This window comes from Helianthus annuus, chromosome 11, assembly GCF_002127325.2.
Source record: "Helianthus annuus cultivar XRQ/B chromosome 11, HanXRQr2.0-SUNRISE, whole genome shotgun sequence".
In the NCBI taxonomy this organism is placed as follows: domain Eukaryota; kingdom Viridiplantae; phylum Streptophyta; class Magnoliopsida; order Asterales; family Asteraceae; genus Helianthus; species Helianthus annuus.
In genome coordinates this window covers 39,998,104-40,062,216 of record NC_035443.2, presented here as the reverse complement: position 1 = coordinate 40,062,216, position 64,113 = coordinate 39,998,104, and the positions used below count along the sequence as shown (strand labels likewise).

The 64,113-nt window shown below is 40.7% G+C and overlaps 2 protein-coding genes across 2 annotated transcripts; one reads left to right on the top strand and one right to left on the bottom strand.

Annotated features, from left to right (window-relative positions):
• Positions 1–13,974: 13,974 nt before the first annotated feature.
• LOC110912313 (fructose-bisphosphate aldolase, cytoplasmic isozyme 1) lies at positions 13,975–16,511 on the bottom strand. The gene is made up of 3 exons (XM_022157003.2): positions 16,351–16,511; positions 15,317–15,999; positions 13,975–14,481 (listed from the first exon to the last, which is right to left on the bottom strand). Exons 1-3 carry the CDS (start codon positions 16,376–16,378, stop codon positions 14,119–14,121), a joined length of 1,074 nt encoding a protein of 357 aa, XP_022012695.1. The 5' UTR covers positions 16,379–16,511; the 3' UTR covers positions 13,975–14,118.
• Positions 16,512–53,607: 37,096 nt separating this feature from the next.
• LOC110912314 lies at positions 53,608–56,079 on the top strand. Its single transcript, XM_022157004.2, has 6 exons — positions 53,608–53,772; positions 53,869–54,098; positions 54,541–54,841; positions 55,093–55,185; positions 55,401–55,488; positions 55,565–56,079. Exons 1-6 carry the CDS (start codon positions 53,699–53,701, stop codon positions 55,847–55,849), a joined length of 1,071 nt encoding a protein of 356 aa, XP_022012696.1. The 5' UTR covers positions 53,608–53,698; the 3' UTR covers positions 55,850–56,079.
• Positions 56,080–64,113: the final 8,034 nt, after the last annotated feature.

The following is a 64,113-nucleotide window of genomic DNA, read 5'->3' as shown; positions in this document are numbered from 1 at the left end:
AGGTACAGGTAAATAAATAGCTAACGTCCACATCCACAATTCCCGGTCAAACTTGACTATCTCACATTAATGTGCAGCTAATAAAGAATGTGACTAATCCCTTTATTCCAGCTCCCACGTTCTTGATTGTTAGCTTGACCCGACCCGTAAACGAACCCGATAACGCACCGACCTATAACCCGTATACAAACCCGAATAATCCAACAATGACGAAGTCCGAGTGGGGGATGTTCGCTTCTTACATGTTCCCGTCGTTTACCAATACACAGGTATGTTCACCAAAGAACTGTCTAAGTAACTGTTCACACGATTCCGATCCAGTATGTGCCTTCGTCCGGCTATGTACGACTCAAACTAAGAGGGCCTGTTACGTTAGCAATATATTTGTTGTACATCTATTAATGTATTTTGTACAATTCTAGAATTAGAATGGATATCTCTTAGTTAATAGCCTAGTTTGTTTCCATACTGATGTAGACCCTTTTTAGGCTGGAGGGTGTGGTATAAAGCTCTTAAGAGCTTTATCACGCCACATCAGATCCACCTAGGCGCCACGTCATATGGGGGGCTTTAAAGCGCCTCCTTTTAACTTGCATGCAATGGTTTAAAGCCTCTATCATCATTACCTAATTATTTTTTTATTTAAATTTAAACATTATTTGATTTTGATTAACTTAATTTAAAACTCATAATTTAAGTAAAAAAATTCAGTGCCATAATTTAAATAAAAAACTACAATGTTATAATTTAAATAAACAAATACAATGTCACTAAAAAATCACTCATCGCCTCCTCCTTGTTCATGATAAAACCATAGGTGCTGGGTCAGATCAGCTCGAAGGTGTGTGTTTGAGTTTGTGATTGGTGTGTGTTTGAGTTTGAGTTTGTACATGTATTAGATTTTAAAAACTTTTTTTTTATAATATGACCGTTCAAATTTGACCACCACATCTTTCCACGCATTAAAATGGTCGTTAGTACGCTGACGAGGCAACCATAGCTCCCCTGTCATGGCGGGCTCAGGGTGGGGTGGGGCGTCATAGGGCGCTAAAATGTCCTATGTGGACTTACTATTGCTAGCTTGACAATAGAATTATTCACCTTTGATACATTTTCAATATCAACAAGGATCAAGAGCTATTTCCAAAATTTAATATGCATATGGAGAAAAATGCCCGGATAGTCCCTGTGGTTTCGCCTTTTTTCACCTATAGTCCTCAACTTTCTAAAACTACCTGAATAGTCCCCAAGTTTTCAATTTTTGTTCCCGGATAGTCCCTGGGCCAAACTTCAGTTTGTTTTTCCTGTTAAGTGGGTGTAAAATGACAAAACTACCATTCATTAAAAAATTAAAGCATTAATAGGTCATTTATAATATAAGTAGGTCCCACCACTATATTTTTGTAAATATACATTACACAGAGATCAATAATATGAGATTATCCTTTTCTCTCTCGTTCTCCCTCTGGTACCACCACCACCACCACCATCACCTCCACCTTCACTGCCGCCATCACCACTGACCACCACCACCATCGTCACAGCCACCACTTCCGCCACAACCACTACCGCCGCCATCATCACCACCCCGCCACAACCACCACCGCCATCATCACCACCCCCCGCCACAACCACCATCGTTTCGATCTATTGATGTTGTTTTCATCAGTGATGATGATGATGGACAGAAGGAACATGGTTCTAGCTTCAAGGTACTTCCTTGTTTGATTAACTGGAAAACCCAATTTGATTTTGGTTTTAACTCACTCCGCCGCCATCATATCAACATCAGTAAGATATGGCTGCCTCCACCCTTCTCAAGAGAAGCACCACTGCAGCATCAAATCTCTTCAACAAGCTTCTTCTTCCTATTCGCTCCGTTTCTGCTACACCTTCCGTTCATCGGAGCTTCAATACGAACGCATCCCAGGTCTCTGCTTATGAAGATTTCAATCGCAGCGAATATGATTTCTCATTCACCTGTTCGTACATTTCATCGTGATATTGTTTCGATTTTGTTATGAACCGATGTTACATTGTGTGATTGATACTTGTGATGTAGTTATTTATTCAATTTCTGAAAGTTATTTTGATGTTTGTTGCGAATTGATGTTAATTACGGATCTATGGTTTTTGATGAATACTAGTTTTATATGTTTTTTGGTTTCAGTTTGTGATGATTAATTGATTTACACAGACATTTAATTTTGTGATTTAAGTTCAAATTTGATTGTTGTTTTGTGCTAAATTTGGTGTCTGTGAAGGTGATTTTGTTTAGGTTAGGTTTGCAAAGTGTTTTGAACGTTGATTTAATTGGGGATGGTTGTGGCACTAATGGTTACGGGGAAGTGGAGGGGGTAGATGGTGGTGGTGATTGAAGGTTCTCTAGGTAGGGTAGTGGTGGGTGGTGGTGGGTATCGTGAACGAGAGAGAGAGAAGGGATATGTTTATAATAAACCATGTGGGCCCCACCTGAATTAACATATTAATTGTTTTGTTTTTACATTAAGGGTAAATTGGTCATTTCACACCCACTTAACAGGGAAAACAAACTGAAGTTAGACATAGGGACTATCCGGGAACAAAAATTGAAAACTTGGGGACTATTCAGGTAGTTTTAGAAAGTTGGGGACTATAGGTGAAAAAAGGCGAAACCACAGGGAGTATCCGGGCATTTTTCTCATGCATATGATACATACAAGACTCTACAAAGGTGTAGTCGTTACATTTTCCGAGCATCCTATACATAAGGCTATGGGATATGGGGCTTGGGTTGGGGGAAAATGCCCAAACTACCATCCCGGGTGGGCTTGGGTTGGGGCGTGGCCCTTGGGGCTTGGGTTTCAAGCCGGGCGTGGGGCGAGGGAAGCGAGCTGACATGGCGGGCTGTGTATGGCCAAAACAAAATAGCCGTTGGGCTAGCCGTTGGCCAACGACTATGTTAAAAAAGAAAATTTAATTTTTCACTATAAAACTCACATTTTTCTTCCATTTTTTACCACATTCAACCACATCTTCTATACATCTTCAATTCTCCTTCTACAAAACGAAAAAATTGATCCTTACAACCGTCCTTTTGACCCGAACAACCCGTATGCATTCCAAGAAAATAATCCTAGCCCACCACCCACTCGTCCAATGGCTCGTCCATTTTTATACACTCTTCTATGCCCGTTGAAGCGAGTTATGCATCGTATATCGGGAATCGTGTGTTTACTAACTTCCCACACACCGACGATTCGATACCTACCCCGTTTACACAATCGCCCATCGACCTTTCACCAACCTCCATCGACCTTTCACAAACCGAAACCGTCCCCGAAACTCAACCACCCAACGATGCTCCTTCCGCATCGATACCCATCAAAAAGAGAAGTCATAAGAAAAAAACCTAGGCGGATAAAGCAGTTGAAACCGTCAAACGAAAACAACAAAAATGGGTCGTTGCTGAAGAAGTTGTGTGACAACTCGAGTGTTTGACTTTCACTTTCGCATTTATTGCGCGTTGACTTTGACTTTGACTGTTTAGTTGTTGGATTGTGGACTTGAATTATACGAGTTGTGTGTTAATGAAAATATATATATATACGTTTTGATTGTTTGATCGTGCATAGTTGTTTGTTACATTGTGAAACTTGTAAACTAGTTAGCATGAAACACATTACATTACACAAACAACCTTCGAAGGATGTCCACGAAACATGGTGCATGAATCGAAGGATGACGAAACACATCCTTCGATCCGGAAGATCATCCTTCGGATTGATAAGTCTCGAAACATATCATTCGGGCCATGAAGGAATCCTTCGACATCCTTCGGCCCAGTCATTCAGATGGGCTTGGCCCATTTCTGTAATACGTATATATACGTATAAGCACATAACCGGCTGTCATTTCTGTCATTTTTCAACCCTAAGAGCCATTTCACTGTGACGGCAGACTAGAAACCACCGGAACCCTTTTTGCGTGACCAAACCCTCATCTCGGTTAGTAAATCTATTTGATTTGATTTGATCGTTCGCTCCTCTGCGTATGTGCTCATGTGTCGTGTGTTTTGGTTGTTGAAGTAATCTGAAATTGATGCATGATTAAATATTAGGATTCTTGTTACGATATTGATGATATAGTTTTCATATAGGATTGTTGTTGACGGATATGTATATGATTCTATGTGAAACTCGTTACGATTGAATACTGATTTCTGGGTGGCGTTAATCTGGATTTAGTCATTATTTCTGATAGGGTTTGATAATGTATTACTGTGTGTTAACCGGTTTCGGGATACGCATAAACTAGGGATCACGATGGGTATTAGAATTATGATGATTGCATGATGATTAGATGATGATCCTATGATTACTGCATGATTGTTGTTTGATCGATAATGTTGATTGACGGCTGTTAGCATGCTTAGGGTTTCTGAAATTGTAACTGTTGTTAACGTAACTGATTGTATCGAACGATACTTGTCTACTCGAAACATAGTTATTGTCGAAAGATAATGTATATGCCGAAAGATAATAGTAGTGACCGAAAGATAGTTTGACCGAACCATAATTTGACCGAAGGATAGATTTGATCGAAGGATAGCATGCTTCGAAACATGACAAAACTGTTGGTCGAAAGATGAATTATGAATCGAAAGATATTAGGGTTTTGATAATGCTTTGAACAGTAGAACATATGTTGAATTAATTGTTATGCCATGCTTGGTGATGAACATATTCGTGTAATACTACGTGTTGTGCCGATATGCAAACTGACTGTTATGTGAACATTAAATTGCATGCGTATCGTTGTGAACATGAACTGATTTGTTATACGTGCATACGATAGGACGTGAATGAATTACTTGTGAGTGCATAACCTAGCATACCGAGCAAACCAAGGTGAGTTCACACAGCCAAGGCATGGGTTCCCAGGGTGGGAATGGGTTGGATGATTACTTGTGCATACTTTGATACTGTAACGAACGATTAAACTGTTGATGCTTACGAACTACTCAACTGCCTTCGCACCCACCCTGGTCGGTAAAGACTATGGTCGCGAACGAACTGATCAATTGCCTTCGCACACACCCTGGTCGGTAAAGACTACGGTCGCGAACTAACGAACATAATCTTCGCACACATGCCTGTGAGGCCGCGATGGAACTGATACGATACGAAACTTAATTGAACAAACGCACTATTACCCAAACTAAACTATAAACTGTGAACTCGCTCAACTAGTTTGTTGATTATCTGCTGCATGCCTTGCAGGACCTTAGGTACATATTGGAGCTTGCACAAGGAAGGAGCAGGTCGTTGTGGGAATTGGATAGCGAACGTTAATTGAACTCATAACTACATTTGAGAATTTTATTACTATGCTTCCGCTATTTAAACAATGTTTGGTTTCGAAACATCAGTCATATCTTTATGAATTGTATTAACTACTTTTGATTATTAAATACTATGTTTGATATGATTGATGGCTTGATCCTGGTCATGTCACGCCTCCAAGCGGTGGTACTCCGCGTGTGGGATTTTGGGGGTGTGACAGATTGGTATCAGAGCCATTGGTTATAGAGAACTTGGTTTTAATGTGGGAAAACGTTTTATTAAAACCAGACTATAACCAGAACAGTGCTCTCAACGATCCACAACGACGCTTCGCTCGACGTGCAAGACTCAACTTCCTAGGTAATAAGGTTTATGTTTATTGCCTACATGCTAGAATTTGCATAGAACTTTGCTCGTAGTATGCTTACATTACCTTGCTCACAACTTGACATTGCATGAGAATACTTATGTGCTTACACTCTTCTGTCATCGCACTACTCGCGAACCTTTCTCACTTATGTTGCCTTTGATGTGAAGATCAATGGCCGCACGAATTACCATGACTCAAGCCCAGCTAGAGGCTCTCGTTGCTGCGGCAGTTGCAGCCGCCCAAGCAGGTAGTATACCCTGCAGTATAGACACTAGGATCTTTAGATCCTACATTAATTCTCGTACTTAACTTTGCCCTATTCGTACACAATAGGTCAACCCGCTCAGCAACAACCTGGGTGCACCTTCAAGAATTTCATGGATTGTCGTCCTAGTTCGTTCAGTGGCACGGAGGGAGCAGTTGGACTCCTCCACTGGTTTGAAAAGCTCGAGTCGGTTTTCGAAATGTGTGAATGCCCTGAGGCTCGCAGGGTGAAGTTCGCCACTGGCACACTTGAAGGGATTGCGCTCACTTGGTGGAACGCACAAGTGCAGATCTTAGGGTTGGCAGCTGCTAACGCCACCCCATGGAACGACTTTAAGGAACTCATCAAGCGTGAGTACTGCACGCGTGAAGATATTCATAAGTTGGAGGATGAGCTCTATAATCTGAAAATGGTTGGTTCGGAGATCGAAGCTTACACCAAGAGATCGAATGAGTTGGCTGTGTTATGTCCAACTATGGTGGACCCTCCTTACAAGCGTATCGAGTTGTATCTCAAAGGTTTGGTGCCAGAAATACAGAGCCACGTTACCTCGGCTAACCTCAACAATATCCAGGAAATACAGCGTCTCGCTCACCGCATCACCGATCAGGCAGTGGATCAGAATAAACTGCCGAAGCGTGTCGGCGCTACTGCTACAGCTGTTACTACAGTCACTCCCACTGCTGCTACTTCTGCCACACCCAGCGAGAATAAAAGAAAGTGGGACGGGGATTCCAGCAGGGGATCAGCGTCTGTTCAGTCCCAAACTCAGCAACGTCGCACCAACGATTACCAGAGTCCGAGTCAGCAGTCATCGGGCAGTCAGGGACATAGTGGTTATAAGGGAAATCACCCGTGGTGTAACAGGTGCAACAAACACCACAGTGGAAGATGTCGCAGGAGTCAATGTCAAAGATGCCACAAGATGGGCCATGAGGCCAAAGATTGTAGAAGCGCGCGACCAGTGAATCAGAACCAGCAACTTCCACCGCCAGCTCCACAGAATCAGCAGCAGCAGCCACAGCGTGGAAACCGGGGGTGTTTCCAGTGTGGGGCTGAAGGTCACTACAAACGCGATTGTCCCCAGTTGAACCAGAATCGCAATAACAACAACAACCAGGGCAACGGGAATAACAACAATCAGGGTAATGGTAACAACAACAACGGGGGAAACAACAACAACAACGGCAATGAAGCTCGTGGTCGTGCTTTTGTGTTGGGTCGAGGAGATGCAGTGAATGATCCCAATGTGGTTATGGGTAAGTTTCTTCTCGACGATATTTATGTTACTGTCTTATTTGATTCGGGTGCTGATACAAGTTATATGTCACTGAAAATGGGTAAATTATTAAAACGTACACCAACACCCCTAGACACCAAACACGTCGTAGAACTAGCCAATGGTAAAAGTGTAGAAGCCACACAGGTAGTCAAGGGTTGTAGTATTGTTCTAGCGGGTCAGACTTTCTCGATTGATCTCATACCCATAGTTTTGGGTAGTTTCGACGTCGTCATCGGAATGGATTGGTTATCCCAACATCACGCGGAGATCTTATGCAAAGAAAAAGTTATACGTATTCCTCGCTCCAGTCAAGAACCTCTCGAAGTACAAGGTGACAAGAGTGGTGCAGTGGTTGGCATCATCTCATTCCTAAAGGCGCAGAAATGTTTACGAAAGGGACATACTGCCATTCTGGCACTTGTCACTGACGCATCAACAAAGGAAAAGAAGCTGGAGGATATACCAGTTGTGCGTGATTTTCCTCAAGTGTTTCCTGAAGATTTACCTGGTTTACCTCCTCATCGTCAAGTCGAGTTTCAGATTGAGTTAGCTCCTGGAGCAGCACCAATAGCCCGCGCACCGTATCGTTTAGCTCCAACTGAACTGGAAGAACTGTCGAAACAGCTGCAAGAGCTCTTGGAAAAGGGCTTTATTCGTCCAAGCTCTTCGCCTTGGGGAGCTCCAGTGTTATTTGTGAAGAAGAAAGACGGTACGTTCAGAATGTGTATAGACTACCGTGAACTCAACAAGGTGACGGTGAAGAACCGTTATCCTCTTCCGCGCATCGACGACTTATTCGACCAGTTGCAAGGGTCGTGTTACTATTCCAAGATTGATTTGAGGTCAGGGTATCATCAGCTGAGAGTCCGGGATGAGGACGTCTCCAAAACTGCTTTCAGAACTCGTTATGGTCACTACGAGTTTCTTGTCATGCCATTCGGGCTTACGAACGCGCCAGCAGTCTTCATGGATCTGATGAACAGGGTGTGCAAACCTTATCTTGACAAGTTCGTCATTGTTTTCATCGACGACATTTTGATCTACTCCAAGAGTCAGGAGGAGCACGAGCAGCACTTACGCCTTATCTTGGAACTTCTTCGAAAGGAGCAACTGTACGCAAAGTTTTCAAAATGCGACTTCTGGCTTCGTGAAGTCCACTTCTTAGGCCATGTGGTAAACAGGGATGGGATTCATGTTGATCCATCCAAGGTTGATTCGATCAGAAACTGGCCAGCACCACGTACACCAACAGAAATACGCCAATTTCTGGGTTTGGCGGGGTACTACAGGCGATTTATTAAAGACTTCTCAAAGATCGCGCAACCACTTACTATGCTAACACAGAAAGGTGTCGTTTACAGATGGGGTAATACGCAAGAGACCGCTTTTCAGTACTTAAAGGATAGGCTTTGCAGTGCACCTATTCTTTCATTGCCAGAGGGCACAGATGACTTCGTGGTATACTGTGACGCATCTATACAGGGTCTTGGTTGTGTATTGATGCAGCGGGATAAAGTTATCGCATACGCCTCTCGGCAACTCAAGGTTCATGAACGGAACTACACGACGCACGATTTAGAGCTGGGAGCTGTTGTTTTCGCGCTTAAGATATGGCGACACTACCTGTACGGTACCCGGTGCACGATTTACACCGATCACAGGAGTCTCGAGCATATTCTTAAGCAAAAGGATTTGAATATGCGTCAACGAAGATGGGTTGAACTTCTGAACGACTATGAATGCGCCATCAAGTATCATCCAGGCAAGGCCAATGTTGTGGCTGATGCCCTCAGTCGGAAAGACACTCTACCTAAGCGCGTGCGAGCGCTACAGCTTACTATTCAGTCCAGTCTTCCTGCACAGATACGAGCTGCACAGATAGAAGCACTAAAACCCGAAAACGTCAAGGCTGAAGCCTTGCGCGGTTCAAGGCAACAAATGGAACAAAAGGAAGACGGCGCCTACTATGTGACGGGGCGTATTTGGGTCCCACTTTATGGCGGCTTACGCGAACTTGTGATGGATGAAGCGCACAAGTCTCGCTACTCGATACATCCAGGGTCGGATAAGATGTACCACGATATCAGAACAACTTACTGGTGGCCAAACATGAAAGCTCTTATCGCAACTTACGTCGGCAAGTGTTTAACTTGTGCAAGGGTTAAAATCGAGTACCAGAAACCATCAGGCCTACTTCAGCAACCAGAAATACCACAATGGAAATGGGAGCAAATTTCCATGGATTTTGTTACTGGCCTGCCTAGATCCCAGCGTGGGAATGACACTATCTGGGTGGTCGTTGATCGGCTCACAAAGTCTGCTCACTTCTTGGCTATCAAAGAAACGGATAAGTTTTCTACCCTAGCAGACATCTACATGAAAGAAGTTGTTTCGAGGCACGGAGTGCCCACTTCTATTATTTCGGATCGCGATGCACGATTCACGTCAGAGCTTTGGCAAGCGATGCACAAATCTTTCGGCTCACGATTAGACATGAGCACAGCATATCATCCTCAGACGGATGGGCAGTCTGAGCGAACTATCCAAACTCTAGAAGACATGCTTCGAGCGTGTGTCATAGACTTCGGCAACGGCTGGGAAAAACATCTCCCTCTGGTGGAGTTCTCGTACAATAACAGTTATCATACCAGCATTCAAGCCGCTCCATTTGAGGCATTGTACGGACGTAAATGCCGGTCACCTCTCTGTTGGGCAGAGGTGGGGGATAGTCAGATTACGGGTCCAGATATTGTTGTGGACGCCACAGAAAAGATAGCACAGATACGTCAACGCATGGCGGCAGCACGCGACCGTCAGAAAGCCTACGCGGATAAGCGTAGAAAACCATTGGAATTTGAGGTCGGGGACCGGGTTTTATTGAAAGTTTCACCCTGGAAGGGTGTGGTACGTTTTGGCAAACGGGGCAAACTAAATCCGCGGTACGTCGGACCATTCGAAATTACAGAAAAGATTGGCAAGGTAGCCTACAAGTTGAACCTACCAGCTGAACTCGGAGCAGTTCACAATGTCTTTCACATATCGAACTTAAAGAAGTGCCTATCAGATGAAAACCTCATCATTCCTTTTAAGGAACTCACTATCGACGAGCGGTTGCAGTTCGTCGAGGAACCAGTTGAAATCACGGACCGGGATGTTAAGGTCCTCAAACACAAGAGAATCCCTCTTGTTCGAGTTCGTTGGAACTCCCAGCGTGGCCCGGAGTATACAGGGGAACGCGAAGACCAGATGAAAGAAAAGTACCCCCAGCTATTCGAAACCAATGCATCCACTTCTGAGGCTGAAGCTACTACTACTGAATTTCGGGACGAAATTCCAAATCAACGGGGGGATGATGTGACACCCCAGGAAAACCAGTGAACGATACCTAGCTTCCTCAGTAAGTGCGTACTAAATTTCGGGACGAAATTTCTTTTAAGTTGGGGATAATGTGACAACTCGAGTGTTTGACTTTCACTTTCGCATTTATTGCGCGTTGACTTTGACTTTGACTGTTTAGTTGTTGGATTGTGGACTTGAATTATACGAGTTGTGTGTTAATGAAAATATATATATATATACGTTTTGATTGTTTGATCGTGCATAGTTGTTTGTTACATTGTGAAACTTGTAAACTAGTTAGCATGAAACACATTACATTACACAAACAACCTTCGAAGGATGTCCACGAAACATGGTGCATGAATCGAAGGATGACGAAACACATCCTTCGATCCGGAAGATCATCCTTCGGATTGATAAGTCTCGAAACATATCATTCGGGCCATGAAGGAATCCTTCGACATCCTTCGGCCCAGTCATTCAGATGGGCTTGGCCCATTTCTGTAATACGTATATATACGTATAAGCACATAACCGGCTGTCATTTCTGTCATTTTTCAACCCTAAGAGCCATTTCACTGTGACGGCAGACTAGAAACCACCGGAACCCTTTTTGCGTGACCAAACCCTCATCTCGGTTAGTAAATCTATTTGATTTGATTTGATCGTTCGCTCCTCTGCGTATGTGCTCATGTGTCGTGTGTTTTGGTTGTTGAAGTAATCTGAAATTGATGCATGATTAAATATTAGGATTCTTGTTACGATATTGATGATATAGTTTTCATATAGGATTGTTGTTGACGGATATGTATATGATTCTATGTGAAACTCGTTACGATTGAATACTGATTTCTGGGTGGCGTTAATCTGGATTTAGTCATTATTTCTGATAGGGTTTGATAATGTATTACTGTGTGTTAACCGGTTTCGGGATACGCATAAACTAGGGATCACGATGGGTATTAGAATTATGATGATTGCATGATGATTAGATGATGATCCTATGATTACTGCATGATTGTTGTTTGATCGATAATGTTGATTGACGGCTGTTAGCATGCTTAGGGTTTCTGAAATTGTAACTGTTGTTAACGTAACTGATTGTATCGAACGATACTTGTCTACTCGAAACATAGTTATTGTCGAAAGATAATGTATATGCCGAAAGATAATAGTAGTGACCGAAAGATAGTTTGACCGAACCATAATTTGACCGAAGGATAGATTTGATCGAAGGATAGCATGCTTCGAAACATGACAAAACTGTTGGTCGAAAGATGAATTATGAATCGAAAGATATTAGGGTTTTGATAATGCTTTGAACAGTAGAACATATGTTGAATTAATTGTTATGCCATGCTTGGTGATGAACATATTCGTGTAATACTACGTGTTGTGCCGATATGCAAACTGACTGTTATGTGAACATTAAATTGCATGCGTATCGTTGTGAACATGAACTGATTTGTTATACGTGCATACGATAGGACGTGAATGAATTACTTGTGAGTGCATAACCTAGCATACCGAGCAAACCAAGGTGAGTTCACACAGCCAAGGCATGGGTTCCCAGGGTGGGAATGGGTTGGATGATTACTTGTGCATACTTTGATACTGTAACGAACGATTAAACTGTTGATGCTTACGAACTACTCAACTGCCTTCGCACCCACCCTGGTCGGTAAAGACTATGGTCGCGAACGAACTGATCAATTGCCTTCGCACACACCCTGGTCGGTAAAGACTACGGTCGCGAACTAACGAACATAATCTTCGCACACATGCCTGTGAGGCCGCGATGGAACTGATACGATACGAAACTTAATTGAACAAACGCACTATTACCCAAACTAAACTATAAACTGTGAACTCGCTCAACTAGTTTGTTGATTATCTGCTGCATGCCTTGCAGGACCTTAGGTACATATTGGAGCTTGCACAAGGAAGGAGCAGGTCGTTGTGGGAATTGGATAGCGAACGTTAATTGAACTCATAACTACATTTGAGAATTTTATTACTATGCTTCCGCTATTTAAACAATGTTTGGTTTCGAAACATCAGTCATATCTTTATGAATTGTATTAACTACTTTTGATTATTAAATACTATGTTTGATATGATTGATGGCTTGATCCTGGTCATGTCACGCCTCCAAGCGGTGGTACTCCGCGTGTGGGATTTTGGGGGTGTGACAAGTTGCATTGGCAAGGGCTTGGTGTCAACAATCTCAACATCCAAGTTTAGGTATTCTTAAACTTTGTTTTTATTAATGGTTATTTGTAATATATTAAATTTTTTATATATTAAATTTTGTTTTTATTAAAATAGGAAATTCTCAACATCGAACCGCCCTGTGGGAAGCGGTTAGTAGAGTATTCCATGAAGAAATGGGAAGGGAGGCTTATCATGAAAACGATAGCTTATCCTCGAAGTGGAGCGAGATAAGCACCCAACTTACAAAATATAGCGGTTTTTCAAATAAAGCAAAGCAAAACCCAAAAAGTGGTGAAACTGAAGCCAACATTTTGACAAATGCAGTGGTCACATTCAAATCAAATGTGGGGACCGACTTCCGTTTCATGCATTGTTGGGAGAGTTGTAAGTTCCATCCAAAGTGGGCGAATATCCCCATTGGTAGCGAAACTAACTCGTCTTCCAAAATGTCAAGGGTCTCGTCCCTAGCCCAATCTGATGCACGAGATCAAGAGTTTGAGGACCTTTTGGATGATTCGCCAAGCCCAAACCGGCCTGAGTATGGAAGAAATGCCGCAAGAAGGGTTGTTCAAAAATCAAGATCTGGTACGGCATCGCCTTCAGCTGGGAGTTCGGGCTCGCGTAGGGGAATATACAGCGAGCAGTTGGATGACATTTCATGCAAGTTGGATACATTCAACGTATTCCAACAACAAAGGGCCGAATACGAAGGAGCAAAGAAGCTAGAGATGCCCAGAAACAAAAATGGGATGATTTGAAATTTCTATCCCAGCCCATTGATCACCTAGAGGGTGAAGAGTTACAACTAATCTTGACGATGAGAGAAGAGATAAAAAACAAATATAAAAGTTAGGAATTTTTTTTTGTAATTTTCTTTATTTAAAAATATTAAAAAAAGTTAAATTTGTTGTTTTAAATAATATTCAAATAGCCCAGCGGGTCAGCCCAGCGAAGCCCACCAAACCCACGCCCCAAACCCCCGCCCCATCATACCGTGTTGAATGTGGGTTTAGCCCATGTCTGCCCCCCAAGCCACGTGTCAACTAATGCCCCAACCCAAACCCAACCCCACCCCACCATACTCCACGATCAAAATTAAAGGTATATTACTATGATCGGTAATTAATACTACTAAAACATGTTACCACCAATGATCATTTTTGTAACACAAAACACAAACTATGAATAAAGATCATTATATAAATACATAAAGGGAGAGGAGTGAAGTTACAAAGTATGAATCGTAATGTAAGGATATGAACATATAATGCACTTAACACGATAGCATGCCACATTTATTTTCACTACTTCTTGGGTAGCTTAGTTAGTATTTGTATCCTTTCACATACAAGCTCTCGGAGGCTAAACCACCGGCACCATCTCCACCGTATTTTCCGAGAGTCGCCTCGGAGTTAGCTTTGCACCTCGCCAAGAAGTTGGCTTGCGCCGCTGCCACGTTCTCCTTCTTACCGCCCCATATCTTCAGGGTGCTTGCTTGCAATGCGCGTCCAAACGAGAATGATAGTGTCCACGGTTTCAACACATCCAGCTTGTTCATCGCGTTCAGGTTCACTGTCGCCTCTTCCTCGCTTTGCCCACCCGACAAAAACACGACTCCTGGTACCGCTGCTGGCACTGTCCTACGTAGTGTTGTCACAGTATATTCAGCAATCTCTTCTGGTGTCACCTGTTTTTAACGTGTCAAGTTATATGGTATTAGACGAGACACCTATAGATACATGGGTATGCAGTTAAGTTAACAGATCAAGTTTTTAACGTGTCAAGCTATAAGGACAAAATTAATGTAACAAATCAAAAATTAGCTAAAGCATTTCATGTGTTTGATTTAAAAAATTAGATCATAATTTTAACAATAGAGATTTTAAATTATATTTAGTCCACTAATTATTTGGAAGGTTAATTAAAGGATCGCTTTTAACGGTTACCGGTTAATAGTGTGGTTTTTAGTGATATTTTAGTGGTCTGTCAGTAATCAAAATTTGCCGTTAAAAAAAATTGTGTATATATAGTATATTCATGATCAGTCCTTATATTTTTCCATATGTTTTTGAATTATTTTTGGTCTAAAACCGCTAAACCAACAAAACCAAACCACTAATCCTGAAAACCATGAGAACCAGCTAGCCAGTGCGGCCCATCCGGTTCGGACCAAAACCATATTTAGTGGTCGAATCAAAATTATTGTCAAAACGAACAGAACCAAACCGTGAACACCCTAGTTAAGCCCATCCAGTTTTGGCTTAATAAAAATTTATCCTTTTAATCCAAACTCGTTTTGCTATATTACTAAAGGGTTAAGACTCAAGCAGGGCGGACCTAGGTAAAGCCTAGGGTGGATTGGCCCACCCCTTGAAAAAAAATTAGTGTATTTTTTAGAAAAAACCCCAACCGCACCCCCTAAAAATATGCTTGAACCACTCATCCACACCCCTAACAAATAATTCCTGGGTCCGCCACTGGACTCAAGGCTCAACTATAAGGTGAATAGGTGATCAAGTTACCTTAGGGCTATCAGATCCGGGTGTCACCATATTCGGTTTCAAGAGGGTTCCTTCAAGAAGCACATGTTGCTCGTTGAGCGCTTTGTAAACCGCAGCCAACACCATCTCGGATGCATAAGCACATTTCTTGATATCATGGCTCCCATCGGTCAATATCTCTGGCTCAACTATGGGCACAAGCCCATTCTCTTGACAAATGATTGCGTAGCGAGCCAACCCCTGAGCGTTCTGTTGGATAGAAAGCTCAGAGGGTTCAGTCGCTCCAATCTTAAGCACAGCTCGCCACTTGGCGAACCGTGCACCAGCCTTGTAAAAGGCTGCACAACGGGCACCAAGCCCGTCAAACCCTTGAGTGGTGGTCTCACCGTTGGTGCCAGCAAGGTCAACCACACCCTTATCAACCTTAATACCCGGAAGGACATTGGCCTCTAGGAGGACATCAACAAAAGGTTTCCCATCAGCAGTTTTTTGATATAGGGTTTCTTCAAAAAGAATGACACCCGAGAGGTAAGGTAGCGCGTTTGGTGCGGTGAACAGCAGTTCACGAAGAGCTTGGCGGTTCGACTCGATGTTCTCAACGTTGATGCTCGAGAGACGCTTTCCAATGGTTCCGGTGCTCTCGTCAGCCGCTAATATACCCTTGCCTGGTGTGGCGATGTACTTGGCATTCTTAATCAACTCATCTGCATGACACCAAGGATATAAACAATTTGTTACATTGTTGATGATCGTTGTGCGTGTACAAACATTTAACCAAACAAACATATTCATAGACCAGAAAATCACACTCATAGCAGAGTTATTGGTATGGTCTCAAGAGTGAGGAGGATGGGATGAGCAGTGGCGAAGCTTGAGATTTCCGACGGGGGTCGAAAACTTATATACCCAAAAATTTCTATACGAAAACCACATATATTACACTACTAATAATAATAATAGTAGTAAACTGCTGATAACACAAAGTAGTGATAAACTATACTAGTAATAGATATTTAAACAAAAGTTAAACGAACAAACATGAATCATATCATTACCGGCATACTTTCCGACGAAGGCCGACATGGCTTGTAAGTTGTAAGGGAGATGGTGAGTTTAAGACGAGAAAACGAGAAAGAAGAATGGGTGATCTTTATAGATTTTTAATTTCTTGAAATATAAAATTAAAATGGAAATATCATGCCAAGTGAGATTGAACAAGTGGTTGACACGTGTAGGGGACTTCAGCCTAAAGAAAGTTATCAGAGTGGGATAAGGGGGGAAAATGGGTGATGATTGAGTATGCCAAACTGGCAGTTTTGTTCTTTGCATTTGGACTCTTTGTTTATCTATCTTGTTTTTGTGAACGTCGTTCATAAGCTCCTCATCCACTTTCCAAGATCTTTGTAAAGGAAATATGTGTACGTACTATATCTTGCATGGAAATACATAACACTACAATCACATTTTCAAAAACATCAAATAATACTGGTGATTAACTTTAAGGTTGAAGGTTATATATTCACAATCACATTTTCAAAAACATCAAATAATATTGGTGATTAACTTGAAGGTTGAAGGTTATATATTCAATAACATCATATTAAAGTAGCATACCCATGAACTATATATCTCGAAGTATATAATCTAAAGGTGTGTATATAATCCATTTAACTTTGAGAAAAGTGCTCGGATAGTCCCTGTGGTTTGCTCATTTTCCTCCTTTAGTTCCTAACATTCTAAAATTACATCTATAGTCTCCAACTTTTCAATTTCGTTCCGGATAGTCCCTGGCGCGGATGGGGGTTAGTTTTTGCTGTTAGGTGCGTGTGAAATGACAAAAATACCCTTCCTGTCAAATTAATAACTAAAAAGTTAAAAGAAATTTAATTGATATTTTACAATTTATGTGAAACCCACCACCCAACCCATCCACTTCATCTTCCACACTCCACACCACCACCACCACCATCTCCACCTTCAACCACCACCACCATCTACCCCCCAATTCACCGTAACCACCACTGCCACAACCACCCCCGCCACAACCACTACCACCGCAGTCATCATCACTGCTGCCTCAACTACACTCACCGTCGCACCTCTTCCATCACCGCTACCTACTCTCCGGCACCGAAATTCCTCCTCCATCAATCCCCTGCATTAGAATAAATACAATAAATACAGGATCTTATATTTTTCATGTATCTGATTGATTTTGCATACATTCATCTACTCCCTGTTCAGAACCACACCAAATCACCCCTTGTTCATCATCTACTCCCTAACCGCCATTGAAACCCAAACACCCTAAAAGAAAAATAATATGCAACTCGCAAATCCTATTTTTGATTCAAATCCATCACTTAACAAACCTCCACTTCAGATTAAATCGTCGGCAACGAATCGGAATTGCAAGTAGACGCTTGGATCCGAATAGAATCAAAAGTAAATGCGTGTTCAGATCTGCATTTCGCCACCGGAGACTCTTGCAAAGCTCAAAACAGAGGACCAGATTTAAACGGAGTTTCTGCTTCTGCTGGACACTCGCCGGGAAGGTTGACGGTGGAGGTGGTGTTGATGTTTGAGAATGGAGGTGGTCTTGCCGTGGTGTGTGGGGAAGGTTGATGGTAGTGGTGTTGTTGATGTTTGCGAGTGGTGGTGTTCTTGCAATGGTGTGTGGGGAAGATTGATGGTGGTGGAGGTGGAGAGAATGTGAGAAAGGGACGTGTAGAGATAGACGAGAAGGAAGAAGCAAAGAGAAAGAAAGAGAGAAGGGGATGGGGTGGGTGGGTTGTTTTTTTTTATATTTATAGTTGGTGGGTCTCACAAGTATATATAATATATATGTATTTAATTAATTAATTTTGTTTAATATTAAGGGCAATACATGTTAATTAAGCCTTAATAGTAAAAAACTTAATAATAAAAATATTGATAATAATATATTTCTTTCCATTCCTCGAAGGAATGAAAAAAGACACCCCTTAACAAGGAATGAAATTGTTATATTTGGAAGGAGTTACATTCCTTGTGTAATGCCAATTCTATTACTACATCATAATTAAACATGTTTTTTTCATTCCATCATAATGATCAATTCTATTTCGCCTTCTATTCCTTCATACCAAACGCTACCTCAAGTCTTTGTTGTTTTATGATCATTAGTAAAAGAGTTTGAAGTAGAATAAAGATCAAACATAAACACAAAGGTTTATATTGGTGTATCTGAATGTTATCCACGAAATCTTCACCATAAAACTTCTCATAAAGCACTAGTACAAAAATGATTATATCGGGCGGTTAATTAAGCAAAGTAACGATTACTTTTTCAAGTCGTCTTGTGGTCACCCCTTCACCTTCTCGTTATATAGGTAGTGATCACTTTTCCAACACTTTCTATAAAGCTAGATCAAGATTAAGATATTACTCCTTAAGGACACATTAAGATTAAAATGACTGTTGTACCCTTATAGTTGAAAGATAAAAAAATTAATAAGACTAAAATAAAAACCTTAAAGTCCATGTCATTCTCCTTTCATTTCTTCGTCTTTCTTAGACCAGGGGCTAACATATTCTCGTTCTTGCTCATTATTGCTATAAAACTAGCTAGGTAAGTTGTCCTTTGTGTACCGAAGCTTGGTTTAAGGAAGGTCCATTCATTGGAATTTACCAGAGCCTTGACACAATCATATTATGAGGTTATCGACAATTTGTCACTCCGAGCGAGGAAGTAGAGGTAGTATTTGTTGGAAAAGAGGTGCCATTGAGGGCAAGGGACATGCTGAAAGAGATGGTAATATATCTTTTTTGTCATTTTTTTATGTGAAAGGCGTATAATGGTCATTTTAAAAACTCAAAGACATAGTTAAAGTATATTAGTGAAATGAACCAAACGTATGAGTTTCTTATGGGGCTCGATAGCAAGTTTGCGAAGATAAAAACAAGTGAACCAAGCACATTGAAATGGACTCTGGCTTCGTCTGTGAAAGAGTTGAGCTGGAACAAATTCAACCCATGCAAATTAATACAGAGCTACAACTTCCAGATTTATTCATGTAGGGTTTGGGTGCGTAAGAACTGTGCTTTCTCATAGACAATATGAGCATTAGCAACCTACATGCTCCATCTTGAGGGGGTATAAGATTTAGTCAACTTATTGATTAATTCCCTCATTGATTTCTTCAAATCCCTTCGTTCTATGCTCTTGTCTTGTAGCTTTCCCTTTATCTTGTTTCCATCTTTTATGTATTTATTTGATTGTATTATTCCTGTCACACCCCAACCGATGGTGGAAACATCGGAGTGAGACGAACGAGATTGCTGAAAGACTTCATAACACTAATGTGACAATAATTAATTCAGAACCGATTTCATTTCATAACCAAAAATTGTCAAGTACAACATGAGGAAATTCAAAATACAACTAGTCTAATCAAAATAAGATAACAAATCTAGCATTTCATTATGAGTTTCTAAGGTCGTCCCTACTAGATTTCATCATTATCATCATCATCAACCTACAACATGTTTAAAAGTATAGTTCAACACAAAAGCATTAGCGAGTACACAAGTTTAATTACATAGCATAAGTATAAAAGTTATCTAAAATCTAACATGGCAATTTATATATACAAGGTTGAAACTAGCATGCATAACTAAAGGTCAAACCCAAGTGTCCACAAGAATAAAGTGCATCCCTCGCCACCAAGTGAACGAGACCGTTATGTATAATATGTGACAACTCGAACTTTTGACTTGTTTTGATGTAATGTTCGTGCATGATATGTGATTTTATAAAACCCGAATGATTAGTTGATTTCATAATATATGTTATATTATATGTATTATGTGTGTATGTATGTCGTATGTATTGATAACCGGCCGAACCCACAAGTATAATACATGGTATGTCTGCCAACTTGTGTAAACATAATAAACTAAAAACCGGCCCAACTTGTGTAGTAAATGACCGGCCACTTAAAACATCCTCTCTAGACTTGAGCCCAACATCTTTTCTAACTTGTTAACAGGCCAATACCTTTACTGATTAAGTTAAATGGCCCAAACATCCCATACGTATTGTATATCAAATACAATTCAATCTAGTTTAAATCTATAACAAACCTCACTTTTTTTTCTCTCTGAATATCATACGGCAGTAGGCAAACCTCCTTTGATACCCCGTCCTGTTTGATCGAGATTACCGGTTAGTCAATTCGTATTTATAATAATTATTCCGTTCTTGCATGATCTGGATTGAATAAACCGCTGACTGTATTGATGTGTATATGTACGGTATGATCCGAATTCGTTATATGTGATAAAATAGGTTTTGTATAATTATTAAATGTTGAAGAAATAGTGGTGTATCATTGGACCAATGGTTGGTCCAATCAGGCGGCACCTTACACACTTTATTATAACCTCAAAAGTCAATACAGGTTATCAAATTCACGTGCACATGTAAAATGGCGGCCATGTGCCTTTTATGTTTTGAAATTCATGAGACTAGGGGTAATGATGATGTCCATCATAGCTTCATATTGTTGTATGTGATTTTCAGAAGTAATGGTTTGCTATATAGTCAAACCTACCCAACTATTTGGTCCAATGAGGTTTTAACTCCTATTAATCATCACATGCTATTAAATTGTTAATTAATTGATTATGGATATTTGTAACATGCATGGTGTGGATAAAATTGCAGCAAGTTAAAAATCGGTCCAATGGTAACCTCATTATATGTCGGCCATTTATTTTATTTCTTGGTTGCTTGATAAGATCAAATATTCTCTGAATATTACATTGGTAAGGGAGTCTTCATGACATAATGATTTCATTCGGTAGGCTGCTAGATCAAAAAGCCATCGGTTTCAAGGGGGTCATTACTTGATTAGTGGGTTGGGCGGCCAAGTTAAGGCCATTGGCCATAGAATCGGCCCACTAATACATGTTTGCCAACCGAATTATTTTAAGTGATTTATATTGTTTAGGTTATCTGGGCCGGATAGTGTTGGACTTAATTCAATCGTACAAGCTATGCTTTCTTGATAACATGTTGGGCCGACTGTTAATAGACTATATCCTTCGGATCGTACAAGTTAGACATGAGGAGTGCTTGACTGTTACTGTTATGATGTTAACGTGTATTATGTGTTGCCATGATCAACTTGTGTTCATAATCTGCTACCTATGTGTTATCATACGTGCACCTGAACCTGACTTGCGTAATAACCGTGATAGGACGTGGTTGACCATTACTTGCTTATTCGTACTCTTTGTGTATCTGCCGAGCGACCCAAGGTGAGTTCACACAGCCAAGGCATGGGATTCTCGGGTTGGGAATCGGGTTGGATATGTTATTGTTAAAAGAGATACTCGTACTTACGCATATACCAGACTATAGACCATCGTCCTCAGGTTAGTCAGGACACGTTGCGTAAAGCCTACGCAACCCAGATTATTTGCCATATGTCTCCCGGGTCGGGAGGACACGTTACGTAAAGCCTACGTAACCCAATACCATTCACTGGCTTCCAGATCGGAAGGCCACGCTGCGTAAAGCCTACGTAGCCCCACGCGTACCACTGTCCTCGGGGAAGGGCACGTCACGTAAAGCCTACGTGACCCCGTACGTTTTCCTGTTCTCGGTAAAGAAGAACACATGGTAGGAAGTTAGTCTAGTAAGTACCGTTAATGAGAAACCCTCATTAGCCAGGATAAACATGGGAAGCCCCCACTAGTTAACTCACGCCCTATGATTATGAACTTATTTTCTGTGAACTCGCTCAACTAGTTTGTTGATTAGTTGCTGCATGCCTTGCAGGACCTTAGGTACATTATGGAGCTTGCACAAGGAAGGAGCAGGTCGTTGTGGACAGATGGATCATGAACATTATTAAACTTATAACTTATTTGGGTTTACTTTATATTGCTTCCGCTACTTAAACAGTATTTGGTTTTTTTTTGAACCTCAATTATGTCTTTGATTGTTATTAAATGCTATGTTTGATATAATTGGTGGTTTGATCCTGGTCGGTCACGCTCCCAAGCGGTGATACTCCGCAGGTGGATTTTGGGGGTGTGACAGATTGGTATCAGAGCCATTGGTTATAGAGAACTTGGTTTTAATATGGGAAAACGTTTTTATTAAAACCGGACTATAACCAGATAAGTGCTCTCAAGGATCCACAACGACGCTTCGCTCCACGTGCAAGACTCGACATCCTAGGTAATAAGGTTTATGTTATGTTTATTGCCTGTTTGCCAGAACTGCTTAGAACTTTGCTTGCATTACGCTTAGATACACATGCCTTTGTTATATGAGAACACCTATGTGCCTATACTTTTCTGTCATCGCCCTATTCGCGAACCATTCTTACTTACGCTACCTTTTTACAATGAAGATCATGTCTGGACGAGTTACCATGACACAAGCCCAGCTAGAGGCTCTCATTGCTACGGCAGTTGCAGCCGCTCAAGCAGGTAGTATATCCTGCAGTATAGACTCATACTAGGATCCCTAGATCCTACATTAATTCTCGTAATTAACCTTGTCCTATTCGTACACAATAGGTCAACCCGCTCAGCAACAACCTGTGTGTACCTTCAAGAATTTCATGGACTGTCGTCCAAATTCCTTCAGTGGCACGGAGGGAGCAGTTGGACTCCTCCACTGGTTTGAAAAGCTAGAATCAGTTTTCGAAATGTGCGAGTGTCCTGAGGCTCGCAAGGTCAAGTTTGCTACTGGTACTTTGGAGGGAATAGCACTGACTTGGTGGAACGCCCAAGTCCAGATCTTAGGGTTGGCAGCTGCTAACGCCACCCCATGGAACGACTTCAAGGAACTCATCAAGCGTGAGTATTGCACTCGCGAGGATATTCATAAGTTGGAGGATGAGCTCTATAATCTGAAGATGGTGGGATCGGAAATCGAAGCGTATACTAAGCGGTCGAATGAGCTGGCCGTGTTATGTCCAACTATGGTGGACCCTCCATACAAGCGCATTGAGTTGTATCTTAAGGGATTGGCGCCAGAAATTCAGAGCCACGTGACTTCGGCTAATCTCAATGACATTCAGGAAATCCAGCGTCTCGCTCATCGCATCACCGACCAGGCAGTGGACCAGAACAGACTGCCTAAGCGTGTCAACGCTACTGCTACAGTCACTACTTCAGCTACTCCTGCTACTTCTAGTGATGGCAAAAGAAAATGGGACGGAGATTCTAGCAAGGGTTCAGCGACCGTTCAGCCACAAGCTCAGCAGCAGAAGATCGACCACTATCAGAGTCCCAGTCAGCAGTCCTCTGGTGGTCACAGGCAGAAGAGATATCAGGGAAGTCAGCCTAAGTGTTACAATTGCCACAGACATCACAATGGCCCATGCAACAAGGGTCGTTGTCAAAGGTGTCTCAAGATGGGGCACGAGGCTAAGGATTGTAGGAGCCCTCGTCCTGCGAACCAGAACCAGCAACCTCAGTTACCAGCTCCTCAGAACCAGAACCAGAACCAGCAGCAGCAGCCACAGCGTGGAAACCGGGGATGTTTCCAGTGTGGGGCTGAAGGTCACTTCAAGCGGGATTGCCCTCAATTGAACCAGAACCAGAATCGCAACAACAACAACAATCAGGGCAACGGCAACAACAACGGCGGGAACAACAACAATAATGGCAACGAGGCAAGAGGTCGAGCTTTCGTTTTGGGAAGAGGGGACGCGGTGAACGATCCCAACGTTGTTATGGGTAAGTTTCTCCTCGACAATATTTATGTTACTGCTTTATTTGATTCGGGTGCGGATACAAGCTATATGTCGGTGAAAATGTGTCAGCTGTTAAAACGTGCACCAACACTTTTACCCACCAAGCATGTAGTAGAGTTAGCTAACGGTAAAAGTCTAGAAGCCACGCACGTAGTTCAGGGTTGTAATCTTATCCTAGCTGGTCAAGCTTTCTCTATCGACCTCATTCCCATAGTTTTGGGTAGCTTCGACGTCGTGATTGGGATGGATTGGTTATCCCAACACCAGGCGGAAATCTTATGCAGTGAGAAGGTTATTCGCATTCCTCGTTCGGGTCAAGAACCTCTCGAAGTTCAAGGCGACAAGAGTGGTGCAGTGGTAGGCATCATCTCTTTCTTGAAAGCTCAGAAATGCTTACGTAAGGGTCACACAGCCATCTTGGCTCTCGTTTCAGATGCATCGGCGAAAGAAAAGAAACTGGAGGATATACCAGTTGTACGTGATTACCCTCAGGTGTTTCCTGAAGACTTGCCTGGCTTGCCGCCTCATCGTCAAGTCGAATTTCAGATCGAGCTCGCTCCAGGAGCAGCACCCATAGCTCGCGCACCATATCGTCTAGCCCCATCAGAATTGGAGGAACTGTCAAAGCAGCTACAAGAGCTCTTGGAGAAGGGCTTCATACGTCCAAGCTCTTCGCCTTGGGGAGCTCCAGTACTTTTCGTGAGAAAGAAAGACGGTACGTTCAGAATGTGCATCGACTACCGTGAACTCAACAAGGTGACGGTGAAGAACCGTTATCCTCTTCCGCGCATCGACGACCTATTCGACCAGTTGCAAGGGTCGTGCTACTACTCGAAGATAGATTTGAGGTCAGGGTACCATCAGCTGAGAGTCCGGGATGAGGACGTCTCTAAGACTGCATTCAGAACTCGTTATGGCCACTACGAGTTTCTCGTCATGCCATTTGGGTTAACGAACGCGCCTGCTGTATTCATGGATCTTATGAACAGGGTATGCAAACCCTATCTCGACAAGTTCGTCATAGTATTCATCGACGACATCCTGATTTACTCCAAGAGTCAGGAGGAGCACGAGCAGCATCTCCGCCTTATTTTGGAACTCCTTCGGAAGGAACAGCTGTACGCCAAGCTTTCTAAATGCGACTTCTGGCTTCATGAAGTCCACTTCTTAGGCCATGTGGTGAACAGGGATGGGATCCATGTCGATCCGTCCAAGGTAGATTCGATCAGAAACTGGCCTGCACCGCGTACACCGACAGAAATACGCCAGTTCTTGGGTTTGGCAGGTTATTATCGGCGGTTCATTAAAGACTTCTCCAAGATTGCTCAGCCGCTTACGCTACTGACACAGAAGGGTGTCGTTTATCGCTGGGGAGAGCCCCAGGAGACTGCTTTTCAGTACCTAAAGGATAGGCTTTGCAGCGCGCCTATTCTCTCATTGCCAGAGGGCACGGATGACTTCGTGGTATATTGCGACGCGTCAATACAGGGTCTGGGTTGTGTATTGATGCAGCGGGATAAAGTGATTGCCTACGCCTCTCGTCAGCTAAAGGTTCATGAGCGGAACTACACGACGCACGATTTAGAGCTGGGAGCTGTTGTTTTCGCGCTTAAGATATGGCGACACTACCTGTACGGTACCAAGTGCACGATTTACACCGATCACAGGAGTCTCGAGCATATTTTCAAGCAGAAGGAATTGAATATGCGTCAACGACGATGGGTCGAGCTACTCAACGATTATGAATGCGCTATCAAGTATCATCCAGGCAAAGCCAATGTTGTGGCGGACGCCCTCAGTCGAAAGGACACTATACCGAAGCGCGTGCGAGCGCTCCAGCTTACGATTCAGTCTAGTCTTCCTGCTCAGATACGAACTGCTCAGATAGAAGCACTGAAGCCCGAAAACGTCAAGGCTGAAGCCTTACGCGGCTCACGACAACAAATGGAACTAAAGGAAGACGGCGCCTACTATGTAACGGGGCGGATTTGGGTCCCACTCTATGGCGGTCTACGCGAACTTGTGATGGACGAAGCACACAAGTCTCGCTACTCAGTACATCCCGGGGCGGATAAAATGTATCACGACATCAAGACAACATACTGGTGGCCAAGTATGAAAGCTCACATCGCCACCTATGTCGGCAAATGTTTGACCTGTGCGAGGGTCAAGGTCGAATATCAGAAACCAGCTGGTCTACTACAGCAGCCCAGGATACCACAGTGGAAATGGGAAGAAATTTCCATGGATTTCGTTACGGGCTTACCAAGGTCTCAGCGTGGGAACGATACGATATGGGTGATCGTGGATCGACTCACCAAGTCTGCACACTTCCTGCCGATAAAGGAAACGGATAAATTCTCCACACTCGCAGACGTTTACCTCAAGGAAGTTGTTTCGAGGCACGGAGTGCCCATCTCTATCATCTCGGATCGCGATGCACGATTCACATCGGAATTATGGAGAGCGATGCACAAATCATTCGGCTCACAGTTAGACATGAGCACAGCTTATCACCCTCAGACGGACGGGCAGTCTGAGCGAACAATCCAAACTCTCGAAGACATGCTTAGGGCATGCGTCATTGATTTCGGCAACGGCTGGGAAAAGCACCTCCCCTTGGTGGAGTTTTCTTATAATAATAGTTATCACACCAGCATTCAGGCCGCTCCATTCGAGGCATTGTACGGACGTAAATGCCGGTCACCTCTCTGTTGGGCAGAGGTGGGGGATAGTCAGATCACGGGTCCAGAGATTGTAGTGGACGCCACAGAAAAGATTGCACAGATACGACAACGCATGGCGGCAGCACGCGACCGTCAGAAAGCCTACGCGGACAAGCGTAGAAAGCCATTGGAATTTGAGGTCGGGGACCGGGTGCTATTGAAAGTCTCACCCTGGAAGGGTGTGGTACGTTTTGGCAAACGGGGCAAACTGAATCCGCGATACGTCGGACCATTCGAAATTATAGAAAAGATTGGCAAGGTAGCCTACAAGTTGAATTTACCAGCTGAACTCGGGGCAGTTCACAATGTCTTTCATGTATCGAACTTAAAGAAATGCCTATCAGATGAAAACCTCATCATTCCTTTTAAGGAACTCACTATCGACGAGCAGTTGCAGTTCGTCGAGGAACCAGTAGAAATCACGGACCGGGATATGAAGGTCCTCAAACACAAGAGAATCCCTCTTGTCCGAGTTCGTTGGAACTCCAAACGTGGCCCAGAGTACACTTGGGAACGCGAAGACAGGATGACAGAAAAGTACCCCCAGTTATTCGGGAACCAGGCAACCACTGCTGAGGCTGAAGCTACTACTTCGGAATTTCGGGACGAAATTCCAGATCAACGGGGGGAGGATGTGACACCCCAGGAAAACCAGTGAACGGTGCAGTTCGCCTAGCTTCCTCAGTGTGTGCATACCAAATTTCGGGACGAAATTTCCAATTAGTTGGGGATAATGTGACAACTCGAACTTTTGACTTGTTTTGATGTAATGTTCGTGCATGATATGTGATTTTATAAAACCCGAATGATTAGTTGATTTCATAATATATGTTATATTATATGTATTATGTGTGTATGTATGTCGTATGTATTGATAACCGGCCGAACCCACAAGTATAATACATGGTATGTCTGCCAACTTGTGTAAACATAATAAACTAAAAACCGGCCCAACTTGTGTAGTAAATGACCGGCCACTTAAAACATCCTCTCTAGACTTGAGCCCAACATCTTTTCTAACTTGTTAACAGGCCAATACCTTTACTGATTAAGTTAAATGGCCCAAACATCCCATACGTATTGTATATCAAATACAATTCAATCTAGTTTAAATCTATAACAAACCTCACTTTTTTTTCTCTCTGAATATCATACGGCAGTAGGCAAACCTCCTTTGATACCCCGTCCTGTTTGATCGAGATTACCGGTTAGTCAATTCGTATTTATAATAATTATTCCGTTCTTGCATGATCTGGATTGAATAAACCGCTGACTGTATTGATGTGTATATGTACGGTATGATCCGAATTCGTTATATGTGATAAAATAGGTTTTGTATAATTATTAAATGTTGAAGAAATAGTGGTGTATCATTGGACCAATGGTTGGTCCAATCAGGCGGCACCTTACACACTTTATTATAACCTCAAAAGTCAATACAGGTTATCAAATTCACGTGCACATGTAAAATGGCGGCCATGTGCCTTTTATGTTTTGAAATTCATGAGACTAGGGGTAATGATGATGTCCATCATAGCTTCATATTGTTGTATGTGATTTTCAGAAGTAATGGTTTGCTATATAGTCAAACCTACCCAACTATTTGGTCCAATGAGGTTTTAACTCCTATTAATCATCACATGCTATTAAATTGTTAATTAATTGATTATGGATATTTGTAACATGCATGGTGTGGATAAAATTGCAGCAAGTTAAAAATCGGTCCAATGGTAACCTCATTATATGTCGGCCATTTATTTTATTTCTTGGTTGCTTGATAAGATCAAATATTCTCTGAATATTACATTGGTAAGGGAGTCTTCATGACATAATGATTTCATTCGGTAGGCTGCTAGATCAAAAAGCCATCGGTTTCAAGGGGGTCATTACTTGATTAGTGGGTTGGGCGGCCAAGTTAAGGCCATTGGCCATAGAATCGGCCCACTAATACATGTTTGCCAACCGAATTATTTTAAGTGATTTATATTGTTTAGGTTATCTGGGCCGGATAGTGTTGGACTTAATTCAATCGTACAAGCTATGCTTTCTTGATAACATGTTGGGCCGACTGTTAATAGACTATATCCTTCGGATCGTACAAGTTAGACATGAGGAGTGCTTGACTGTTACTGTTATGATGTTAACGTGTATTATGTGTTGCCATGATCAACTTGTGTTCATAATCTGCTACCTATGTGTTATCATACGTGCACCTGAACCTGACTTGCGTAATAACCGTGATAGGACGTGGTTGACCATTACTTGCTTATTCGTACTCTTTGTGTATCTGCCGAGCGACCCAAGGTGAGTTCACACAGCCAAGGCATGGGATTCTCGGGTTGGGAATCGGGTTGGATATGTTATTGTTAAAAGAGATACTCGTACTTACGCATATACCAGACTATAGACCATCGTCCTCAGGTTAGTCAGGACACGTTGCGTAAAGCCTACGCAACCCAGATTATTTGCCATATGTCTCCCGGGTCGGGAGGACACGTTACGTAAAGCCTACGTAACCCAATACCATTCACTGGCTTCCAGATCGGAAGGCCACGCTGCGTAAAGCCTACGTAGCCCCACGCGTACCACTGTCCTCGGGGAAGGGCACGTCACGTAAAGCCTACGTGACCCCGTACGTTTTCCTGTTCTCGGTAAAGAAGAACACATGGTAGGAAGTTAGTCTAGTAAGTACCGTTAATGAGAAACCCTCATTAGCCAGGATAAACATGGGAAGCCCCCACTAGTTAACTCACGCCCTATGATTATGAACTTATTTTCTGTGAACTCGCTCAACTAGTTTGTTGATTAGTTGCTGCATGCCTTGCAGGACCTTAGGTACATTATGGAGCTTGCACAAGGAAGGAGCAGGTCGTTGTGGACAGATGGATCATGAACATTATTAAACTTATAACTTATTTGGGTTTACTTTATATTGCTTCCGCTACTTAAACAGTATTTGGTTTTTTTTTGAACCTCAATTATGTCTTTGATTGTTATTAAATGCTATGTTTGATATAATTGGTGGTTTGATCCTGGTCGGTCACGCTCCCAAGCGGTGATACTCCGCAGGTGGATTTTGGGGGTGTGACATAATAACTTAACAATACCCCGACGGGCCGTGTGCTACTCCTATAGCGCTATATTTGTTAAGGTTGGCTCGCTAAGTTAATGACAAATAGAGTGCATGTATGTATTCTAGCATAAACAACTTAAGCATATCAAATAGCATGTTTGGTGGATTGAGTGATTGAATATGTTTGTGTGAATTGTGTATTTTCAAAAGTAAAACATGCTACACCCAAAAGTGCGTTAAAGCATAAATGGGTCAAGTGTACTCACGGTTTTGCAAAGCTTCTCTTGAAATCCCGTGAAGAGTTAGTAAGTTGGAGGATGGAACACCAAAGTCACCCTACATGGGGGAAACAAAGGTGTGTAAGTAATGGAATAAAACGAAAGATTCAGATTTGAAATTTAAAGTACAAAAAGTATATAGATATAAAAGTATTATCTAGTCTAAGTACTCGTTTTTGACACTAGGTTACATGTGATTTCATGCGTCCTAATTTGCCCATTAGAATCAATAACGAGAGTCTTAGATTCTTATATATAATAGCCTAAGTTTATGACGAATAATCATGACCGATTACCATCATAAATTTAGCCATGTTCTTGTGTATATGTATATTTATATAATAATAATATAAACCTAAAACTAAGTCCATCATAGATATCATGTATTATCATGTAAGTTAAGCATGGAGGTTTAACCTCTTTATATGATTCACCACTAAACATAATCATCACAAGGATGATTCGGAGGGTCATGAATTACAAGAAATAAAGAACTAACTAGTACATTCTCAAGTGACCAAGTAAATCCTAACCCGGGTGAACCACCATGACATGGAAAGGTAATCCTAAGTGTCGGAGGCTAGGTGAGGTTATGTTATTTTGATACTAGGAAGTCACTTGAGTGTTTATACACAAGTTCACAAGTGAAGGAGTGGAACTAGATTGGAAAGCCCAAGCTCCCATGGTTCACACTTCACAAGTCACAAGTTCATCATATGAAAGATGATGAATCATGCTTGTTTTGGTAAAAAATTACCGAAGCAATTAAGTGATCAAATTAGTTAAGTGAGGTAGTGTGCTGAAAAGTGAGTTGAAAATATGTTGTTTATGTCGTTTGGGAAAAACAGTGTTCAGGATATGGCTCAGGATATTGAGCTATATCTATGATCAAACGATGAGCAAAAAGTAAAGGGGTTGACACGAGATGTACGAGGAAAGCCCTTGATCAATCTAGATCGCCGGCATAAAACCTCGGGAGCTGACAATCGCAGCTGCCTAGTTCTTCTTATTACTTCAAACTTCAGGATACAGTGCATGATATTAACCAGATCGCTAAGTGTTACAATGATTCATGCAAGTTGCGAGAGAACAAGTGTGTAAGTGTAGCCGTGATGTCCTATTTGATCTGGTATACCCACCTATTTATAGTAATCAAATACAAACTGAAATTCCTACAAATATGGGATGCTTCCGAATATTCCATTGTTAACGTTGTAGTCCGAGTAATGCGGCTTCAACGTCTTCATTTGAATGACTTGGACCGAGTCTCTTGGAGAAAGAGTCTTTGTGAACGTTGGGCACCTGCACGCGTATTCCTGCACTCAACACGTTAGTAATCCTGAGGATACTATTCAGGATATTATAGACATCCTGAATGAGCATCTCGGATATAAGCAGATAACATTTATTCAAGATATAACCCAAGATATTTCCCAGGATATGAGGAGCTCAGAATTTTACCCATAACAATTGTCCCCAAAAATGTTGCCGTTAAGGATCCTGAGTCCTAACGGTTACATTTTTTCACAATAACCGAGGCAATTAAGAGATAGGACTTGATGTGACCGCTTGCAACCGTTCAGCCTATTTCTACTCATTACTCCCCTATATCTTCTCTCGTTCACCCCATTTAATCTTTATCAAGAAGAAAAAGGTAAAACCCTTCTCTCTCTCTCCTTACTTCTTTCCTTTATACTATTCCGGTAAAGATATGGCGAGACAGACAAGGTCAAGCTCCGGCGACTCCGCTCCCTCGTTTATTCACCAAAATATTCTCCAGGATCCGGAGAAGGAAATATGCACCTTTGACAGCGCACATCTATCGGCCCTTAAAACCTCCGGCATCTTCCCGGAAGGGACGGTGTTCCGGCCATTTGATTGGGAAATCCGATCAGACATGGTCTCCGACGAATGGATATGCTTCAACGCTTTTCCTTTTACCTTGGGGTTACAGTTTCCATTTCCCGATTTCATCACCGAGTTCTTCGATACCACAAAAATTTGTTTCAGTCAAACAATGCCAATGCTATGGCAGGTCCTGCTCGTTCTTGATCAAATCAAGAACAACCATATTCCTGGCCTTTCCGTTCATGACCTCCCCTTAGCATATCGGCTTAGATGCCATGGTTCCTGCCGTTTTTTGTTCTACTCTACCTCCAGTGACCCACTGGTACTTCGTGCCACCAGGAATGAGGAGGAATGGATGTCCAAGTTTTTCTTTGTAAAAAAAGACTCAATCCCTGGTGGAACGGAATATCCAGTGCAGTGGTTGAGAAAGGGTAGGATTTAGGGCTTTAGGATGATCCTGTTTTGTATCTTGCTTCATATCCTGAACTGATCAACTTTCTTTTTACTGTTTTATTTGCAGCCGATTTTAGGAAGCTAGCACCCCCTCTTGCAGATTCTCAGAAAAGGATTGACGCTATCAGACTCCTTCCCGAAGCTGAAAGAAGTTTTAACCCGTCTCCACCAACTCCAAGCCCTCTTTCCAGTGTTAACATGTCTGGTAAGGATCCTGCTCAATATCCTGCATACATGTTCTTATTTGAAATATCTTAGGAAATAATTTTTATTCCCTGTTGTGCAGACTCCAGCAAAGTTCCGATCCTCCTTGAACTTGACGAGCTTGACAGTTATCCTACTCCTGTCATGGTCAAGAAAGAGACACCTGCTGCTACCAGCTCCAAGCCACTGCCGGCCCCCAAGGCTAACCCTAGGACCCGTGCTTCCACAGCAAAGAAGAGGAAGGGCTCTGAAATCAGTGCCCCAGGCTCCGAGGGATTCTCCTATGATGAACTCAGCTTTTTCGACTCCTTAGAGCCATGACATCCTTCCTCAACAAGGTAGTATCCTGCTACATATCCTGCATATATATCCTAAAAGGATATCCTGATTAATATGTTCTGACCCATACCTGAATTTGATGTGCAGGGCCTTCAGCATCTGCTCCACCTGTACAACGATGCCTGCGGTACTGTTGCACTCCACGAAGCCAGGATCAAACAGCTCGAAAGCACAGTTGCTGACCAAGGCGCCATCGCTGAAGCAAAGTCCCGGCATTACGAGAGCTTAATGAAGAAAGTTACCCAAGAGGCTGAGCTCAAACTTGCCACCGCAGAAATGGATCACGAGCAGGCCATGGTTTCTTTCCGGGAAGGGATTAAGGCCTCCGCCATCGTCTCCTTCCTACAAGCCCGCATTAAGATGGCCTATGAGGCCAAGGAGACAGGCCTCGTGTGCCCAGCTTGGCCGGTGGACTCTTGGGTGGCCAAACTGAAGGAGCTTGGAGGGAAAGCTGTGCCACTCCCTGTAGAAGCCGGTGAGTCTTCCAAATCAGCTGAGGTGGTGGATCAGGTTGGAGACAAGAAGGATGCTGGAGCGGATGCTGGTGAGGATGCTGGGAAGGATGCTGGTAAACCAGAGAAGGTTGGAGAGGATGCCGCTGTGTGAGGGCATCCGAGTGGGCGATGATGGATATTGATGCTTAGGCCGGAGCCCACTTTTTTAGAGTTGATGGTTGTGATCCCTTGAACAATTTACTTTTCTAGTCTTTGAAACAATTTACTTTCCTGCATTTAGACAATATGATGACCAAAGGTGGAGGGATCCTGAGTTTCAGGACGAAGCCCTTGGTTATCAGTTAGTATAGTTTATTTTGAATACTTTTAACAAGTGGAGATGGAGGTATCTTGGGTTCCAAGACGAAGCCTTCATTTGTTAAGTAAATATGTTGGAAAACTAATCATGCTTTTGGTGGATGGGTCTCGGTTTGAGACGAAGCCAAAAGCATAATCTTTTGCTATGTTAATAATATAACCGTTTTTTGACTTTATTCCTTTCATTACATGAATTTTACTTATGAAAATTGTTTTGTTTGAGAACTCTTGGAAATATTATGGGATCTGAGAATATCCTGATAAGTATCTTAAGAGATATCCTGGTCAGGATATCATCATATAACTTAGAAAACTTAAGTCTTTTGAGAAAAGGAGAGATCATACCAAAGGCTCTTGGAAAGTCAAATCTAATCTTCCACCTTAGGAATGTCCCCAGTGCACAGTTATAATCTTGGATCCAACCTTTGAATAGTATAATATATGTCCCCTGTATGTGACACAGAAATGTAAATGTATTCATGCTCTGGCTTGAATAAATTCCAAACACCTCGAGGCAAAAACCTTGTTATCCTGAAATGAATCCTTAACATACTAGGGTAAACCCTTAATATCCTAGGGATAAACCCTGAGTTTCATGCGCTACAGGCGAGAGTGTATAAACTCCAAGTCTTAGAAAGGTGAAAACCTTTAAACCTTAGAGAGTATGAAAATACCCTTTCGTGAGAGAGGGTGATCAATCCTCATATACCTTCAGGATCCAGGATATAGCCAACAGTAACAAAATTTTCAGCCACTTTTACATGAACTGGTCCCGCTACCTTGAACTATACCTAGATAACTTGCGCTCCAGGCGAGGTGTTTAAACCCAATTCGAAAGAAAGGTGAATACCTTTAAACCTTTGAAGGGATTGAGATCCCTTAAACTTGAGAGAGGGGGCCAATCCTCTAGTCTTTCGATTCATCCCAAGTGCAAATCCTGGAGCTATATCCTGGAGCATATGCTGCAAAACAACTACAAACTAAGGTGGGTGTTAGCCTGGCTAACACCCCTCCGATGCTTAAGTCAGTATTGGATTCAAAATAATGCGTAAATATATTTAAAAGAGATAGAGTACATACCATTAGGATAGAAATTAAATTCTATTCTTACTTGAAATAGAGTTTTAAGTGTATTGCATTCTAGGATCTTGGTAGCATATCCCCTTTCATATCCTTGAGTCTATATGCTCCTTTCCCTGCTTCTGATTCAACCTCGTATGGTCCTTCCCATTTTGGAGCTAGCTTGCCATCGGCAGTATTAGTAGTATTCTGAAAAGCCTTTCTTAACACCCAGTCACCAACTCGAAATCTTCTAGTCCTTATATTCTTGTTATATGCCCTGGATATTCTTTGTTGATACGCTGCCATCCTTAACCTTGCTGCATCCCTTTTTTCATTTATAGTATCCAAATCTTGACATAAATCCTCAGGATTTCATTCAGGATCCTGTAAGATAGATCTTGCAGTAGGTATCGTCATTTCCGTTGGAATCATTGCTTCTGCTCCAAACACCAAGGAAAATGGGGTCTGGCCTGTGGCATTCTTTACCGTCGTTCTATCAGCCCACAAAACAAAGGGTACTTCTTCTGCCCATCTTCCCTTCTTGGCCCCTAATCTTTTCTTCAAGTTGTTGACGATTATCTTGTTTGAGGATTCTGCTTATCCATTCGCTTGAGGATGTACTGGAGTAGACGTGATCATTTTGATTTCCCAATTCTTGCAAAAGTCAGTAGTCCTCTTGCTTATAAACTGGGACCCATTATCACAGATGATTTCAGCTGGTACCCCAAACCTGGTCAGGATATTCCTCTTTATGAAGGATACTACTTCTTGGTCTCTAACTTGGACAAATGCTTCAGCTTCAACCCACTTAGAGAAATAATCCGTCATTGCTAGCATAAAGACTTTTCCTCCCGGAGCTTTCGGTAACTTTCCTACTATATCCATCCCCCACTTCATGAACGGCCAAGGGGATGCTATAGGATATAGTGATTCAGCTGGTTGATGTAGTATGTTACTATGCCTTTGACATGCATCACATCTTCGAGCATATTCTGCAGCATCTTTCCTCATCGTTGGCCAATAATATCCTGTCCTTAATACTTTGGAGAACAATGACCTGCCCCTAGTATGGTTACCACAATCCCCTTCATGTATATCCTGAAGTACTTCTTTGGCTTCGGGATCCTCCAAGCACCTCAAATATGGTCCTGCAAGAGATTTCTTATACAAAACATTATTTATAATAGTGAATCGGGATACCTTCATCCTAAATGCCTTAGGATTTTCATCTTCGGGGATATGTCCTTCTTTGAGATATCTGATGATTGAAGTCGTCCAGGATGTAGAATTCTTCTCAGGATATTCCACTCCAGGATCCTGAATACCTGCTACTTCTTTATCCCGAAGATCCGTTGCAGGATACAAGATAAGTAATATTGGTATTTGGGTCCCATCTAGTATCCTGATTGATGATCCCAGGTTTGCCAAGGCATCTGCCTCAGCATTATCCTCCCTTGGTACCTGTTCAAGTGTAAAAACATCGAAATATCCTGCTAATTTTTTAAGAATACCAAGGTATTCAATTAACTTTTCACCCTTGACTGCGTAGGATCCGTTAAAATGATTAGTAATTAACAAAGAATCAACATATACTTGCAAAATCTTAATACGCATTTTCTTAGCCAATTCTAATCCTGCAATCAAAGCCTCATACTCTGCTTCGTTGTTGGTAGCAGGGAATTCACACCTAATAGCCTGGGGTAATATGTCCCCCTGTGGCGATTTTAGTAGTATACCCAAACCTACTCCTCTTACATTAGACGCACCATCAGTATATAATGTCCAGGATCCTGAGGATTCTCCTACCTGCTGGACTTCTAGGTCTACCTCATCCTGAATATCACTACTGAAATCAGCCACAAAGTCAGCCAAGGCCTGGGATTTTATGGCATTTCTAGGTTCATATACTAAGTCATAAGCACTCAACTTTACCGACCACTTAGCCATCCTACCGGACATCTCTGGTTTCCTAAGCACATTTTTAACAGGATAATTCGTTTTAACATGAATCCTATGTGTCTCAAAGTAATGTCTAAGCTTTGTTGATGCCATAACTAGAGCCAATATTAACTTTTCTAGGTGAGAATATCTGGTTTCAGCATTTAACAAACTTTTACTAACATAATAAACAGGATACTGCTGACCTTCGTGATCCTTTACGAGTACTGCACTTACTGCGTTCCCTGATACTGCAAGATACAGGGATAATGGTTCGCCATCCTCAGGCTTCATCAATAGAGGCGCGGTTGAGAGATACTGCTTCAAATCCTGTAGGGCTGCTTCATGCTTTTCACCCCATTCAAATTTTTTGTTCTTTTTCAGGATATCATAGAATTCTTTACATTTTTCCGAGGATCTTGAAATAAATCTATTCAAGGCTGCCACTCGTCCTGTTAACCGTTGAAAATCCTTCATATTCGAGGGTGACTTTATATCCAAGATAGCTTTGTTCTGCTCCGGGCTTGCCTCTATCCCTCTTTTTGTCACCATGTATCCTAAAAACTTTCCTGCCCCCATTCCAAAATGGCACTTTGCAGGATTAAGTTTCATATTATACTGGTCCAGGATATCGAATGCTCCTTTAATATCCCGGAGATGATCCTCAGCTTTCTTAGATTTGACCACCATATCGTCAATGTACACCTCCATGGTGTCCCCCAGTTTGTCTTTAAACATCATGTTCACCAATCTCTGGTACGTTCCACCTGCATTTTTCAAACCGAAAGGCATAGCAGTATCACAATAAATACATGTTGGTGTCATGAAAGCAGTATCCTCCTGGTCCGAAGGTTCCATTTGAATCTGCTGGAATCCTGAGGATGCATCCATGAAGGTCAACATTTCATGACCGGCAGTGGCATCCACCATCGAGTCTATATGAGGCAGAGGGAATGGGTCTTTTGGACAAGCTTTGTTCAGGTTTGTGTAGTCTACACAGACTCTCCACTTCCCATTCTTCTTTTGAACTACTACCACATTTGCTAGCCATCTAGGGAATTTGACTTCTCTAATCATCCTGGACTTCAATAATCTTTCAACTTCCTCTTGGATAATTGCATTCCGCTCAGGGGCGAATTTCCTTCTCTTTTGTTGTATAGGCTTGAATGACCTGTCAATTCCAAGCTTGTGAGTAATAATGTCTTTGGATATACCTGTCATATCCTCATGCTTCCATGCGAATGTTGACATCCTGCATTTCAGAAAGTTAGTTAACTGCTCTTCAATATCCTGAGGGATATTGGTCCCTACGAGCACCGAGATATCAGGATTATCCTGATCCAGGATAATTTTCTTCACATCCTGCTCCAGATTCTCCACGATATCCTGGGCCCGCATCTTTAATTGCTATGCTGCACTTGGTTTGGTCAAGGATTTCATTGAGGATGAGTGACATTCTTTCGCCTCTTGCTGATCACTATCGACTTTGACAACTCCCCAAGGGGTAGGGATCTTGATGCATTGGTGATATGTTGATGGTACGGCCTTCATATCGTGAATCCACGGTCTTCCCAGTATGATGTTATAGCAGGATAGAGAGTCCATCACATAGAAACGTTGTATCTTGTTGACTCCTTCAACATATACAGGCAGCTTTATCTCTCCCACCGTGTTCCTAGCTTCTCCACTGAAACCAACGAGCACAGTAGACTTCGAAGTGATATCCATTGGAGACACATTCATTCTCTTCAGAGTCTCCAGTTGGATTGTGTTAACGGAGCTGCCATTATCAACCAGTATCCTGCGTACAAAATGGTTAGCCACATATAACGTTATTACCAGAGCATCATGGTGAGGATCCTGGACAGTATCCCTGTCATCAGCGTCAAACGTGATCACTTTGTCAGTTGTGAGGGTAGTCATCCTGACAGGTTTGTCTCCCCTCTCAGCCTTAGCTTCTTTTGCATGTCTCTTCGCCGCCGAATACGAAGTCCCACAAATGTCGGATCCTCCCGAAATGAAGTTGATTATCTTGGCATCTGCGGGAGGTGAGGCTGCTCGTTCAGGATCCTTCTCAGTATCCTGACCCTTATTCTTCTTTCTTCCCAAGAGATCTTTTAGATATCCCTTGCTCAGAAGATAACTTATTTCCTTCCTCAAGGCAATGCAATCCTAAGTCACATGTCCGAAATCTTTGTGGAAGGCACACCATTTTGACTTATCTTTCCAATCAGCTTTTTGTTGATTCTTTCGAGGCCACCTAGCCTTGTCTCCTAAACCCTGCGTGGCATACATAAGTTCAGGAATGTTAACAGAAAAGCAATATTCAGATAATTCAGGATATTCTTCAGGATCCTCGTCTTCAACGGCATTCACCCTCTTGTTATCACTTCTACCATATGGCTTAGAGCGGTATGGTTTGTACGAGGATTCTGACTTCCTGTTAGTCGATTCGTATGTTGAGGATGCATTCATCCTTTCTTGCATTTTCTTGTCGTCCTCCAATCGAATATATCTTAGAGCCCTGTTGCGAGCCTCGTCGAGATTCCTGCAGGGATTCATTACAAGATCCTGATAAAACTAAGAGTCCTTTTGCAACCCCATCTTAAAAGCTTGCACAGCTGTTGCAACATCAAGATGTGGGATATCCAAGGATTCTCGACTGAATTTGTTCACATAATCCCTCAAGGATTCCTGAGGTCCTTGAGTTATCATGTAAAGATCACTGGTTAGTTTTTCAAAACTCCGACTGCAAGAAAATTGACTATTAAATAAATTCACTAAGTGGGCAAATGATGTAATCGAATGCGGAGGAACATTTAACAGCCATTTTAAGGCTGATCCTGTCAGAGTAGAACCGAAACCCTTGCACAGGCAAGCTTCCTTGAGATCCGGAGGGATAGGGTTGATCTCCATCCTTTCCCTATATTGGGCAATATGCTCTTCAGGATCCGTGGTTCCATCGTAAAGCTTCATGTTCGGAGTCTGAAATCTTTTTGGGATTTCAGCATCACATATGGGACGTACGAACCGAGATATCCTGTGGCTATCCTGGGATACTTCAGGAATTGGCTGCACCACCCCAGGTACACTGGATATCATATCTTTTAGCTTCTAAAGCTCCCTGGATAATTCTGACGTTACAGCTGTATCCTGCAAAGATCCAACACTGTTAGTGGTAATAGCATTATTATTATTAGATACGTTACCAGTCGGAGGATTCTGCCCATATCCTGAAGCATATCCTGAGCTCCTCACGGTTGACATCCTAACCGATGAGGGTATTTCAGGAGTATGATTCTGAGGAAGGCTGGGCACAATATTCCCCCTATTATCCTCAGTATACACAGCTGAACTAAAGTTCAAAGTTCTGGGTTGTAGTGGAGTGACGATATCCTCAGCAGGTCTGCTCGAGCTGGACTTCAGGAGTTGTATCTCCCTCAACAGCATCTGGTTTGTTTCCTGTTGCTGCCTCATTTGTTCCTGCACACTCCCAAATAAGGTTAGAATTTCATCATTAGAAGCCAAAATCGGAGCAGATCCCTGAACATTCCGAGTAGGGATGATGTCCTGAGGTTGCGAAGAAGATTGCATCCTTGGAGGAGGTGGTGGAAGCACCGGACCAGTAGTTGCAGAAGTCATAGCAGACACAGTAGAAGAGCTCATGCTTGATCTTGAGGCCATTGCAAATAATGTGGCAAAAAGTTTTGAAAACAAAAAACCGATTAATGATTTCACAAAGATTTTTAGTAAAGATAGCACCACTTGCCCCACGGTGGGCGCCAAATTGTTTTGGTAAAAAATTACCGAAGCAATTAAGTGATCAAATTAGTTAAGTGAGGTAGTGTGCTGAAAAGTGAGTTGAAAATATGCTGTTTATGCCGTTTGGGAAAAACAGTGTTCAGGATATGGCTCAGGATATTGAGCTATATCTATGATCAAACGATGAGCAAAAAGTAAAGGGGTTGACACGAGATGTACGAGGAAAGCCCTTGATCAATCTAGATCGCCGGCATAAAACCTCAGGAGCTGACAATCGCAGCTGCCTAGTTCTTCTTATTACTTCAAACTTCAGGATACAGTGCAGGATATTGACCAGATCGCTAAGTGTTACAATGATTCGTGCAAGTTGCGAGAGAACAAGTGTGTAAGTGTAGCCGTGATGTCCTATTTGATCCGGTATACCCACCTATTTATAGTAATCAAATACAAACTGAAATTCCTACAAATATGGGATGCTTCCGAATATTCCATTGTTAACGTTGTAGTCCGGGTAATGCGGCTTCAACGTCTTCATTTGAATGACTTGGATCGAGTCTCTTGGAGAAAGAGTCTTTGTGAACGTTGGGCGCCTGCACGCGTATTCCTGCACTCAACACGTTAGTAATCCTGAGGATACTATTCAGGATATTATAGACATCCTGAATGAGCATCTCGGATATAAGCAGATTACATTTATTCGAGATATAACCCAAGATATTTCCCAGGATATGAGGAGCTCAGAATTTTACCCATAACAATTGTCCCCAAAAATGTTGCCGTTAAGGATCCTGAGTCCTAACGGTTACATTTTTTCACAATAACCGAGGCAATTAAGAGATAGGACTTGATCTGACCGCTTGCAACCGTTCAGCCTATTTCTACTCATTACTCCCCTATATCTTCTCTCGTTCACCCCATTTAATCTTTATCAAGAAGAAAAAGGTAAAACCCTTCTCTCTCTCTCCTTACTTCTTTCCTTTATACTATTCCGGTAAAGATATGGCGAGACAGACAAGGTCAAGCTCCGGCGATTCCGCTCCCTCGTTTATTCACCAAAATATTCTCCAGGATCCGGAGAAGGAAATATGCACCTTTGACAGCGCACATCTGTCGGCCCTTAAAACCTCCGGCATCTTCCCGGAAGGGACGGTGTTCCGGCCATTTGATTGGGAAATCCGATCAGACATGGTCTCCGACGAATGGATATGCTTCAACGCTTTTCCTTTTACCTTGGGGTTACAGTTTCCATTTCCCGATTTCATCACCGAGTTCTTCGATACCATAAAAATTTGTTTCAGTCGAACAATGCCAATGCTATGGCGGGTCCTGCTCGTTCTTGATCAAATCAAGAACAACCATATTCCTGGCCTTTCCGTTCATGACCTCCCCTTAGCATATCGGCTTAGATGCCATGGTTCCTGCCGTTTTTTGTTCTACTCTACCTCCAGCGATCCACTGGTACTTCGTGCCACCAGGAATGAGGAGGAATGGAAGTCCAAGTTTTTCTTTGTAAAAAAAGACTCAATCCCTGGTGGAACGGAATATCCAGTGCAGTGGTTGAGAAAGGGTAGGATTTAGGGCTTTAGGATGATCCTGTTTTGTATCTTGCTTCATATCCTGAACTGATCAACTTTCTTTTTACTGTTTTATTTGCAGCCGATTTTAGGAAGCTAGCACCCCTCTTGCAGATTCTCAGAAAAGGATTGACGCTATCAGACTCCTTCCCGAAGCTGAAAGAAGTTTTAACCCGTCTCCACCAACTCCAAGCCCTCTTTCCAGTGTTAACATGTCTGGTAAGGATCCTGCTCAATATCCTGCATACATGTTCTTATTTGAAATATCTTAGGAAAGAATTTTTACTCCCTGTTGTGCAGACTCCAGCAAAGTTCCGATCCTCCTTGACCTTGACGAGCTTGACAGTTATCCTACTCCTGTCATGGTCAAGAAAGAGACACCTGCTGCTACCAGCTCCAAGCCACTGCCGGCCCCCAAGGCTAACCCTAGGACCCGTGCTTCCACAGCAAAGAAGAGGAAGGGCTCTGAAATCAGTGCCCCAGGCTCTGAGGGATTCTCCTATGATGAACTCAGCTTTTCCGACTCCTTAGAGCCATGACATCCTTCCTCAACAAGGTAGTATCCTGCTACATATCCTGCATATATATCCTGAAAGGATATCCTGGTTAATATGTTCTGACCCATACCTGAATTTGATGTGCAGGGCCTTCAGCATCTGCTCCACCTGTACAACGATGCCTGCGGTACTGTTGCACTCCACGAAGCCAGGATCAAACAGCTCGAAAGCACAGTTGCTGACCAAGGCGCCATCGCTGAAGCAAAGTCCCGGCATTACGAGAGCTTAATGAAGAAAGTTACCCAAGAGGCTGAGCTCAAACTTGCCACCGCAGAAATGGATCACGAGCAGGCCATGGTTTCTTTCCGGGAAGGGATTAAGGCCTCCGCCATTGTCTCCTTGCTACAAGCCCGCATTAAGATGGCCTATGAGGCCAAGGAGACAGGCCTCGTGTGCCCAGCTTGGCCGGTGGACTCTTGGGTGGCCAAACTGAAGGAGCTTGGAGGGAAAGCTGTGCCACTCCCTGTAGAAGCCGGTGAGTCTTCCAAATCAGCTGAGGTGGTGGATCAGGTTGGAGACAAGAAGGATGCTGGAGCGGTTGCTGGTGAGGATGCTGGGCAGGATGCTGGTAAACCAGAGAAGGTTGGAGAGGATGCCGCTGTGTGAGGGCATCCGAGTGGGCGATGATGGATATTGATGCTTAGGCCGGAGCCCACTTTTTTAGAGTTGATGGTTGTGATCCCTTGAACAATTTACTTTTCTTGTCTTTGAAACAATTTACTTTCCTGCATTTAGACAATATGATGACCAAAGGTGGAGGGATCCTGAGTTTCAGGACGAAGCCCTTAGTTACCAGTTAGTATAGTTTATTTTGAATACTTTTAACAAGTGGAGGTGGAGGTATCTTGGGTTCCAAGACGAAGCCTTCATTTGTTAAGTAAATATGTTGGAAAACTAATCATGCTTTTGGTGGATGGGTCTCGGTTTGAGACAAAGCCAAAAGCATAATCTTTTGCTATGTTAATAATATAACCGTTTTTTGACTTTATTCCTTTCATTACATGAATTTTACTTATGAAAATTGTTTTGTTTGAGAACTCTTGGAAATATTATGGGAAGATCATCTGAGAATATCCTGATAAGTATCTTAAGAGATATCCTGCTCAGGATATCATCATATAACTTAGAAAACTTAAGTCTTTTGAGAAAAGGAGAGATCATACCAAAGGCTCTTGGAAAGTCAAATCTAATCTTCCACCTTAGGAATGTCCCCAGTGCACAGTTATAATCTTGGATCCAACCTTTGAATAGTATAATATATGTCCCCTGTATGTGACACAGAAATGTAAATGTATTCATGCTCTGGCTTGAATAAATTCCAAACACCTCGAGGCAAAAACCTTGTTATCCTGAAATGAATCCTTAACATACTAGGGTAAACCCTTAATATCCTAGGGATAAACCCTGAGTTTCATGCGCTACAGGCGAGAGTGTATAAACTCCAAGTCTTAGAAAGGTGAAAACCTTTAAACCTTAGAGAGTATGAAAATACCCTTTCGTGAGAGAGGGTGATCAATCCTCATATACCTTCAGGATCCAGAATATAGCCAACAGTAACGAAATTGTCAGCCACTTTTACATGAACTGGTCCCGCTACCTTGAACTATACCTAGATAACTTGCGCTCCAGGCGAGGTGTTTAAACCCAATTCGAAAGAAAGGTGAATACCTTTAAACCTTTGAAGGGATTGAGATCCCTTAAACTTGAGAGAGGGGGCCAATCCTCTAGTCTTTCGATTCATCCCAAGTGCAAATCCTGGAGCTATATCCTGGAGCATATGCTGCAAAACAACTACAAACTAAGGTGGGTGTTAGCCTGGCTAACACCCCTCCGATGCTTAAGTCAGTATTGGATTCAAAATAATGCGTAAATATATTTAAAAGAGATAGAGTACATACCATTAGGATAGAAATTAAATTCTATTCTTACTTGAAATAGAGTTTTAAGTGTATTGCATTCTAGGATCTTGGTAGCATATCCCCTTTCATATCCTTGAGTCTATATGCTCCTTTCCCTGCTTCTGATTCAACCTCGTATGGTCCTTCCCATTTTGGAGCTAGCTTGCCATCGGCAGTATTAGTAGTATTCTGAAAAGCCTTTCTTAACACCCAGTCACCAACTCGAAATCTTCTAGTCCTTATATTCTTGTTATATGCCCTGGATATTCTTTGTTGATACGCTGCCATCCTTAACCTTGCTGCATCCCTTTTTTCATCTATAGTATCCAAATCTTGACATAAATCCTCAGGATTTCATTCAGGATCCTGTAAGATAGATCTCGCAGTAGGTATCGTCATTTCCGTTGGAATCATTGCTTCTGCTCCAAACACCAAGGAAAATGGGGTCTGGCCTGTGGCATTCTTTACCGTCGTTCTATCAGCCCACAAAACAAAGGGTACTTCTTCTGCCCATCTTCCCTTCTTGGCCCCTAATCTTTTCTTCAAGTTGTTGACGATTATCTTGTTTGAGGATTCTGCTTGTCCATTCGCTTGAGGATGTACTGGAGTAGACGTGATCATTTTGATTCCCCAATTCTTGCAAAAGTCAGTAGTCCTCTTGCTTATAAACTGGGACCCATTATCACAGATGATTTCAGCTGGTACCCCAAACCTGGTCAGGATATTCCTCTTTATGAAGGATACTACTTCTTGGTCTCTAACTTGGACAAATGCTTCAGCTTCAACCCACTTAGAGAAATAATCCGTCATTGCTAGCATAAAGACTTTTCCTCCCGGAGCTTTCGGTAACTTTCCTACTATATCCATCCCCCACTTCATGAACGGCCAAGGGGATGCTATAGGATATAGTGGTTCAGCTGGTTGATGTAGTATGCTACTATGCCTTTGACATGCATCACATCTTCGAGCATATTCTGCAGCATCTTTCCTCATCGTTGGCCAATAATATCCTGTCCTTAATACTTTGGAGAACAATGACCTGCCCCCAGTATGGTTACCACAATCCCCTTCATGTATATCCTGAAGTACTTCTTTGGCTTCGGGATCCTCCAAGCACCTCAAATATGGTCCTGCAAGAGATTTCTTGTACAAAACATTATTTATAATAGTGAACCGGGATACCTTCATCCTAAATGCCTTAGGATTTTCATCTTCGGGGATATGTCCTTCTTTGAGATATCTGATGATTGAAGTCGTCCAGGATGTAGAATTCTTCTCAGGATATTCCACTCCAGGATCCTGAATACCTGCTACTTCTTTATCCCGAAGATCCGTTGAAGGATACAAGATAAGTAATATTGGTATTTGGGTCCCATCTAGTATCCTGATTGATGATCCCAGGTTTGCCAAGGCATCTGCCTCAGCATTATCCTCCCTTGGTACCTGTTCAAGTGTAAAAACATCGAAATATCCTGCTAATTTTTTAAGAATACCAAGGTATTCAATTAACTTTTCACCCTTGACTGCGTAGGATCCGTTAAAATGATTAGTAATTAACAAAGAATCAACATATACTTGCAAAATCTTAATACTCATTTTCTTAGCCAATTCTAATCCTGCAATCAAAGCCTCATACTCTGCTTCGTTGTTGGTAGCAGGGAATTCACACCTAATAGCCTGGGGTAATATGTCCCCCTGTGGCGATTTTAGTAGTATACCCAAACCTACTCCTCTTACATTAGACGCACCATCAGTATATAATGTCCAGGATCCTGAGGATTCTCCTAACTGCTGGACTTCTAGGTCTACCTCATCCTGAATATCACTACTGAAATCAGCCACAAAGTCAGCCAAGGCCTGGGATTTTTTGGCATTTCTAGGTTCATATACTAAGTCATAAGCACTCAACTTTACCGACCACTTAGCCATCCTACCGGACATCTCTGGTTTCCTAAGCACATTTTTAACAGGATAATTCGTTTTAACATGAATCCTATGTGTCTCAAAGTAATGTCTAAGCTTTGTTGATGCCATAACTAGAGCCAATATTAACTTTTCTAGGTGAGAATATCTGGTTTCAGCATTTAACAAACTTTTACTAACATAATAAACAAGATACTGCTGACCTTCGTGATCCTTTACGAGTACTGCACTTACTGCGTTCCCTGATACTGCAAGATACAGGGATAATGGTTCGCCATCCTCAGGCTTCATCAATAGAGGCGCGGTTGAGAGATACTGCTTCAAATCCTGTAGGGCTGCTTCATGCTTTTCACCCCATTCAAATTTTTTGTTCTTTTTCAGGATGTCATAGAATTCTTTACATTTTTCCGAGGATCTTGAAATAAATCTATTCAAGGCTGCCACTCGTCCTGTTAACCGTTGAAAATCCTTCATATTCGAGGGTGACTTTATATCCAAGATAGCTTTGTTCTGCTCCGGGCTTGCCTCTATCCCTCTTTTTGTCACCATGTATCCTAAAAACTTTCCTGCCCCCATTCCAAAATGGCACTTTGCAGGATTAAGTTTCATATTATACTGGTCCAGGATATCGAATGCTCCTTTAATATCCCGGAGATGATCCTCAGCTTTCTTGGATTTGACCACCATATCGTCAATGTACACCTCCATGGTGTCCCCCAGTTTGTCTTTAAACATCATGTTCACCAATCTCTGGTACGTTCCACCTGCATTTTTCAAACCGAAAGGCATAGCAGTATCACAATAAATACCTGTTGGTGTCATGAAAGCAGTATCCTCCTGGTCCGAAGGTTCCATTTGAATCTGCTGGAATCCTGGGGATGCATCTATGAAGGTCAACATTTCATGACCGGCAGTGGCATCCACCATCGAGTCTATATGAGGCAGAGGGAATGGGTCTTTTGGACAAGCTTTGTTCAGGTCTGTGTAGTCTACACAGACTCTCCACTTCCCATTCTTCTTTTGAACTACTACCACATTTGCTAGCCATCTAGGGAATTTGACTTCTCTAATCATCCTGGACTTCAATAATCTTTCAACTTCCTCTTGGATAATTGCATTCCGCTCAGGGGCGAATTTCCTTCTCTTTTGTTGTATAGGCTTGAATGACCTGTCAATTCCAAGCTTGTGAGTAATAATGTCTTTGGATATACCTGTCATATCCTCATGCTTCCATGCGAATGTTGACATCCTGCATTTCAGAAAGTTAGTTAACTGCTCTTCAATATCCTGAGGGATATTGGTCCCTACGAGCACCGAGATATCAGGATTATCCTGATCCAGGATAATTTTCTTCACATCCTGCTCCAGATTCTCCACGATATCCTGGGCCCGCATCTTTAATTGCTATGCTGCACTTGGTTTGGTCAAGGATTTCATTGAGGATGAGTGACATTCTTTCGCCTCTTGCTGATCACTATCGACTTTGACAACTCCCCAAGGGGTAGGGATCTTGATGCATTGGTGATATGTTGATGGTACGACCTTCATATCATGAATCCACGGTCTTCCCAGTATGATGTTATAGCAAGATAGAGAGTCCATCACATAGAAACGTTGTATCTTGTTGACTCCTTCAACATATACAGGCAGCTTTATCTCTCCCACCGTGTTCCTAGCTTCTCCACTGAAACCAACGAGCACAGTAGACTTCGAAGTGATATCCATTGGAGACACATTCATTCTCTTCAGAGTCTCCAGTTGGATTGTGTTGACGGAGCTGCCATTATCAACCAGTATCCTGCGTACAAAATGGTTAGCCACATATAACGTTATTACCAGAGCATCATGGTGAGGATCCTGGACAGTATCCCTGTCATCAGCGTCAAACGTGATCACTTTGTCAGTTGTGAGGGTAGTCATCCTGACAGGTTTGTCTCCCCTCTCAGCCTTAGCTTCTTTTGCATGTCTCTTCGCCGCCGAATACGAAGTCCCACAAATGTCGGATCCTCCTGAAATGAAGTTGATTATCTTGGCATCCGCGGGAGGTGAGGCTGCTCGTTCAGGATCCTTCTCAGTATCCTGACCCTTATTCTTCTTTCTTCCCAAGAGATCTTTTAGATATCCCTTGCTCAGAAGATAACTTATTTCCTTCCTCAAGGCAATGCAATCCTAAGTCACATGTCCGAAATCTTTGTGGAAGGCACACCATTTTGACTTATCTTTCCAATCAGCTTTTTGTTGATTCTTTCGAGGCCACCTAGCCTTGTCTCCTAAACCCTGCATGGCATACATAAGTTCAGGAATGTTAACAGAAAAGCAATATTCAGATAATTCAGGATATTCTTCAGGATCCTCGTCTTCAACGGCATTCACCCTCTTGTTATCACTTCTACCATATGGCTTAGAGCGGTATGGTTTGTACGAGGATTCTGACTTCCTGTTAGTCGATTCGTATGTTGAGGATGCATTCATCCTTTCTTGCATTTTCTTGTCGTCCTCCAATCGAATATATCTTAGAGCCCTGTTGCGAGCCTCGTCGAGATTCCTGCAGGGATTCATTACAAGATCCTGATAAAACTGAGAGTCCTTTTGCAACCCCATCTTAAAAGCTTGCACAGCTGTTGCAACATCAAGATGTGGGATATCCAAGGATTCTCGACTGAATTTGTTCACATAATCCCTCAAGGATTCCTGAGGTCCTTGAGTTATCCTGTAAAGATCACTGGTTAGTTTTTCAAAACTCCGACTGCAAGAAAATTGACTATTAAATAAATTCACTAAGTGGGCAAATGATGTAATCGAATGCGGAGGAACATTTAACAGCCATTTTAAGGCTGATCCTGTCAGAGTAGAACCGAAACCCTTGCACAGGCAAGCTTCCTTGAGATCCGGAGGGATAGGGTTGATCTCCATCCTTTCCCTATATTGGGCAATATGCTCTTCAGGATCCGTGGTTCCATCGTAAAGCTTCATGTTCGGAGTCTGAAATCTTTTTGGGATTTCAGCATCACATATGGGACGTACGAACCGAGATATCCTGTGGCTATCCTGGGATACTTCAGGAATTGGCTGCACCACCCCAGGTACACTGGATATCATATCTTTTAGCTTCTGAAGCTCCCTGGATAATTCTGACGTTACAGCTGTATCCTGCAAAGATCCAACACTGTTAGTGGTAATAGCATTATTATTATTAGATACGTTACCAGTCGGAGGATTCTGCCCATATCCTGAAGCATATCCTGAGCTCCTCACGGTTGACATCCTAACCGAGGAGGGTATTTCAGGAGTATGATTCTGAGGAAGGCTGGGCACAATATTCCCCCTATTATCCTCAGTATACACAGCTGAACTAAAGTTCAAAGTTCTGGGCTGTATTGGAGTGACGATATCCTCAGCAGGTCTGCTCGAGCTGGACTTCAGGAGTTGTATCTCCCTCAACAGCATCTGGTTTGTTTCCTGTTGCTGCCTCATTTGTTCCTGCACACTCCCAAATAAGGTTAGAATTTCATCATTAGAAGCCAAAATCGGAGCAGATCCCTGAACATTCCGAGTAGGGATGATGTCCTGAGGTTGCGAAGAAGATTGCATCCTTGGAGGAGGTGGTGGAAGCACCGGACCAGTAGTTGTAGAAGTCATAGCAGACACAGTAGAAGAGCTCATGCTTGATCTTGAGGCCATTGCAAATAATGTGGCAAAAAGTTTTGAAAACAGAAAACCGATTAATGATTTCACAAAGATTTTTAGTAAAGATAGCACCACTTGCCCCACGGTGGGCGCCAAATTGTTTTGGTAAAAAATTACCGAAGCAATTAAGTGATCAAATTAGTTAAGTGAGGTAGTGTGCTGAAAAGTGAGTTGAAAATATGCTGTTTATGTCGTTTGGGAAAAACAGTGTTCAGGATATGGCTCAGGATATTGAGCTATATCTATGATCAAACGATGAGCAAAAAGTAAAGGGGTTGACACGAGATGTACGAGGAAAGCCCTTGATCAATCTAGATCGCCGGCATAAAACCTCGGGAGCTGACAATCGCAGCTGCCTAGTTCTTCTTATTACTTCAAACTTCAGGATACAGTGCAGGATATTGACCAGATCGCTAAGTGTTACAATGATTCGTGCAAGTTGCGAGAGAACAAGTGTGTAAGTGTAGCCGTGATGTCCTATTTGATCCGGTATACCCACCTATTTATAGTAATCAAATACAAACTGAAATTCCTACAAATATGGGATGCTTTCGAATATTCCATTGTTAACGTTGTAGTCCGGGTAATGTGGCTTCAACGTCTTCATTTAAACGACTTGGACCGAGTCTCTTGGAGAAAGAGTCTTTGTGAACGTTGGGCACCTGCACGCGTATTCCTGCACTCAACACGTTAGTAATCCTGAGGATGCTATTCAGGATATTATAGACATCCTGAATGAGCATCTCGGATATAAGCAGATAACATTTATTCAAGATATAACCCAAGATATTTCCCAGGATATGAGGAGCTCAGAATTTTACCCATAACAATGCTTGCTTTCAACAATTGGATTATGATATGTATAAACTGAAAATAAAGAGTTTTTAAACTCATAACTTGGTGGAAATTATCTCAACACAAACCCACAACTATAGGATAAGTTGTGAGCTTAGTGGGTACAAGATTCCACCAAGTTTTATCAAAGAAAATGAAGTTACAAGAAGAATGTACAAAACAGAAAATATAACTCACTTTGCACCTCAAATATGGTGAGGTTTCACCTTAGATTACCATGGTAATCTTGTGAAAACCTTCCTATAGGTTATCCAAGTAATATAGAAGAAGAAACAAGTAAGATTGAAGAAGGAAGTGAGTTAGAACTCACTTTGAAAGACTTAGAACTTTATGCCCAACTTCAGTGTTTTTGGAGAGTTCTAGAGAGTAATTTAGAGTGTTTGAGAGGTTTGGAAAGTGGAAATGGGGCTTAGAAGTGTTGTATATATAGTGGAGGATTAGGGTTAGTAGTTGGCAGTGTAATTAAGGAGTTAGGTAAGAGTTAAGGATCAAAAAGTGGCCAATCCGCAAGCATAAAACAACAATCTACGGATCATACCCTTTGGCGGGGCGCGACAGACAGGGGGGGGTCGCGGGTGGCGGCGTCCCTTGTCCGGGGAAACTTGATGATTTTTGACATATTTGGTCCGTGTTGTTTGTTATCTGGCATAGATTATGGTATTTTAAGTATAATTTACATATTTTCAAGTACTAAACAAGTATGTAAGTGTAGATTAAGTATCGTACATGTATAACCAAGTATTTGCATGTAAGGAACGTTTAAAGTCGCGTATTAACGATAGTTGTTTGTAAGTTAAGCACGTGTTTACGAGAATCCTGAATATGTCACAAGTGAACATATGAATTAAATGTATAAACAACATGAATAAACAAGGTATAATTCTCATAAAATAATCCATCTAATTATGATCAAGGCCTCGAGTTTACAACGATTCGAAACAAAATACGATTACAAGAGATTACAAGTTTCCAAAAATAGAAATACAAGACAAGTTTCCTGATTAAGGAAGGTTACAAAAGTGGGGCGTTACAATTCCTTCTAAAGTTCAACGAATACAACATGCCAAAATACAATATTCTCATACCCTCATAGTTTAGAACTTTGCCGAGATGGAATACTTTTTTTGAACAACGAAGGATTCTATGATTATAGAACAGGTCAATCAAGGCTATAAAACCCAAGAACAAAAACAAAATGACATAACAGAAGAAAAAGACAAGGCATTACGTTATTACATCTCTAACATTAAACTCTAACCATCTCTCCCAATTTAAATTTCTGATCTTTGATCTAGCTTTCAACCAAAGGAACGTGTTGGCTTTATATCCTCCACCGTTTTATTGCAAGGTATAAACCTTCCTTCGAATTCCTTTTCGTTTCTTGCTTTCCAAGATGGAATATTGTTCTCCTGATCATGGGACTTTTTTCTCCCCAGAGTAGAAAATTCACCAACTTTCATTCAACGAATGATTTGTTTATTTATCTAAACTAACACACACATATGTGTAGGTTAGTTCATTGGTGAACTACAAAAAAGTGGAGAAACGGAAAACCACAGGGTTTACATGTGAAAAACTCAAAAAAATTTAGTTTTACTTAATATTTTTTTAAGCTTTTGCATATAAAAACATGTTGAAGCCGTTTTCATAATAAAAAATATAAAAGAAAAAAAATAAAAAAAAGAGAAACAATGTTTTTCTTTTTAAAAACTGAGTTTTTATTTTTATTTTTTATTATAACAGCTAATACACATGTTTATATGCAAAACCCCAAACAAAACAATGTAAATTAGAACTTTTCACTTGTAAAATAATTCTTTTATTTAGTTTTTCACATTTGAAAACCATAGTTCCTTGATTGCTCATTTTTTTGTGATTTCTCAATAAACCTCTCCATATAGACATGTATTGAAAATTTATGTATTATTTTACAGTCAATTTAATTTTAAATACATTTAAATTAAATTAAGTAATATAACATACACAATGCTCGTGGTATTATATTTTAATGGGATCTTGAAGGTGAGCTAAAAAGCTTAGAGACCATTAGGTCCTAAGTTTGATCCTCAAAAGGGAGGGTTTTTTTTTCTTTTTTTTTTTTTTTTTTCAGATTTATTGGGTTTCCTTCTTAATTAGTGTATATGCATTATAGTCGAGTGGAGATGAATATGATCATTTGGTTCCGTTGGTGGCATGATGATCGTTTTAGTCTACTGGGTTAACTTCATATATATTTCTGTTAATGAGAAGGGCAATTCAATCATTTTATATGGCCGAATTGCCCTTCTAGTTAACAGAATTACATATAAAATGACCAAATTGCCCTTCTCGTTAACATAAAAAATAAATGAAGTTAACCCAGTGAACTATAATGACAACGGTGAAAACTTTTTGGACTTACGGGTGAAAAATAAAACCTTCGGACTAAACTGACGAAATGACCAAAAACCACAAGGACTAAAATGACATTTAACTCAAAATGATGGGATGAGTACTTCCAAAATGAAAAGAAAAACAATTGTACCAAAAGAAGAGGAGAGGTGTGTACTGCCAACTCCTGATACCACATGGGCTGTTTTGTAAAACCAAATAATTAGGAAGGGAAAACACAAGTTAGGGCTTTGTTCCTTCAAGTAGAAAGTGATTTCAAGGAAAATGGCGATTTCCGCGGGAAAATTCATATATTGCAAAGCATTTGAGCTTCATTCACGAGTGTTCTTATACCCCTGGTGAATTATTCTTCATTGTATTAATTTGTTTGCCGAGAATTCGTGTAACTTGTTGCTTGATTGTTTGTGAACATTTCATTTTTAATCTGTGTTCAGGGGGAAGACGAAGATTATAGTTCGATGCTGTTCGAATTTTCCAGTTAGGTATACTCCTAAGAAATCTTCTAGTTTGAATAAACCTAACGATCCTACTCCGGTTCCATCGAATTCAGAAAAGCTCGAATTCAAGCAATTCATTGAAAATGATGATTTCAATAAGAATGTTGACTGGCCGAGGTCAAGGATACGATCAAATTTGGACAAAAAATCACCGGATTTTAAGTCGGGTATGCCTCTCTGTTTCTAGGGTTTTTTCAATGAGTTTTAGCGGTCCAAATCGATATCAGTAATTTTATATTTGACACAGCTATATTTTGGAAGAACCCGATAACCGCTATCTCACCGCGATTGTTTGCTTAGTACAGAGTAAAACCGAAACCCTAAGGATTTGGAAACCGCCAACTTGGAAATGTATCCAACTATTTATTATTAGTTGGAAAGGTCTATGGAGTATGGACTATGGGCCGGGTTGGTTACCGGAAATTCTAGTTTCCCTTTATACAATGTTAAGGTCTTGTCTGGCCTGCCGTTTTAGAGGCATACCAAGGCCCAATGTCTAGGGTTTCTAGTTTTGGATTTTTGATGTTCTAGTAGTATAGTAAAACACCATTTTGACATGAAAGTATGAGGAAAATGGTAAATGAAGTAGATCTGGTTTATGTTCAACAGGTGATTTAAGATCAAAAGAAAAGAAAAATTGTAATGCGGCTGTGCAGTCGGAGGCGTTGGAAGATAGTTATAAATGGAGATCTGTGGAATCAAATCCTGTGGAAGAATTTCATGAATTTGGTGTAATGGAAGGTCTTGAGGATGCTTTAGATGAATTTGACTCGCATAATGGTGAATATGAAATTAAACGTCTAGCGGTTGAACCGCATAACGGTGAATATGAAGTTAAAAATCTAGCGGTTGAACCTAGTAAAAGTAAAGAAGAAGCCGAGAAGACAGCGATTAGATTGCTTGCAGTAAGGTTAGCATCCTTGCAGAAGAAGTTTATTCTTCTCTTGTTTGTAATGCAATGCAGATCCTAACTTTTGTTAGTGTTTTGTAGCGAGTCTGTTGATGCATTTGTTTCCCGTTATGCAGGCTAACTGCATTTCTCTATAACATGATATAAATCCTCTAGTAGCATATGCATCTTATTAAGATTTATTAGATAATGATCATGATTTGATTTGATTATTTACTCATTTAATTCAAAAATACTCTATTTGTATGCAGAGCATATACAGCACTCGAGCTGAAGAAGAAACTTTCTGGAAAGAAATTCTCCCCTGAAGTTGTCACTGCTGTGATCTCTGACTTCCAGAACAGGTGCATGATAAGTACCGTCTATCTTGATTATAAAATCCATGCGGAACTCCATTTTCCCACAAATTTCATTCAGTTAACAATTTCAACGATGATTATGCATTAGTGTCTTTCTTAGAAAGAACATATATTATTTTTCATATTTATAGTTTTATACACCTGTAAAATTTTGTAAATTTTACTTTTGAGAATTTTTTGACTTACCAAGATTGTTACAGGGGTTTGATAAATGATTTGTTGTATGCTGAAGCGTTTTCTCGATCAAGATGGTCTATATCAAGTTGGGGTCCACATAGAATCAAGCAAGTAAGCTTTTCTTTCTTTGATCAGTTTTGACAGCCTGATAAGTTATGTCTTATGAGGTGTTTCTGTTCTTTTTTAGGCCCTGGTCAAAAAGGGTGTAAATGATGTTGATGCACAGAAAGCAATAAAATTGGTTTTGGAAGACGGTGAACCCGTCGATGATGATCAAGTTTCAAGATTTGGATTGTCAAAGTCCTCGTTTGACCATTTGTTCGCACAAGCTTCAAAGCAATGGATTCGTGCTAAGGATCTCCCCAGTGAAAGACAGAAATCGAGAATCGTCGCGTGGCTTCAATACCGTGGCTTTAATTGGGGAGTTATTAACTTTATCTTGAAAAGGTTACAATCCGAGCATCTGCCTTAAGTCTTTTAGAGGTACTCACCTGCTGTTGTGGGCCCTACTGTGTTGACTACACAACACTAGCTTGGAGGAACCCACCTGTTTAGCTAAATTGATAAGTTGTATTTCTGTTATTAACTAGGAATTTAAATGTGAACCTCAAAAATATCACAAATTATTATTGTTTAAAAAATTTAAATTCACTACCCACATGGTGATTGTAGTAGATCTTCATGGGTGTCACCCGATACACATTTTCCGATCTTCCGGTTCCGATGATATTCGAACTTGTCAGGCTTTGAACTATATCTACAACCACAACATCCAGTTTTTGTTGAAGTGTCGTATCCATGTTTCAGTGTCATGTTTTGTATTTTCCAGTCGGCCAGAACCAACATGAAAGCTCCTAACAGGACTAGTACCCCACCAATGGCGTGTCGGGAAACTGACCGGAGAGAGATTTAAGGTTGTTAGTTTTCTCAACCCAGTAAACTCCGGTGGGATTTCACCAGTGAACTGGTTGCAACTAAGATTACGAGAGATTCCGACTGATGGATTTTGTTCCATCTTATCAGAGTTATAAGCAGGAGAAAGTAACCACTGTTTCTAAGATCCAACAACTGCAGCTTACTGCAAGAAACAATCTCCACAGATATCTCTCCGGAAAGCTGGTTATTCTCCAAATTCAGCTTTGTTAACCGGGTCAACTAACCAATACTAACAGTCAACGAGCCGGTGAGCCCGTTTCCTACCATGTATATGAATTGTTTTCTTATAGGAAGTGTATCAGGAATGACGTGAACCCATTAGAATGGAGATCAAGAAACTGAACATTACTGCAACCCGAATCAAGCTCGGAATTGCTCCATGGAAATGTTTACTCAAATCAAGAGAAGTAAAAATTCTTTCAATTTCCGATCTTTGGTGGATTATTTCTGGTAAGTCTATTGCCATTGACTTTGAATCTGTACAAACTTTGTGCAGTTAGATATCCTGAGGGATAAAAGCAATATTAGTTACTCCCATAGTTATTAAAGGCGCGAAGCGCACTCTAGGCGCATAGGCTCCGATTAGGCCCTAGACGATAGGCGCAAAAAAAGCGTGGGCCCGAGAAAAAAAAAGCGCACTTAAATAAAAAAATTAAAAAGTTCATTAAGGGAATAAAGTACTGAAAACCAAAACAATAATGTTCATACTAGCACTTAAAAAGTCTCAGATAACAAAATACTTAAAACCAAAATGTTCATAGCACTTAAAAAATCTCAGATAACAAACTACTTGAAACCAAATTGTTCAAACTCGAAAACAGAAGGTTCACTAAAGTAATAATGAGTGAAACTTGAAAGCCAAAAGAACTGAATAATTTTGATAATTGGAACTAAATAATTTGATAATTCGAACTGAAAAATGTGATAATAAACTGATATCATCTGTTTAAACATAAAGCCCTATAAATATTGCAGAAAAAAGTGGAAATTACCAATTAAAAAAAATAAAAAGCATAAATCATTAATTATGCATGGGAAGAATTAAGCTGCGCTATTATTAAATGTAAAATATTTATAATATATTATGATGTATCAATAAATAATACTTTCTTCAAATCAGATAAACAAAACTTAATGAAAGTCCAAAACATGAACTTATCAGATAAATTTGGGTAAATTCAATAAAAATTAAATAAATAGACAGGGATGTATTTGACAACAGAAGAAAAAACCTGGATTAATCAATATTAATTGTAAATTAATAGCTCTTTTAATTTTAATTGCTGTATATGGTGGAAGTTTTTAACAACCAAACAAATAAAACATTGGATTAAAAAATTTTAATTGCAAATTAATAGCTCTTTAATTCCCTCATTTGGTGGAAGTTTTTAACAACCAAACAAAAAAACCTGGATCAATTAACATTGATAGCGATTTAATTGCCTAGGAATAAGAAGCGCTAGTTGTGCGCATCGCCCAAAAATCTCGCCTAGGCGGGAAAAGCGATCGCTTTTCATAACTATGGTTACTCCAAGCTATATGTGGCCTGAATGTGACATAATGTATTTGTGGCCTATTACATGAATGACCTGAAGTAAACCATCTATGAGACTAAGACTGACTATGACTCATGCGGTTCGTCGATTGGGTTTAACACATATTGACTAATGTCTGGACCAATGTATTAACCCTCAACTTTTCCCTGTAAGAGTCAGTCTACTCTGAAATCAAGCGGCTCGGCCTAGTCCAAGTCTCATCCACAGCTTGAACGAAGGCTATATGAGTCGCAAGGCATCAAATGTGGTAAGCGTAAGGATAGCTGGCAGTGGTGCTGGAAAGAATCACATCCGACCAACTACAGGATATGCCAATACTAGACCTGGCACTCAGGGCCGTCTCCGAAAATGAAAAAAGACATTTTGGCCCTGTGCGAGATAAAAATTTGGGCCCTATTCGCAAAACCCTTGATTCGATGTTCCAAAAAATTCCTGCACCGATGATGATGATGATGATGATATCCTGGTTAACCCTCAATTTCGCCCTTAAACAAAACCCTTTACGTCGATGATGATGATCGCTTGGTCTGGTCACACAGCGTCTGATGGTCTTCTTTTCCCGCAAAGTCGCACAATGCCCAGCACCATCTAATGGGTTTGATTTGAAATATGTTTGTTTATTAACCTGAGCCTATTAAACTGTTATACTAAGGCAGATCAATTTCAATTGGGTTTATTCATTTCTTGTGCACACACCCATACACTAGTTCATTTAAACACAGGCCCATTTAAACTTAATAAACAGGCCCTGTAACACTTAATCACATGCCTAATAGTTTTGGGGTTCTTGCACTGGAAATCGTTTCAGGAAGGAGTAATATGAAATATCAACCAACTCAAGAATCTATTTGTCTTGTTGATTCGGTAAAAGCACTTTGACTGAAACTACAGTTTTATATTATTCTACCCACAAATCCCAGTTAACTCACAATCTTATTATCATTATATTTCTTCCATTCTAAGGCTGTTTCTCTAAAACAAAAGGGGAGTTTGATGGACTTGGTGGATCCAAGACTGGATTCTGATTTCAACAAAAGGAGAGTTTGATGGACTTGGTGGATCCAAGACTAGTTCATTAATATAGGCCCATTTAAACTTAATAAACAGGCCCTATAACATTTAAACACTGACCTAATAATTTTTTTTATAAAAACATACAGATTTTTTTTAAATATATATATATATATATATAAAGAAATTTTTGGGCCCTATATTGGTTTAGGCCCTGTGCACAGGCCCATTCTGCACTTGGCCATAGACGGCCCTGCTGGCACTTTTGGCCCAAGGGTTTAAATAGGAGTTGATATGGACTTTAAAAAGAAAGCCATGGGCTGTTTTAGGTAACTTTTAAACTTATGGGGGGGGGGGGTCAGAATGGGCATATCAAGTTTAATTTAATATAATGAGTGGGTCAGGATGGGTAAGTTAATAACATTGAATGGGTCAGGATGGGTAAACTTAAAAAATTACGGGGGTAAAGACGGTTGCTCCTCTGTCCAGGCATATCTTTGACTCCATAGTTGCTGTGTTTCGAGTTGTATTTATGTCCCTTGTCCGATCAACGAAACAGGTAATTCCGTGCTCCAGTTGATTCTATCGACCGATTCGTATTTTTTTTTTTTTGCTTTCAAATGTGTTTTCGTATAATTTTGTATCAAGTACAGAAATCTATTGTTTCGTATAATTTGGGATTAATAACCTCATCAACAGAGCTTCATTTTTACCAACTAGGATCTTGTTTATTCACACAATATATGAAGTTGTGGTGCTTCTGTTGCTAAAGTAACCAGTATGATTACTTCTACTAACAAAATATGAAAATGTAGCAAGTATCATCAAACCAACACCTTAGTTTTAGATCAAATTTTTAAAGTACTAATATGTCGATGGAACTCACTTTGATTCACCTGTGCATTTGGAGCAACTGGATATTTAATAGTATCTTTATTAGCACATCCATTTCTTCCTCTACTAGACCCCTTACCATCACCCTAACAAAATATGTAACAGTAGGTCGCCATTGAAAGAAGTAGATTGTATTACCAAAAGCACTTCCAGGGTCCATTGTTCTTAGATGTGCAAACGAGCCGAGCCGAGCCGATTTGAGCTTTGTTCCTAACGCACGCGCTTGGCTAGTAGGTAGTTGTTAAAGGCTGTCTTGACTCGGGCTTGGCTCGTTTATTATTTATTAGTTAATCTATATTAATTATAATTATAAATATTACTTTATATGTAGTTTACTTGTCCCGGCTCGGGCTTGGCTCGTTTAGTTCTTTTACAACAAATTCATTACTTCACTCGATTTTTTTTTTATTTTATATTTTTATTTCTAAGAATATAAGTATAAAAAGTTAAAAGTTAATTTAAATAAATAATTAGGAAAAAATAAAAAAAAAACTGAAAAAAATAGAAAATTAAAAATATAAATAATAAGAGTAAACTTCCTTTTTGCTCCCTGTGATTTGGTCACTTTCACGGTTTTGCTCCAAACCTTTAAAAATAGCCATTTTACTCCGTGATGTTTCGGTTTTTTTGCCAGTTTGCTGTCTGCCTCTAACTCCATCCAAATTGTTTGTTTTTCCATTTTGCTCCCCGCAGGGAGCAAACTGGCAACAAAACCAAAACATCAGGAAGTAAAATGGCTATTTTTAAATGTTTGGGGCAAAACAGTTAAAGTGACCAAACCACATGGAGCAAAACGGAAGTTTACTCAAATAATAAAGTTAAATTCATTACTTCACTTGGCTTTTTATTTTATTTCTTCTTATTTTTGCATTTTTTAACTTTTTTTTTTAATTTTATATATATTTTATCATTTTAATTGTATTTTTATATTTTTTCATTTTTTTCTTAATTTTTACTTATTATTAGTTTTTAATTTTATATATATATATATATATATATAGGAAGGTTAACGTACATTATGGCTTAACGTACATCACGTACGACAGGTAATTACGCACGTTTATTTTAAAATCACGCATGTTATAACTCAAAAATAAAAAATCACGCATGTTGAAAAATAATAATCACGCATAGTGAAAACATTAATCACGCATGTTATAGAACAAATCACGCACGTTGTTGTACGTGAAGTACGTTAAGCCGTAATGTACGATATACTTTTTCTATATATATATATATATATATATATATAATAAAAGTTTAAAATACAATATTCCTTAACGTACGATATGAAATTACGCATGTTATAAAACTCAAAACCCTAATCACACGCATGAACCAAACCATAATCACATATGCTGAAAAACTATAATCACGCATGTTGAAAAATTATACCCATGCATGATTATGGTTTTTCAACATGCGTGATTTATGATTTTTCAACATGCGTGATTAGGGTTTTCAGTTTTATAACATGCATGATTTCTTATTGTACCATCGCACGTTAATGAATATTCGTCAACATATATCGCTTTTTTATTATTAACTTTTTTTTCATCTCATTCTAACCCCTAACTCATCCTGATCCAAACTCATCTTGACCCAAATTTATTCTAACCTTTATTCAATATACATATCCTGACCCAAACCTAACTCATCCTGATCCAAACTCATCTTGACCCAAACTTATCCAAACCTTTTTTTAATATACATATCCTGACCCAAACCTATCCTAACCCAAACTCATCTTGACCCATGACCCAAACCCACCCAACTTGCTCATTTTACCACCCATAGCCAATATCATACCCACGACATGATCAAACATCAAACAAGTACGAAAACTAACTTGCATAAACATGAATATGGTGTTTATAAATAAAAATGTCTAATTATGTTCCATAATAAATTGGAAGTCGGCTAATCTTATATAGTTATGCTACCACATAAAAGGAACACTTGCCTGTATATGTGCTGAGTACGGGGCTGTTTGGCAACATGTGAATGGTTAAGTGCTGAACCAGTAAGAGGTCTGAACCATTAAGAGCTTGTATAATGCTTAACCGTTCAGAGACAAATGTCTGACCAATTCAGATTAGAGGTCTTAACCATTCAGACTTTGTATAATGCTTAACCATTCAGATGCAAATGTCTGAACCATTCAGACATCTGCTCGTGAAACAAACAGTCTGAACCATTAAATTCTGAACCAGCAAGAGGTCTGAACCATTAAGAGCCTCATTAAGAGGTAAACAAACAGTCCCTACAACTATTTCAATCATTTAAGCCAATTTAAGATGGATGATACACATACATCAGACTATATAAGTGGCTCATTATGTCATTTGATATGTCAAACGTATTCCATGACTTAATTACTTGAAGTTCGTGTTGGGACTAATCTTGTAAATACTCAAAAGTTGTAGGATATTAATGATTTAATTTATTTTAGTAGGAAGATTTAGAATCTATAATAGTTATATTTTATTTGGTACTTGTTCCAAGGAGTTGGTTCAGTCTAAATAGGTTTATAATTTAGGGTTTATGTACCTTTAGTATTAATCAAAGTGTTTTTATTGTTTAATCTATTGTTTGATTATATTAAAGAAGGCCTGATTTCCAACACTTCGAACATATAAGTTCCTTGTGGTCTATTTTGACAATGATGATCTACAATTCTACCGAGAATGAGCATCTTAGGCACTTATGTGCCATCTTGTCTATGGTTTAGGATAATGAATCATTTGCTAATTTGAATAAAAGAAATTTGATAGCTATAGGTATTCTGTTTTGGTTACGTAGTTAACACTGAAAGTAATGGCGGAGCTTGAACAAAAATCGAGAGGGGGGTGGCCCCTATGAAGCTTCACCCTTGATTGAAAGTATACACGTAGCTATATGACGAAAGTGAAGGCTATTTGAAGATGTACACGCCGACTACAAAGATATAACCAACCATTTGTAGCTTTCAATTTCATGGCTTTGGTACATTCTACTAAAGGTTCTTTTGTAATATTAGTAGTATTGTGTCTCCGGTCAATGGTTATTTCAAAAAATGTCAGGTTAAGTGGATAGATAAAACAAACAATGGTGAAGCCTGGCTTGGGCCAGAAAAAAGGATATATCAACAAGAGTTAATTGCCATTTTAGTCCCTGTGGTTTGAGCCATTTTGCCAGTTTAGTCTAAAGGTTTGAAACGTTGCCATTTTAGTCCAAATAGTTTCAAGCGTTGCCATTTTAGTCCACTGGGTTAACTCCGTCCATTTTTTATGTTAGCTAGAAGGGTAATTCGATCATTTTATATGGTTGAATTGTCCTTCTAGTTAACAGAATTAAATTTAAAATGATCGAAATGCCCTTCTAGACTTCTAGTTAACAAAATAAAGGGATGAAGTTAACCTAGTGGACTAAAATGGCAACGTTTAAAACTATTTGGACTAGAATGACAACGTTTCAAACCTTTGGACTAAACTTACGAAATGACCCAAACGACAAGAATTAAAATGACATTTAACTCTATCAACAAATAGAGTAAAAGAAAATCACAACTTATGTCCATGATAACTTTTGATCAGTTTGAAGTTACTTTGGAGTTACTAAGCCTAACTTATATGCCTGAAAGCCCACAGCAACATGGATATTTAGGTTGATGGCCCACCATATATCGAGAGTTGGTGAGCCTACCTTGTATAGGTGATCACTAAGCTTGTCAAGGCGATCACCACCTTGATTAGTGAAAGGTTTTTGATGAAACAATGTTTTGATAGATATGGAGTGAATGTAATGTGGTCTAGTTGAAGCACAGGTGGATGTAGCATGTAATTAGGGGTAGCCTGGGCTACTCTTTAACTTTATCGACGAAGTACAACATTAGTGAAAAAAAAATTTCTTCTCTGTTTTACGTATCGTATTTGAGGCTAATGAAGTAACTTCTATTGTCTTCGTATTAATATATGATACTAAATCAGTAAAACTGCATTAATTATAATTGTTTAAAATTGTGTGTACTTGTGAACTATTTACCTAACGTTGTTTAATTTAAATATTTTAACTTTGATTAAAAACAAGGTGACAAAATTGCTTCGATATGCAAGAATACATGAATAATACTTCACTATCACACTATATCAATTAACGTCATCATCGGGTCTTATTATTGACTAACGAATCAATTATGTGTATAGCAGATATTTTTTTTATTTATAAAATCAAACACATTGGTTTTTAAATTGTTTTTGTAGATAATATATTCTCAATCTCATAATTCAATTCTGCTACTCATTTTATTTTGTCTACTCTTAATCAAATTTTGTAACATTAATTATTACACTAACTAAAA

What these genes read in the sequence shown, in the direction of transcription:
- LOC110912313 (XM_022157003.2), bottom strand. Translation starts at nt 16,378, where the DNA reads ATGTCGGCCTTCGTCGGAAAGTATGCCG. An exon ending in CTTCGTCGGAAAGTATGCCG is followed by an intron (nt 16,000 to 16,350) that starts GTAATGATATGA and finishes GGTGTCATGCAG; the next exon opens with ATGAGTTGATTAAGAATGCC. An exon ending in CCGGATCTGATAGCCCTAAG is followed by an intron (nt 14,482 to 15,316) that starts GTAACTTGATCA and finishes CGTTAAAAACAG; the next exon opens with GTGACACCAGAAGAGATTGC.
- LOC110912314 (XM_022157004.2), top strand. Translation starts at nt 53,699, where the DNA reads ATGGCGATTTCCGCGGGAAAATTCATATATTGCAAAGCATTTGAGCTT. An exon ending in ATCACCGGATTTTAAGTCGG is followed by an intron (nt 54,099 to 54,540) that starts GTATGCCTCTCT and finishes TATGTTCAACAG; the next exon opens with GTGATTTAAGATCAAAAGAA. An exon ending in ATTAGATTGCTTGCAGTAAG is followed by an intron (nt 54,842 to 55,092) that starts GTTAGCATCCTT and finishes ATTTGTATGCAG; the next exon opens with AGCATATACAGCACTCGAGC.